We start from the raw sequence: 72,089 nt of genomic DNA on the forward strand, positions 1-72,089 counted from the left end.
ATGTCAAAAGGCTTTAGCCGATAAGCTCGAACCTAAATCAGAGAAGTGCGTCTTCATAGGATACCCTAAGGAAACTATTGGGTACACCGTCTACACTACAGAAAAAGACACTTCCGTGATGATACGTGTTTGTCATAGTAGGTGACGTTTTCTGTCATGCATGTACATCCATGAAAATTTTATGACAGGGTCAAGATAGTCATACATGTGCTGTCGCAGAAGTGTTCCATGACATTACCAAAAATATCATCACGGAGGCGTCCAATTCCATGACAATAAATCCCGCGTCATAGAAGTGCTTTCGTCAAGGGTGACCGACACGTGGCATCCACCGTAACAGCTCGTTGTTACGCTATCGGGTCTGGTTTTGGATCCGATAACCCATTAACAGCCCCGACCAATGGGGATTTTCCACGTGTAAAATCATCATTGGCTGGAGGAAACACGTGTCAGCTCACCGTTGGGACAGATGTTATCCACTCATTGGACCGAAGGCGCCTTTGATACACCGACACGTGGCATAGCCCAACAGAGGCCCATTCCTGTGAAAAGGCCGACCCATTTGACTTGGTCAAAAGTGTTGGGGAACGCAGTAATTTCAAAAAATTTCCTACGCACACGCAAGATCATGGTGATGCATAGCAACGAGAGGGGAGAGTATGATCTACGTACCCTTGTAGATCGACAATGGAAGCGTTAACTTGGTTGATGTAGTCGTACATCTTCACGGCTCGACCGATCAAGCACCGAAACTACGGCACCTCCGAGTTCTAGCACACGTTCAACTTGATGACGATCCCCGGACTCCGATCCAGCCAAGTGTCGGGGAAGAGTTCCGTCAGCACGACGGCGTGGTGACGATCTTGATGTACTACCGTCGCAGGGCTTCGCCTACTAAGAATATGATCACGTGGATCAACTTGTGTCTCTAGGGGGTGCCCCTGTCTCCGTATATAAAGGTTCAAGGGAGGGGGGCCGGCCGGCCAGGAGAGGCGCGCCAGGAGGAGTCCTACTCCCTCTGGGAGTAGGACTCCCCCCCTTTCCTAGTTGGAATAGGATTCGTGGAGGGGGAAAGAGGAAGAGAGGAGGAAGGGGGGCCGGCCCCCTCTCCTTGTCCAATTTGGACCAAGGGGGGGAGGGGTGCACGGCCCATCTCTGGCCACCTCTCCTCTCTTCCACTAAGGCCCACTAAGGCCCATATACCTCCCGGGGGGTTCCGGTAACCTCCTGGTACTCCGGTAAAATCCCGATTTCACCCGGAACACTTCCGATATCCAAACATAGGCTTCCAATATATCAATCTTTATGTCTCGACCATTTCGAGACTCCTCGTCATGTTCGTGATCACATCCGGGACTCCGAACAACCTTCGGTACATCAAAATGCATAAACTCATAATATAACTGTCATGGTAACCTTAAGCGTGCGGACCCTACGGGTTCGAGAACAATGTAGACATGACCGAGGCACGTCTCCGATCAATAACCAATAGAGGAACCTGGATGCTCATATTGGATCCTACATATTCTACGAAGATCTTTTATCGGTCAGACCGCATAACAACATACGTTGTTCCTTTTGTCATCGGTATGTTACTTGCCCGAGATTCAATCGTCGGTATCCCATACCTAGTTCAATCTTGTTACCGGCAAGTCTCTTTACTTGTTCTGTAATACATCATCCCGCAACTAACTCATTAGTTGCAATGCTTGCAAGGCTTAAGTGATGTGCATTACCGAGAGGGCCTAGAGATACCTCTCCGACAATCGGAGTGACAAATCCTAATCTCGAAATACGCCAACCCAACATGTACCTTTGGAGACACCTGTAGAGCTCCTTTATAATCACCCAGTTACGTTGTGACGTTTGGTAGCACACAAAGTATTCCTCCGGCAAACGGGGGTTGCATAATCTCATAGTCATAGGAACATGTATAAGTTATGAAGAAAGCAATAGCAACATACTAAACGATCGGGTGCTAAGCTAATGGAATGGGTCATGTCAATCAAATCATTCATCTAATGATGTGATCCTGTTAATCAAATGACAACTCTTTGTCCATGGTTAGGAAACATAACCATGTTTGATTAACAAGCTAGTCTAGTAGAGGCATACTAGTGACACTCTGTTTGTCTATGTATTCACACATGTATTATGTTTCTGGTTAATACAATTCTAGCATGAATAATAAACTTTTACCATGATATATAAGGAAATAAATAATAACTTTATTATTGCCTCTAGGGCATATTTCCTTCAGTCTCCCACTTGCACTAGAGTCAATAATCTAGATTACACAGTAATGATTCTAACACCCATGGAGCCTTGGTGTTGATCATGTTTTGCTCGTGGAAGAGGCTTAGTCAACAGGTCTGCTACATTCAGATCTGTATGTATCTTGCAAATCTCTATGTCTCCCACCTGGACTAGATCCTGGATGGAATTGAAGCGTCTCTTGATGTGCTTGGTTCTCTTGTGAAATCTGGATTCCTTTGCCAAGGCAATTGCACCAGTATTGTCACAAAAGATTTTCATTGGACCCGATGCACTAGGTATGACACCTAGATCGGATATGAACTCCTTCATCTAGACTCCTTCATTCGCTGCTTACGAAGCAGCTATGTATTCCGCTTCACATGTATATCCCGCCACGACGCTCTGTTTAGAACTGCACCAACTGACAGCTCCACCATTTAATGTAAACATTTATCCGGTCTGCGATTTAGAATCGTCCGGATCAGTGTCAAAGCTTGCATCAACGTAACCGTTTACGATGAGCTCTTTGTCACCTCCATATACGAGAAACATATCATTAGTCCTTTTCAGGTACTTCAAGATGTTCTTGACCGCTGTCCAGTGATCCACTCCTGGATTACTTTGGTACCTCCCTGCTAGACTTATAGCAAGGCACACATCAGGTCTGGTACACAGCATTGCATACATGATAGAGCCTATGGCTGACGCATAGGGAACATCTTTCATTTTCTCTCTATCTTCTGCACTGGTTGGGCATTGAGTCTGACTCAACTTCACACCTTGTAACATAGGCAAGAACCCTTTCTTTGCTTGATCCATTTTGAACTTCTTCAAAATCTTGTCAAGGTATGTGCTTTGTGAAAGTCCAATTAAGCATCTTGATCTATCTCTATAGATCTTTATGCCTAATATGTAAGCAGCTTCACCGAGGTCTTTCATTGAAAAACTCTTATTCAAATATCCCTTTATGCTATCCAGAAATTCTATATCATTTCCAGTCAGTAATATGCCATCCACATATAATATCAGAAATGCTACAGAGCTCCCACTCACTTTCTTGTAAATACAGGCTTCTCCAAAAGTCTGTATAAAACCAAATGCGTTGATCACACTATCAAAGCGTTTATTCCAACTCCGAGAGGCTTGCACCAGTCCATAAATGGATCGTTGGAGCTTGCACACTTTGTTAGCTCCCTTTGGATCGACAAAACCTTCCAGTTGCATCATATACAACTCTTCTTCCAGAAATCCATTCAGGAATGCAGTTTTGACATCCATCTGCCAAATTTTGATAATCATAAAATGCGGCAATTGCTAACATCATTCGGACAGACTTAAGCATCGCTACGGGTGAGAAGGTCTCATCGTAGTCAACCCCTTGAACTTGTCGAAAACCTTTTGCGACAAGTCGAGTTTTGTAGACAGTAATATTACCATCAGCGTCAGTCTTCTTCTTGAAGATCCATTTATTCTCAATTGCTTGCCGATCATCGGGCAAGTCAACCAAAGTCCATACTTTGTTCTCATACATGGATCCCATCTCAGATTTCATGGCTTCAAGCCATTTTACGGAATTTGGGCTCACCATCGCTTCTTCATAGTTCGTAGGTTAATCTTGATCTAGTAGCATGACTTCCAGAACAGGATTACCGTACCACTCTGGTGCGGATCTCACTCTGGTTGATCTACGAGGTTCAGTAGTATCTTGTTCTAAAGTTTCATGATCATTATCATTAGCTTCCTCACTAATTGGTGTAGGTGTCACAGAAACAGTTTTCTGTGATGCACTACTTTCCAATAAGGGAGCAGGTACAGTTAGCTCGTCAAGTTCTAATTTCCTCCCACTCACTTCTTTTGAGAGAAACTCCTTCTCTAGAAAGGATCCATTCTTAGCAACGAATGTCTTGCCTTCGGATCTGTGATAGAAGGTGTACCCAACAGTCTCGTTTGGGTATCCTATGAAGACACATTTCTCCGATTTGGGTTCGAGCTTATCAGGTTGAAGCTTTTTCACATAAGCATCGCAGCCCCAAACTTTAAGAAACGACAACTTTGGTTTCTTGCCAAACCATAGTTCATAAGGTGTCGTCTCAACGGATTTTGATGGTGCCCTATTTAACGTGAATGCGGCCATCTCTAAAGCATAACCCCAAAATGATAGCGGTAAATTTGTAAGAGACATCGTAGATCGCACCATATCAAGTAAAGTACGATTACGACGTTCAGACACACCATTACGCTAAGGTGTTCCGGGTGGCGTGAGTTGCAAAACTATTCCGCATTGTTTCAGATGTAGACCAAACTCGTAACTCAAATATTCTCCTCCACGATCAGATCGCAGAAACTTTATTTTCTTGTTACGATGATTTTCAACTTCACTCTGAAATTCTTTGAACTTTTCAAATGCTTCAGACTTATGCTTCATTAAGTAGATATACCCATATCTGCTTAAATCATCTGTGAAGGTGAGAAAATAACGATATCCGCCACGAGCCTCAACATCCATCGGACCACATACATCTGTATGTATGATTTCTAACAAATCTTATGCTCTCTCCATTGTACCGGAGAACGGTGTTTTAGTCATCTTGCCCATAAGGCACGGTTCGCAAGTACCAAGTGATTCATAATCAAGAGGTTCCAAAAGTCCATCGGTATGGAGTTTCTTCATGCGCTTTACACCGATATGACCTAAACGGCAGTGCCACAAATAAGTTGCACTATCATTATCAACTCTGCATCTTTTGGCTTCAACATTATGAATATGTGTGTTACTACTATCGAGATTCATCAAAAATAGACCACTCTTCAAAGGTGCATGACCATAAAAGATATTACTCATATAAACAGAACAACCATTATTCTCTGATTTAAATGAATAACCGTCTTGCATTAAACAAGATCCAGATATAATGTTCATGCTCAACGCTGGCACCAAATAACAATTATTTAGGTCTAATATTAATCCTGAAGGTAGATGTAGAGGTAGCGTGCCGACCGCGATCACATCGACTTTAGAACCATTTCCCACGCGCATCGTCACCTTGTCCTTTGCCAGTGTTCGCTTAATCCGTAGTCCCTGTTTCGAGTTGCAAATATTAGCAACAGAACCAGTATCAAATACCCAGGTGCTACTGCGAGCTGTAGTAAGGTACACATCAATAACATGTATATCACATATACCTTTGTTCACCTTGCCATCCTTTTTATCCGCCAAATACATGGGGCAGTTCCGCTTCCAGTGACCAGTCTGCTTGCAGTAGAAGCACTCAGTTTCAGGCTTAGGTCCAGATTTGGGTTTCTTCTCCTGATCAGCAACTTGCTTGCTTTTCTTCTTGAAGTTCCCCTTCTTCTTCCCTTTGCCCTTTTTCTTGAAACTAGTGGTCTTGTTGACCATCAACACTTGATGCTCCTTCTTGATTTCTACCTCCGCAGCTTTCAGCATTGCGAAGAGCTCGGGAATAGTCTTATTCATCCCTTGCTTATTATAGTTCATCACAAAGCTCTTGTAGCTTGGTGGCAGTGATTGGAGAATTCTGTCAATGACGCAATCATCTGGAAGATTAACTCCCATCTGAATGAAGTGATTATTATACCCAGACATTTTGAGTATATGCTCACTGACAGAACTGTTCTCCTCCATCTTGCAGCTATAGAATTTATTGGAGACTTCATATCTCTCAATTCGGGCATTTGCTTGAAATATTAACTTCAACTCCTGGAACATCTCATATGCTCCATGACGTTCAAAACGTCGTTGAAGTCCCGATTCTAAGCCGTAAAGCATGGCACACTGAACTATCGAGTAGTCATCAGCTTTGCTCTGCCAGACATTCACAACATCTGGTGTTGCTCCAGCAGCAGGCCTGGCACCCGCGGTGCTTCCAGGACGTAATTCTTCTATGCAGCAATGAGGATAATCCTCAAGTTACGGACCCAGTCCGTGTAATTGCTACCATGATCTTTCAACTTTGCTTTCTCAAGGAATGCATTAAAATTCAACGGAACAACGGCACGGGCCATTTATCTACAATCATACATAAACAAGCAAGATACTATCAGGTACTAAGTTCATGATAAATTTAGGTTCAATTAATCATATTACTTAAAAGAACTCCCACTTAGATAGACATCCCTCTAATCATCTAAGTGATCACGTGATCCAAATCAACTAAACTATAACCTATCATCACGTGAAATGGAGTAGTTTTCAATGGTGAATATCGCTATGTTGATCATATCTACTATATGATTCACGCTCGATCTTTCGATCTTAGTGTTCCGAGGCCATATCTGCATATGCTAGGCTCGTCAAGTTTAACCTGAGTATTCTGCGTGTGCAAAACTGGCTTGCACCCGTTGTAGATGGACGTAGAGCTTATCACACCTGATCATCACGTGGTGTCTGGGCACGACAAACTTTGGCAACGGTGCATACTCAGGGAGAACACTTTTTATCTTGAAATTTAGTGAGAGATCATCTTATAATGCTACCGTCAATCAAAGCAAGATAAGATGCATAAAAGATAAACATCACATGCAATCAATATAAGTGATATGATATGGCCATCATCATCTTGTGCTTGTGATCTCCATCTCCGAAGCACCGTCGTGATCACCATCATCACCGGCGCGACACCTTGATCTCCATCGTAGTATCATTGTCGTCTCGCCAATCTTATGCTTCCACGACTATCCTACCGCTTAGTGATAAAGTAAAGCATTACAGCATGATTGCATTGTATACAATAAAGCGACAACCATATGGCTCCTGCCAGTTGCCGATAACTTGGTTACAAAACATGATCATCTCATACAATAAAATTTAGCATCATGTCTTGACCATATCACATCACAACATGCCCTGCAAAAACAAGTTAGACGTCCTCTACTTTGTTGTTGCATGTTTTACGTGGCTGCTACGGGCTTTAAGCAAGAACCAATCTTACCTACGCATCAAAACCACAATGATAGTTTGTCAAGTTGGTGCTGTTTTAACCTTCGCAAGGACCGAGCGTAGCCACACTCGGTTCAACTAAAGTTGGAGAAACTGTCACCCGCAAGCCACCTATGTGCAAAGCACGTCGGGAGAACCGGTCTCGCGTAAGCGTACGCGTAATGTCGGTCCGGGCCGCTTCGTCCAACAATACCGCCGAACCAAAGTATGACATGCTGGTAAGCAGTATGACTTATATCGCCCACAACTCACTAGTGTTCTACTCGTGCATATAACATCAACACATAAAACTGGCTCGGGTGCCACTGTTGGGGAACGAAGTAATTTCAAAAAAATTCCTACGCACACGCAAGATCATGGTGATGCATAGCAACGAGAGGGGAGAGTATGATCTACGTACCCTTGTAGATCGACAACGGAAGCGTTAACTTGGTTGATGTAGTCGTACGTCTTCACGGCCCGACCGATCAAGCACCAAAACTAGGACACCTCCGAGTTCTAGCACACGTTCAACTCAATGACGATCCCCGGACTCTGATCCAGCAAAGTGTCGGGGAAGAGTTCCGTCAGCACGACGGTGTGGTGACGATCTTGATGTACTACCGTCGCAGGGCTTCGCCTAAGCACCGCTACAATATTATCGAGGACTATGGTGGAAGGGGGCACCGCACACGGCTAAGAATATGATCACGTGGATCAACTTGTGTCTCTAGGGGGTGCCCCTGCCTCCGTATATAAAGGTTCAAGGGAGGGGGCCGGCCGGCCAGGAGAGGCATTCCAGGAGGAGTCCTACTCCCTCTAGGAGTAGGACTCCCCCCCTTTCCTAGTTGGAATAGGATTCATGGAGGGCGGGAAAGAGGAGGGAGAGGAGAAAGGGGGGCTGGCCCCCTCTCCTTGTCCAATTCGGACCAAGGGGGGAGGGGCGCACGGCCCATCTCTGGCAACCTCTCCTCTCTTCCACTAAGGCCCACTAAGGCCCATATACCTCCCGGGGGGTTCCGGTAACCTCCCGGTACTCCGATAAAATCCCGATTTCACCCGGAACACTTCCGATATCCAAACATAGGCTTCCAATATATCAATCTTTATGTCTCGACCATTTTGAGACTCCTCGTCATGTCCGTGATCACATCCGGGACTCCAAACAACCTTCGGTACATCAAAATGCATAAACTCATAATATAACTGTCATCGTAACCTTAAGCGTGCGGACCCTATGGGTTTGAGAACAATGTAGACATGACCGAGACACGTCTCCGGTCAATAACCAATAGCGGAAACTGGATGCTCATATTGGCTCCTACATATTCTACGAAGATCTTTTATCGGTCAGACCGCATAACAACATACGTTGTTCCTTTTGTCATCGGTATGTTACTTGCCCGAGATTCGATCGTCGGTATCCCATACCTAGTTCAATCTTGTTACCGGCAAGTCTCTTTACTCGTTCTGTAATACATCATCCCGCAACTAACTCATTAGTTGCAATGCTTGCAAGGCTTAAGTGATGTGCATTACCGAGAGGGCCCAGAGATACCTCTCCGACAATCGGAGTGACAAATCCTAATCTCGAAACACACCAACCCAACATGTACCTTTGGAGACACCTGTAGAGCTCCTTTATAATCACCCAGTTACATTGTGACGTTTGGTAGCACACAAAGTGTTCCTCCGGCAAACGGGAGTTGCATAATCTCATAGTCATAGGAACTTGTATAAGTTATGAAGAAAGCAATAGCAACATACTAAACGATCGGGTGCTAAGCTAATGGAATGGGTCATGTCAATCAGATCATTCATCTAATGATGTGATCCTGTTAATCAAATGACAACTCTTTGTCCATGGTTAGGAAACATAACCATCTTTGATTAACAAGCTAGTCTAGTAGAGGCATACTAGTGACACTCTGTTTGTCTATGTATTCACACATGTATTATGTTTCTGGTTAATACAATTCTAGCATGAATAATAAACTTTTATCATGATATATAAGGAAATAAGTAATAACTTTATTATTGCCTCTAGGGCATATTTCCTTCAAAAACGTAGCAGGCCGGCCAACGAAAAGCATGTTAACAGCTGTTCGCATATAGCCATTTACAATCCGCTGATACGCCTCCAACGTATCTATAATTTTTGATTGCTCCATGCTATATTATCTACTATTTTGGGCAATATTGGGCTTCATTATCCACTTTTATATTACTTTTGGGACTAACCTATTAACTGGAGGCCCAGCCCAGATTTGCTATTTCATGCCTATTTCAGTGTTTCGAAGAAAAGGAATATCAAACGGAGTCGAAACGGAATGAAATCAACTGGAGAAGTTATTTTTGGAAGGAAAGCAACCCAGTGAACTTGGAGTGCACGTCAGGGGAGACACGGGCTTCCCACGAGGGTGGGGGGCACGCCCAGCCCCCTAGTGCACGCCCCCTGCCTCGTGGGGCCCCTGTGGCTCCTCCGACGTACTTCTTGCACCCATATACATCGTCGTACCCTAAAACTTCCAGAACAGAGATTAGATCGGGAGTTCCGCCGCCAGAAGCCTCCGTAGCCACCGAAAGCCAATCTAGACCTGTTCTGGCACCCTGCCGAAGGGGGCAATCCCTCTCCGGTGGCCATCTTCATCATCCCAGTGCTCTCCATGACGAGGAGGCAGTAGTTCTCCCTCGAGGCCGAGGGTATGTACCAGTAGCTATGTGTTTGATCTCTCTCTCTCTCGTGTTCTTGAGGTATACGATCTTGATGTATCGCGAGCTTTGCTATTATAGTTGGATCCTATGATGTTTTCTCCCCCCTCTACTCTCTTGTAATGAATTGAGTTTCCCCTTTGAAGTTATCTTATCGGATTGAGTTTTAAAGATTTGAGAACACTTGATGTATGTCTTGCTGTGCGTATCTGTGGTGACAATGGGATATCACATGATTCACTTGATGTATGTTTTGGTGACCAACTTGCGGGTTCCGCCCATGAACCTATGCATAGGGGTTGGCACACGTTTTCGTCGTGATTCTCCGGTAGAACTTTGGGGCACTCTTTGAGGTCCTTTGTGTTCGTTGAATAGATGAATCTGAGATTGTGTGATGCATATCGTATAATCATGCCCACGGATACTTGAGATGACATTGGAGTATCTAGGTGACATTAGGGTTTTGGTTGATTTGTATCTTAAGGTGTTATTTAGTACGAACTCTAGGGCTGTTTGTGACACTTATAGGAATAGCCCAATGGATTGATTGGGAAGAATAACTTTGAGGTGGTTTCGTACCCTACCATAATCTCTTCGTTCGTTCTCCGCTATTAGTGACTTTGGAGTGACTCTTTGTTGCATGTTGAGGGATAGTTTTATGATCCAATTATGTTAGTATTGTTGAGAGGACTTACACTAGTGAAAGTATGAACCCTAGGCCTTATTTCCTATCATTGCAATACCGTTTACGCTCACTTCTATCACTTGCTACCTTGCTGTTTTTATAATTTCAGATTACAAATACCTTTATCTACTATCCATATACCACTTGTATCACCATCTCTTCGCCGAACTAGTGCACCTACACAATTTACCATTGTATTGGGTGTGTTGGGGACACAGGAGACTCTTTGTTATTTGGTTGCAGGGTTGCTTGAGAGAGACCATCTTCATCCTACGCCTCCCACAGATTGATAAACCTTAGGTCATCCACTTGAGGGAAATTTGCTACTGTCCTACAAACCTCTGCACTTGGAGGCCCAACAACGTCTACAAGAAGAAGGTTGTGTAGTAGACATCAAGCTCTTTTCTGGCGCTGTTGCTGGGGAGGTGAGTGCTTGAAGGTATATCTTTAGATCTTGCAATCGAGTCTTTTAGTTTCTTGTTTTATCACTAGTTTAGTTTATAAAAGAAAACTATAAAAAATGGAATTGAGTTTGTCTCATACGCTTCACCTTTTTAATATCTTTCGTGAGTATGATGGAAAGGATAATTGTACTCAAGTGCTAGAAGAAGAAATCTGAAAAATGTTTGGCACTAAGTATTTGAATGATGAGCATGATTGCAATGTTTTTAGTATGAATTCCTTGAATATCTATGATGCTAATGATATGCAAAGCCACAAGGTTGGGGAAGCTATGTTTGATGAAGATGATATTTTTTGTCCCCCAAGTTTTGATGAGAAAATTTATTATGATGAAAGCATGCCTCCTATCTATGATGATTATTGTGATGACACATATGCTTTAAAGAATAATAATAACAATGAATCTTGTCAGCTTGATCTTAATTTTTAATCACATGATAGTTATTTTGTTGAGTTTGCTCCCACTATTATTCATGAGAAGAATTTTGCTTGTGTGGAGAGTAGTAAATTTTCTATGCTTGTGGATCATGAAAGGAATGCTTTAGGTGCTGGTTATATTGTTGAATTCATTCATGATGCTACTGAAAAATATTATGAGAGAGGAACATATGCTTGTAGGAATTGCAATAATATCAAGTTTCCCCTCTATGTGCTTAAAGTTTTGAAGATATGCTTGTTTTGCCCTCCTATGCTAGTTGATTATTGTTCCCACAAGTTGTTTGCTCACAAAATCCCTATGCATAGGAAGTGGGTTAGACTTAAATGTATTAGCAATATTCTTCATGATTGTCGGGGGACTGATCCACGAACACCTATGGGACCGGCGGGCCGAATCCCTTTCGATTTGGTGAGGGCGGAGGCTGCGCAAAGAGCGGATCGAGGCGAAGCACGCAAGCAGTTTACCTAGGTTCGGGCCGCACGGATGCGTAAAACCCTACTCCTGCTTTGTGGTTTGTATTGAGTTCTTGCTCGGGAGCGCGGAGTGCTACGATACACACCAGCGGCTAACCAGACCGAGTGTGAGTGTTCTCTGAGCTAGCTAACTAGCTAACCCGCTAACCAGCCAACCAGCCAACCCGCCCTCTACGTTGCGCATGGGCCTCCTTTTATATGCTCAAGGGGTCACCGACAGGTGGCAACGTAGACAAGGGTAAAAATGTAAAGGTGCCGCGGTAGGTACAGCTACCTGCTACAGTGTATCATACCTAACCCTGACGGCAGGGGACAAGGGCATTAAATGCCCGTCTGTGTCACCTAAACAGTGCAAAAGGGACCGTCAGGGACGCCACTGCTCGCCACGATGGCAATCTTGTCAGCGCCGCTTGCCACCGCGCACCCCTGGCTGCACAGCCTCCCGCCACGTATGCCTGGAAGGGTCCCAGAGCGACACGTTGGTGGATGTGCTGGAGCGCGGGCGCGGAGCGGTGGCTTGCCGCGGCAAGCGCCTTGCCGCGGTCATTGTCTTGTCGCGTCCAGGAGCTTGTCGCTCATCGGGCCTTGCCGGGACGCGAGGTGCGCCGCGGCAAATTCCTTGAGATGCCTTGGGTGGCCTTCCTGGCAAGCTCCTCTTGCCGGGGTCTTGTCTCCTTGGCTTGGATACTTTGTTCTTGAATGGCTCCAGAGGAACCACGGAGGACCTTGGCGGTCACCCGGCAAGCCTTGCCGCGGGACGCTGCGACTGCCCGTGCACAAGTTCGGGATACTAGGGTACCCCTACTCTAGTACACCGACAGGAGCCCCCGGGCCTGGGCCATACACGGTGCCGAGCGCTGTTAGGCTAGGCCCAAAATAGGGCATGGGCACGCGCGGCCTAGGTTACGCCGTATCTCTCTCTGTATCCACCGCGCCCTCACCGAACGGCACGCGTTGAATGTGGCGTCGTGGGAGAGATCGTGGGTGGTTTCTTTATTCGGAAATGCAAAACGTCCGCCCCCTCCCTCTTTATAAGCAGAGGAAAGAGGGGCAGTTCGCCCATTTGCCTGTTGCTGCTTCCAATCTCAGAAATCTCCGCCGCTCCCTCGCCTTCCCAAAGCTGAGAGAGAGAGAGCAGCGCTCCGCCCCCCATCGCCACCAGTACCACCAATGCCGTCGACCCCCTCCACCACTTCCGCCATGGCTCCAAAAGCCGACAAGGGGAAGGTCGTGAAGTCGACCGAGGCGCAGCGGCTTGCGGCGCTGCGGAAGGAGCGGGCCGTCTTCCCCCCCCCCCCCCAAGCTTGCCACGAAGGAGCTGAGGGAGAACTACTACCTCTTCTGGTCGACGAAGACGCGCGCGCATCCGCGCACGAAGGTACTCCCTGCCGCCGCTTGGAAGAGGGCCCCAAATGGATACCCCTTCTTCGCATTGTTCTTCTACTGCAGGCTCTGCCCGCCCTTCTCTGAGTTCTTCTGTGACATCATGAATACTTATGGATTCCACCTCCTTGACTTCACCCCCAATGCCGTTCTGACCATGGCAGTTTTCGCACATCTCTACGAAAACTTTGTCGGAGTCCATCCCAATGTAGCCTCTTTCGCCACTTCTTCATACCCCGAGTAGAGAGAGGAGAGCCTCCATCTGGCGGAATCGCCTGGATCTCAAGGGCCGGCAAGAAGGAAACGTATCTGGAGGGAGAATTCCGCGGCAAGTGGGAGGAGTGGAGAGCAGACTGGTGCTGGATTGACGAGGAGAACCCGCAGCCATTCACCACCCGGCGCAAAACCCCAGTAGCACGCGGCAGCGATTGGAGTGACGTGGCCCCGGAAGATGGCAGGCTGAAGATTGCTGTCACCCGGATCCTACGCCTCAGGCTTGTCGGGCTTACTGTAGGCGCCGTTGGCGCAGACTTTCTTCGCCGCCGCATCATCCCCTTGCAGGAACGGGGAAGGCCCACTTGGGAGTTCAAGAATGCGGCAGATATCATGAGGCTGTGGCCGGGCCTCAACTACAACTTCACTGTCCTGGAGCTCCACGCGATGCTGCAGGAGCTGTTCAAGTATGACCCCCAACATCCTGGGGTCTTCAAGTTGTCGGGGGGCATCGTTCCGCTGTGCAACAATTCCTCGCTCGACCGCATCCGTGCAATGATGGCGGAGTGCGACTCGCACGGAATTGTGCCAACTTGGCAGGAGCCCGCAGACGACGTCGTGCAGCAGTTCTTCGATGACTTGGTGGAAGTGCCGATCCGCTCTGACGAGAAGGATGGCCTCACCCGTGACACCACCGATGTGGAGTTTGCACTCATCGCCACTAGGGTGGAAGAGGTGGCGGCAGCCGCAGCTGCGAGCGTCTTTGGATTCACCGTGGAGGAGGCAGATGCAGCAGAGGCGGCAAGCCGTGCCGAGCGACCAAAACTCGCCGGCAAGAAGGAGCTTGTCGGGCGTGACGCCGAGCCAAGCAAGCCCGCCAAGGATACGAGTGGCTCGCTGGACATCAACTCTTCTTCCTCCTCATCTTCAGGCAGCTCGCCGCAAGCAGAGCCTCCATCCCCACCAAGAAGGCGTCTCCGCAAGGCCGGTGACATGGCGGAGCGGCAAGCGGGTCAACAGTCGCCACGCCACGTGACGCGCTCCATCGCGGCAACCACCATTGTCGCGGGAGCGCCTCATGTGGCGACAGCAACTGGAGCGGAGTCTAGCCGGACCACCGCTTCAGTTCCTGCCGCTGCTCACGCCGCGCCGACAGCCGGAGCGGGGTCGTCTCAGACCACCGCCACTGCTCCCACCAAGCGGCCAAGGGAAGCTTCTCCTCCGCCTCCTCGCGTCGGGCGCGCGCCGGACTTCGACTTCTCCGCGTTCAGCTCCAACGAGGAAGAAGAAGAAGAGTAAGCTTCTCTTGCTGTACTTGCGTTTCTTCAATTCTTGTTGTTTGTCTTGTTTCTCACTTGCTTTTCTCTGAACTTGTTCCTCTTTAGGACTCCGGCCCAGAGAGCAGCAAAGAGGGCCAAGGTCCCGGTGATCGTCATCGAGGACGAAGCCACCGTGACGGCGGGGGGCGCGCCCGAGACAACCTTGCCGGACACGGCAACCCTTCTCCAGAGCAGCCCCCAGCGTAAGTATATGGTTTACTTTCCGCTGCGAGGCGCGCATGGGTACTTGTCTTTGTTGATATCTGCTTGTTGATTTGTGTAGGAGCAGAGCAGCCTCACCAGGAGCCAAGGGAGGATCCCCCGACAGGGGAGGACTCTCCGGCAAGGGAGGGCTTCCCGGTAAGGGAGAAGTCTCCGGCAAGGGAGGGTTCTCCGACAAGGGACAGCACCAGCGGCCCCCCGACGGCGGAGACCACGACTGCAGAACCTGGTGCAGGTACTCCTCTTGCTTCAAAACTTCCCTTGGGTTCTTCTTCTCTTGATCTTCTTTTTATTGGATTTTTGCTTGACTCTTCTCCCCTCTCCGGCTGTCAGATCCATCTGCTACGGAGCCGATGGAGACCGAGGTTGCCGCCGAAGAAGCAGCCGGCGCTGGCGATCCCGCCGGTGCAGAGGCCGCCAAGGCTGCCGCCGCAGCAGCTGGCGAGGGGTCTGGCAATCGCACTGACGGCCCTGAGGCCGCAGGAGCGCCAGGCGCTACACCGACCGTCGACCCGTCCGCCGATGCCGCAGCGCCAAGCTCCAAGGAGCCCCAGCCAGGCGTCTATTTGAAGGCCGGCGACGACGTCTTCATCAACCTCCCCTGGGCGTCAAGCTCCAAGGCGCCGGTCGAGGGAGAGATCTTTGACGGGGAAGTGCTCGCCTCCGCTGGGTTGACGGTGGTTGACGCGCCAAGCAGCAGTAGCAACGAGCCCGAAGAAGAGCGGCTGCTGCGGACATTGATGTCACTCTACCGCGCGTGGCAAGCCAAGCTGGAATCCCGCAAGGCGCTTGTCGCGAAGGCGGGAGCTGATATCGAGAAGCGCGCAGAAGAGCTCGGGGGTTTCCACCGGGAAGCCCTCCGGTCCCTGGCGGAGGAGCGGGAGCAGCTCACTCAAGCGCGGAGGGCCTTCCTCCTCGAGAAGGCTGAAGCCGAAGAGCGGCAGCGACTTGCCGCTGTGAAGCTAGCCGCGGAGGAGGGCGAGCTGGCGCAGCGGAAGGTTAATCTTGACGCCCACGAGGAGGAGCTTGCCGCGCGCGAGGAAAGACTCGGTGGAGCCCTCAAGCAAGCGGAGGATGCTGCCGCCGCCGCCGAGGCCGCCAAGAAGGAGTTGGAGACGAGGGTGGCACAGCTGGAGGCCGCTCTCGCCGAGAAGAGCAAAGAGCTCAGTGCCGCCAAGGACTCCAACATAGGTCTTGAGTTGAAGCTGACCGCTTTGACCAAGACGTTGGACAGCGCCAAGAAGCAGGAGGCGGCCTTGAGGGAGGAGATCAAGGCCGACAAGGCGCTGCTAGAGAGTGTTGCCGCCACCCAAAATGCTTTCAGGGAAACTGTGGAGCACTGGACGGAGAGTCTGGTGAATGTTGCCGCAGATATCGACAGGGAGCTGGCGCAGCTGGGGATGGCGGATCTCGGGTATCCCTCCGACGAGAGCCTCCAGCCCAGCGCCAAGCTCACCCTGTTCTTTAAAAGCGTGGCAGCGGCCCTCCAACGACTCCGGGAGAGGATCCCAAAGCAGCTGGCCGACGAGTCACGCAAGATCTGCGCGGGAGCCCTTCAGAAGGTGTTGATGAAGGTGGCCTTCCGCAACCTGGGCCTCCGCCTCACCAATGTCCTCAGGACCTTGCCGCCGGATGCCGATCTAGAGGAGCTCAAGGCCCTTGTCGCACCCATTGTGGACAAGGTGAGCGGGATCAAGAGGATTGAGGGCGATCGCGCAGACTAGGCCGCCCGTTTCCTCCTTTTTCTTGTCGCTGTTGATCAAGTTATGAAAACAATCTGTTAGAGCTGCGACAAGCTATTTTGTAATATAACTTTATTTTGGGCAATGCTTGCAATGTTATTCCCTTTACTTGACTCCTTGCTTTGTATGCTTTTACCCTACGCTTTTAGGGAACTTGCCGGCGCAGGCACCTTAGCCACGAGCGCTGAGTGCAGGATGTCAGCAGCCTGCTGGCGGTGCCGCTGCCGACAAGAAACCTTGTCGCAACTAGTCGCAGCTCACTTAAGTTGTTGAGCGGACTCGAAACAAAGTAAGGGCGTGACAACTAGTCGTAGCTCACTTAAGTTGTTGAGCGGACTCGAAACAAAGTAAGGGCGCCACTAGCTACGAGCTGGTTCCTCCACGCACAGGTTTTCCATACAAAGCACGGTCGTTCAAGGAAGATAACTAATTTTTTTAAAAAAAATCTGACTGCTCAAACTTTGGCAACTTATCTTTTCTGTTGTTTGCTTCCCGGCAAGGCGAAATTCTTGATCGACGCCTGGTCCATACCCCTTTCTTCTCCTTTCCCCCCCGGCAAACTTGTGCGCGAGGGAACTTTCCTTTCCTTGTGAAAAAGAAAGAAGAGAAAATACAGATATGGAGCCTTATGGCTCGTTATTGCTTACCGGGGAGTAGATGCTGCACAAAGTGTCAGATCACACATGCAAAATATAGAAAGCATGAAATTGACAAGATGCGCGGAGCATATTAACTTTACTTGTGCACGGGGTCTGCGCCCGGCTTTGTACAAAGGATTACATGCAACAGCAGCAAGACTTGTACAAAAGGTGGTTGCCGGAACAGGTTCCGGCAACCGCGCCTTACGGGTAAAACTTACGAAGATGCTCGATGTTCCAGGAGTTGCTCACCGGAATGGCATCTTCGGTCTCAAGGCGGACAGCGCCAGACCTAGTGACTCGTTTCACCCGGTAAGGGCCTTCCCACTTTGGCGTCAACTTGTTGGAATTCTTGGTGGACTGAACACGCCGAAGAACAAGGTCGCCTTCCTCGAGACTTCTGGCATTAACTTTGCGGCTATGGTAGCGGCGCAAAGCTTGCTGGTAGCGAGCAGCTCGCACAGCAGCCTGAAGACGATCTTCCTCAAGGAGCAGCGCGTCATCTTGTCGCAGCTGCTCTTGCTCAAGCTCATCTTAAGCGAGCACTCGAGGTGACCCGTATACGAGTTCCGTGGGGATAACTGCCTCTGCTCCATAGACTAGAGCAAAAGGTGTCTGGCCAGTGGATCGATTTGGCGTCGTCCTGATCGACCAAAGAACCACCGGCAGCTCCTCGATCCAGTTTCTTCCGCACTTGTGCAGCCTGTCGAAAGTCCTGGTCTTGAGCCCGCGCAGCACTTCAGCATTTGCCCTCTCCGCTTGACCGTTGCTTCTCGGGTGAGCAACAGAAGCGAAGCAGACCTTGGCGCCAAGATCTTGGACGTACTGCATGAAGGTGCGGCTCGTGAATTGTGTACCGTTGTCGGTGATTATCCTGTTGGGGATCCCGAAGCGGCAAACAATTGACATGAAGAACTTGACTGCTGACTGTGCTATCACCTTCCTCACTGGTTCCACATCCGGCCACTTTGTGAACTTATCGATTGCAACGTACAAGTACTCAAAGCCCCCGACTGCTCGGGGAAAGGGGCCGAGGATGTCGAGCCCCCAGACCGAAAATGGCCAGGATAAAGGGATCGTCTGGAGAGCTTGAGCTGGTTGGTGTATCTGCTTGGAATGGAACTGGCACGCTTCACACTTGGTTACTTGTGCAGTTGCATCCTGGAGGGCTGTCGGCCAAAAGAAACCTTGCCGGAATGCTTTGCCGACAAGTGCTCTTGCGCCAATGTGGTGTCCACATATGCCTCCATGTATCTCTGCCAACAGCTTTTGTCTGTCTTCCCGGTGAATACACTTCAATTTCACACCGTTGAGTCTTCTTCTGTATAGTGCTTTGTCGACAAACTGGTACATACTTGACTGCCGGGCTACTCTTTCCGCTTCTTCTTGCTCTTCGGGAAGTTCTCCTGTCTGAAGGAAACGGACAATTTGCTGTGCCCATGCTGGAGCTTGTGGCTCGACAACAAGGACTAAAGGCACATCTGCTGCTGCGGGAACATCCGCTTCTACGGCGAGAATCTGCGGCTCTGCCGGAGCTTGACGTTCCCCGACAAGCTTGCCGGAGCAAAACTTGTCGGGAGCTTCTACTTCAACAGAACAAACCCTAGGGCTTGCCGGAGCAGATTGCTCCTCAGCGCAAGGCAAATTTGTTGCTGCGGGAAAGTCCGCTTCTACGGCAAGAACCTGCGGTTCTGCCGGAGCTTGACGTTCCCCGACAAGTTTGCCGGAGCAAAACTTGTCGGGAGCTTCTGCTTCAACGGAACAAACCATAGGGCTTGCCGGAGCAGACTGCTCCTCAGCGCTCTTGGCGTTGATCTTGGGGACCTTCTTGGCGGCGGCTTCGGAGAGCTCTGCCGGCAAATAGTCACCAGAAATCAACTTCCTCTTCTTGCACTGTCCAGTTGATGGCGTTACAGACAGGCCGTCGGCAATGGCGTTCTGAGCTCTTGGAACATGCTCCATCTGTAGACCATCAAAGTGCTCTTCTAGCTTTCTCACTTCGTCGACGTAGGCTTCCATCAACGGACTCTGATAATTCTTGTTTACTTGACAGACGACAAGCTGTGAGTCACCCCTGACAATGAGCTTCTTGATCCCAAGGTCTGCCGCGATCCTGAGACTGGCAAGCAAGCCTTCATACTCTGCAGTATTGTTTGTTGCTTGCTCCTTGGGAAAATGCATCTGGACTACGTACTTGAGGTGCTCTCCGGTGGGTGCGGCAAGCAGCACGCCAGCGCCGGCGCCTTGCAGCGAAAAGGCACCATCAAAGTACATCAGCCACTCTTTGCTTGCTTCCTTGATGGGGATGCTCGTTTCTGGAATTTCTTCATCTGGTGTTGGCGTCCATTCTACTATGAATTCTGCCAATGCTCTGCTTTGGATAGTTGAAGTACTTTCAAACTTGAGACCAAAGCTTGACAATTCCAGTGCCCACTCAACAATCCTGCCTGTCGCTTCTGGATTCTGTAGTATCCTCTTCAGCGGAAAGCGAGTGACAACGGTGATCTCATGTGCTTGGAAGTAATGGCGCAGCTTTCTTGAGGCCATGAGAAGGCCGAAAAGCAATTTCTGCACGCCAGAGTACCTTGACCTAGCCCCCTGCAGAAGGGAACTAACAAAGTAAACTGGGCGCTGCACCATTCTCTTCTGTATATCCTCGCGAGTCTGTGCAGATCCATCCTTGTCGGGACCAGAACTTGTCGGGGAAGCCCCCTGCTTGTCATTGGATGGGCCTGCTGTGGTTATTGGCTCGTCATCTGCCTCCCTCTCCGCTACTAACGCAGCACTAACCACTTGATTGGTTGCCGCTATGTACAGCAGCAACTTCTCTTGTGGCTTAGGTGCGACAAGTATTGGAGGGGAGGACAGGTATCTCTTCAAGTCTTGCAACGCAGCCTCCGCTTCCGGAGTCCATTTCATTGGACCCGCCTTTTTCAATAATTTGAAAAATGGCAGGGCGCGCTCAGCAGACCTAGAGATAAACCTGCTGAGAGCGGCCACGCAACCGGCAAGCCTTTGTACATCCTTGACGCGCTTTGGTGCTTAAATCTGCTCAATGGCCTTGATCTTGTCGGGATTGGCTTCAATTCCCCGCTGAAACACGAAGAACCCGAGAAGCTTGCCGGAGGGGACCCCAAACACACACTTCTCTAGGTTGAGCTTGAGGCTAATTTTGCGCAGATTTGCAAAGGTCTCGTCTAAATCTTGAATCAGGGTTGCTCTGTCCTTGCTCTTGACCACTATGTCATCCATGTAGGCTTCCACATTTCTATGTATTTGTGGCTCAAGAGCGACATGGACTACTCTTGCAAATGTTGAACCAACATTTTTTAATCCGAAAGGCATCCGTACGAAACAGTACGTGCCACATGGAGTAATAAATGCGGTCTTCTCCTCATCCTCTTCTGCCATGAAGATCCGATGATATCCTGAGTATGCGTCAAGAAATGAAAGCAAATCACATCCGGCTATGGAGTCAACGATCTGGTCAATGCGCGGCAAAGGAAATGGGTCTTTGGGACAAGCTTTGTTAACATCGGTAAAGTCGATACAAAGTCTCCACTTCCCGTTTGCCATGCGCACGACTACAGGATTGGCCAACCACGTAGGATGGAGCACTCCTCTGACAAGGCATGTTGCTTCCAATTTCTTGATCTCTTCTGCAATGAATTCTTGGCGCTCTACTGCTTGCCTCCTGACCTTCTGCTTGACGGGCCGCGCATGAGGACAAACGGCGAGGTGGTGCTCAATTACTTTCCTGGGAACGCCGGGGATGTCAGACGGTTGCCACGCAAACACATCGACATTCACCCGCAGGAAAGCAATGAGCACGCTTTCCTATTTATGGCCGAGAGTGGCACTGATGGTGAAGGTACCACCAGTGTCGTCCTCCTTGGCGGACACCTTCTTCGTCTCTGGTGGAGCTGCCATCGTCTTCTTATACTTGCCGGTGGAGCTCGATGGTGCGTCCTCGACGGCAGCGCAGCACTCCGAAGAGGTGCGCTTGCCGGAGTGGGCATCAGAACTCTTGCCAGACTTGGTCTTCTTCCCCCCGGGAGCTTCAGCGGCAAGTGACTTGCAGTCTGTTGCGGCTGCCGCTTCCCGGTAGATCTTGTCGGCGCAGATAAGAGCATCCTTCTTGTCGCCGGGGACAGAGATGACGCTTATCGGGCCTCGCATCTTCAGCATGTTGTATGCGTAGTGAGAGGCTGCCATGAACTTGGCGAGTGTTGGACGGCCAAGTATCCCATTGTAAGGCAATGGAATATCGGCAACGTCAAAAGTGACTCTCTTAGTCCTGAAGTTCAGCTCGCTGCCAAATGTTACTGGCAACGTGACCTTACCCTTCGGCTTGCTCGTTCCCGGGTTGATTCCTTGGAATGTGCCGGTCTCTTCGAGTTCGCTGTCGGGGATTTGGAGTTTCTGGAGTACAGCGGAGGAGATCAGGTTCAAGCTGGCCCCGCTGTCAACTAGCATCTTAGTGACCTTGAGGTTGCGGATAGTTGGTGAAACCAACATCGGCAAGCACCCGACTGCAGTTGTGCGATCAGGGTGGTCCTCAATATCAAAGATGATAGGCGTGCTGGACCATTTCAGAAGCTTGCGTGATTCGACGGGTGGTTCCGCTGCATTGACTTCCCGCACCCACTGCTTGAGCTGGCGGTGCGAAGTATGCAGAGAAGCACCACTGTCAACGCACAAGACCTCTGTGGCTTTCTGGAACTCCTGCTCACTGGTCTCGACATCATCCATGTCTTCGTCGTCGTCATCATCTTCGTCCTTGTCGCAGCCACGGGGAGGTCTGTCTCCTTGCCGCTGCTTGGCCTTGCCGCAGCGTCCTCCCCGGCTGGCGCGCTTCTTGCCGGATTCTCCATCGCCACCTTGGGCCCTCTCCTTGTCGCGTCACTCGTACTCAGCCTTTTGTTGCTGGACAAGCTGCTCGACCTTCTTGCAGCTCTGGAGGTCATGGCCCTTGGTGCGGTGGATCTTGCAGTACTTCTTGTCGGAGCCGTCCTGCTTGTCGGCGACCGCCACAGCCTGGCAGTTGGTGCACGCGGCAATCTCCTTGCCGGAGCTACCAACATTGGCTTTCTTGGCGCCCCCTTCGTTGCCGGACTGCTCAACGACTAGTACGTCTTTGCCTTTCTTCTTCCTGTTCCGCCGCCGGTTTTTCTTTGCCGGGGCAGCATCCTCACTGTTAGATCCTCTTGCTCCTATATCCTCTCCGGGGAGTTTCCTCCCTTCCTCAGCACGTGCACACTTGTCGGCCAGGGCATATAGCTCACTGACGTCTCTGATCTTGCACATCGCCATCTCCTCCCGCATCCTGCGGTTACGCACGTTCTGATGGAACGCGCTGATGACCGCGGCGGGGTGGACATCTGGGATGTTGTGCTGTACACGGCTGAATCTTTGAATGTACTTGCGCAGAGGCTCTCCTTCCTTCTGGGCGGGCAGATGAAGGTCACTTTCTTGGCCATGAGGTTTGTGGCCGCCTGTAAAGGCGCTGACAAACTGATGGCAAAGGTCTGCCCAGGAGGATATGGAGTTGTCCGGCAAGTGCATGAGCCAGGACCTGACATTGGGCTTGAGCACCAGCGGGAAGTAGTTGGCAAGGATCTTGTCGTCCTGTCCCCCGGCAGCCTGCACCGCGATGGTGTAGATGCTGAGGAACTCCGACGGATGCAACTTGCCGTCGTACTTCTCTGGTACGTCTGGCTTGAAGTTCTTCGTGCTGGGCCACTGGACTTGCCACAGCTCACGAGTAAACGCAGGGCAACCTACTGCGTATGGCAAGTCGCCTGGTTCCCCTGGCGCATGCATGTCGACAGAGGGCCCAGCGCGCTGGTCTGATTGACGTCGCGCTTCTCTTTGGCGCTCGATGCGAGTACGAGCGTCTTCTTGTTGTCGTTCGTGAAGAACTTGGCGCTGATCGCGGCGAGCTCTTGGATCCGATGACGTGGTGGAGTTGCTGTCGAGGTGGATCCGGCGAGTCGGCGATCTTGGCCTTCGGGGCGGAGAGTGCATAGTGGTTGCACCCCCACCGGTCTTGTCGCCATTGGCTTGTGCCTGGCTGACTTGCCGCGGCTGCGACGTGCTCGGTTGCCGTTGGGCGTCGCCGTTGGCGAAGCCGATGAAACTCCGAATGGTGGCCCTCCAGTCGTCGATCTTGTCTGGCGCTGGAGGGTAGTCCAGGAGCAGTTGAGCTCACGCCAAAGCTTCTGCGGCAGTGGCGGGTGGCGGTGGCGAACGGTGCGAGGAGCGAGATATGCTCGGACTTCTAACTATGTTAGAAGGAGCAGTATCCCGTCCAGGCGACCGTGCCTCGCTCATGCCAGCATGTTGGCGTACATGCTGGTCTTGAGCACTCCGGGACCCACCAGCTCGATCTTGGTCCAGCAAACGCATGGTACCGTGAGTACCATGACGCTGCCGGTCCCGCGCTTCCTGAGATGGGCGCGGTGCATGCACGGACGCCGAGGTCTTGGAGTGCGCCCGGTCATTGTGGGAGCCGGCCACGCCGCCGATGGGCAGCGCAGCCTTGTCCTTAGACCTGGCAGCACCGCGAGCTCCCTCGTCGACGCCCGTTCTTCCGCCGGCGTCCGCCCCACCAGCCGTTTGCTCCGGCGGTGGTGGGTTCGGCGCGGACAGAACAGCTGCCTTCGAAACCTTCTTCTTCGGCGGCATGTTGATGAAGATGATGAAGATCTAGCCCGCGTGAACACCGGATCGGGTTCGCACAACCTCGACGCCCCCTACCTGGCACGCCAAAGATGTCGGGGGACTGATCCACGAACACCTATGGGACCGGCGGGCCGAGTCCCTTTCGATTCGGTGAGGGCGGAGGCTGCGCAAAGAGCGGATCGAGGCGAAGCACGCGAGCAGTTTACCCAGGTTCGGGCCGCAAGGATGCGTAAAACCCTACTCCTGCTTTGTGGTTTGTATTGAGTTCTTGCTCGGGAGCGTGGAGTGCTACAGTACACACCAGCGGCTAACCAGACCGAGTGTGAGTGTTCTCTGAGCTAGCTAACTAGCTAACCCGCTAACCAGCCAACCAGCCAACCCGCCCTCTACGTTGCGCATGGGCCTCCTTTTATATGCTCAAGGGGTCACCGACAGGTGGCAACGTAGACAAGGGTAAAAATGTAAAGGTGCTGCGGTAGGTACAGCTACTTGCTACAATGTATCATACCTAACCCTGACGGCAGGGGACAAGGGCATTAAATTCCCGTCTGTGTCGCCTAAACAATGCAAAAGGGACCGTCAGGGACGCCACTACTCGCCACGATGGCAATCTAGTTAGCGCGGCTTGCCACCGCGCACCCCTGGCTGCACAGCCTCCCGCCACGTACGCCTGGAAGGGTCCCAGAGCGACACGTTGGTGGATGTGCTGGAGCGCGGGCGCGGAGCGGTGGCTTGCCGCGGCAAGCGCCTTGACGCGGTCGTTGTCTTGTCGCGTCCGGGAGCTTGTCGCTCACCGGGCCTTGCCGGGACGCGAGGTGCGCCACGGCAAATTCCTTGAGATGCCTTGGGTGGCCTTCCCGGCAAGCTCCTCTTGCCGGGGTCTTGTCTCCTTGGCTTGGATACTTTGTTCTTGAATGGCTCCAAAGGAACCACGGAGGACCTTGGCGGTCACCCGGAAAGCCTTGCCGCGGGATGCTGCAACTGCCTGTGCACAAGTTCGGGATACTAGGGTACCCCTACTCTAGTACACCGACAATGATGCTCTCTTTATGTTTCAATTCTTATCTTTTATGTGAGCATCATTGAAATCATCATGCCTAGCTAGGGGCGTTAAACGATAGCGCTTGTTGGGAGGCAACCCAACTTTGTTTTTGTTCATTGCATTTTGTTCCTGTTTAGTAATAAATAATTCATCTAGCCTCTATTTATATGTGGTTTTATGCTTTTAATTAGTTTTTGTGCCAAGTAGAACCGTTGGGAAGACTTGGGAGAAGTCTTGTTGATCATGCTGTAAAAACAGAAACTTTAGTGCTCACGAGAATTGCTGCAATTTTTGTTTGGAGAGTGATATTTAGTTAATTCTTTTTGCAGATGATTAACAGATACATTAGTCAGGTCCAGCAATTTATTTTAGAATTTTATGAGTTCCAGAAGTATATGTTTGATCCAGATTACTACAGACTGTTCTGTTTTTGACAGATTCTATTTTTGATGTGTTGTTTGCTTATTTTGATGAATCTATGGCTAGTAAAATAGTTTATAAACCATAGAGAAGTTTGAATACAGTAGGTTTAACACCAATATAAATAAATAATGAGTTCATTACAGTACCTTGAAGTGGTGATTTATTTTCTTATACTAACGGAGCTTACGAGTTTTCTGTTAAGTTTTGTGTTGTGAAGTTTTCAAGTTTTGGGTAAGGATTCGATGGACTATGGAATAAGGAGTGGCAAGAGTATAATCTTGGGGATGCCAAAGGCACCCCAAGGTAATATTCAAGGATATCCAAGAGCCTAAGCTTGGGGATGCCCCTGAAGGCATCCCCTCTTTCGTCTTCGTTCATCGGTAACTTTACTTGGAGCTATATTTTTATTCGCCACATGATATGTGTTTTGCTTGGAGCGTCAATTTATTTTTTTAGGATTTTCTTTATGTTATTTAGAACAATGTTTTGCATCTTTTATTTCAATAAAAGTGGCATTGATAGCCTTTACTATGCCTATTTTAGAAGTCCACATGTTGCTATTTAAAAATAGAAAGTTTACCGCTGTTGCAACAATTCCCTAGAAAAGTCAGAATGTGATAAAATGTTGAAACCTTTTTAAGCTCTTATAAATTTACTACAGTGGGAATTTTCTTTGATAATTTTTGGAGCTAGGGAAGTATGGATGTTGCAGCATTCTTTACAGACTATCCTGTTTAGGCAGATTGCTGTTATGTTTGCATTGTTTGCATACGTTTGCTTCTTTAATGATTCTATTTGAGGATAGGACTATTAAATATGCAGAGGCAGTTAGTATTCAATGTTAAATAATAATTTTAGTGATTTGCTACAGTAGAGTATGATAAGGTTTTTGCAATGGTTTATACTAACTTATCTCTCGAGTCCTTGTTGAGTTTTGTGTGGATGAAGCTTTTGAGATTTAGGGAGACCATGATATGAGATGAATTAAGGAGACACAAAAGCTCAAGCTTGGGGATGCCCAAGGCACCACAAGATAATATTTCAAGAAGTCTCAAGCATCTAAGCTTGAGGATGCCCCAGTTGGCATCCCACCTTTCTTCTTCAACAACTATCGGTTAGTATCGGTTGATCCTAAGTTTTTGCTTCTTCACATGATGTTTGCTATTCTTAGATGTCATGTTATTTTGCTTTGCTTGCTGTTTGAATAAATTACCAAGATCTGAAATTATTAAATGTTAGAGAGTCTTCACATAGTTTCATAATTATTCGACTACTCATTGATCTTCACTTAAATCTTTCGGAGTAGTTTGTCATTTGCTCTAGTGCTTCACTTATATCTTTTAGAGCATGGTGGTAGTTTTATTTTGAAGAAATAGATGAACTCTCATACTTCACTTAGATTATTTTGAGAGTCTTAAATAGCATGGTAATTTGCTTAAAATCCTAATATGCTAGGTATTCAAGAATAATAAAATTCTCTTATGAGTGTGTTGAATACTATGAGAAGTTTGATACTTGATGATTGTTTTGAGATATGAGGATGGTAATATTAGAGTCATGCTAGTTGAGTAGTTGTGAATTTGAGAAATACTTGTGTTTAAGTTTGTGATTCCCGTAGCATGCACGTATGGTGAACCATTATGTGATGAAGTCGGAGCATGATTTATTTATTGATTGCCTTCCTTATGAGTGGTGGTCGGGGACGAGCGATGGTCTTTTCCTACCAATCTATCCCCCTAGGAGCATGCGTGTAGTACTTTGTTTCGATAACTAATAGATTTTTGCAATAAGTATGTGAGTTCTTTATGACTAATGTTGAGTCCATGGATTATACGCACTCTCACCCTTCCACCATTTCTAGCCTCTCTAGTACCGCGCACCTTTCGCCGGTATCATACACCCACCATATACCTTCCTCAAAACAGCCACCATACCTACCTATTATGGCATTTCCATAGCCATTCCGAGATATATTGCCATGCAACTTTTCACCATCCAGTTTATCATGACACATTCATCATTGTCATATTGCTAGCATGATCATGTAGTTGACATAGTATTTGTGGCAAAGCCACCGTTCATAATTCTTTCATACTTGTCACTCTTGATTCATTGCATATCCCGGTACACCGTCGGAGGCATCCATATAGAGTCATACTTTGTTCTAGTATCGAGTTGTAATCATTGAGTGTAAATAAATAGAAGTGTGATGATCATCATTCAATAGAGCATTGTCCTTAAAAAAAGAGAAAGGCCAAAAAAAGAAAGAAAGGCAAATAAAAATAAAAAAATAAAAAAATAAAATAAAAGGGACAATGCTACTATCCTTTTTCCACACTTGTGCTTCAAAGTAGCACCATGATCTTCATGATAGAGAGTCTCCTATGTTGTCACTTTCATATACTAGTGGGAATCTTTCATTATAGAACTTGGCTTGTATATTCCAATGACGGGCTTCCTCAAAATGCCCTATGTCTTCGTGAGCAAGCGAGTTGGACGCACACCCACTAGTTTCTTTTGTTGAGCTTTCATACATTTATAGCTCTAGTGCATCCGTTGCATGGCAATCCCTACTCACTCACATTGATATCTATTGATGGGCATCTCCATAGCCCGTTGATACGCCTAGTTGATGTGAGACTATCTTCTCCCTTTTTGTCTTCTCCACAACCACCATTCTATTCCACCTATAGTGCTATATCCATGGCTCGCGCTCATGTATTGCGTGAAGATCGAAAAAGTTTGAGAACATCAAAAGTATGAAACAATTGCTTGGCTTGTCATCGGGGTTGTGCATGATTTAAATATTTTGTGTGGTGAAGATGGAGCATAGCCAGACTATATGATTTTGTAGGGATAGCTCTCTTTGGCCATGTTATCTTGAGAAGACATAATTGCTTAGTTAGTATGCTTGAAGTATTATTATTTTATGTCAATATTGAACTTTTGTCTTGAATCTTTTGGATCTGAATATTCATATCACAAGTAAGAAGAATTACCTTGAAATTATGCCAACTAGCATTCCACATCAAAAATTATCTTTTTTATCATTTACCTACTCGAGGACGAGCAGGAATTTAGCTTGGGGATGCTCGATACGTCTCCAACGTATCTATAATTTTTGATTGCTCCATGCTATATTATCTACTGTTTTGGGCAATATTGGGCTTTATTATCCACTTTTATATTACTTTTGGGACTAACCTATTAACCGGAGGCCCAGCCCAGATTTGCTGTTTTATGCCTATTTCAGTGTTTTGAAGAAAAGGAATATCAAACGGAGTCGAAACGGAACAAAATCAACTGGAGAAGTTATTTTTGGAAGGAAAGCAACCCAGGGAACTTGGAGTGCACGTCAGGGGAGACAGGGGCTGCCCACGAGGGTGGGGGGCACGCCCACCCCCCTAGGGCGCACCCCCTGCCTCGTGGGGCCCTCGTGGCTCCTCCGACGTACTTCCTGCACCCATATATATCGTCGTACCCTAAAACTTCCAGAACAGAGATTAGATCGGGAGTTCCGCCGCCAGAAGCCTCCGTAGCCACCGAAAGCCAATCTAGACCCGTTCCGGCACCCTGCCGGAGGGGGCAACCCCTCTCCGGTGGCCATCTTCATCATCCCAATGCTCTCCATGATGAGGAGGGAGTAGTTCTCCCTCGGGGCTGAGGGTATGTACCAGTAGTATGTGTTTGATCTCTCTCTCTCTCTCGTGTTCTTGAGGTGATACGATCTTGATGTATCGCGAGCTTTGCTATTATAGTTGGATCCTATGATGTTTTCTCCCCCCTCTACTCTCGTGTAATGAATTGAGTTTCCCCTTTGAAGTTATCTTATCGGATTGAGTCTTTAAAGATTTGAGAACACTTGATGTATGTCTTGACGTGCGTATCTGTGGTGACAATGGGATATCACGTGATTCACTTGATGTATGTTTTGGTGACCAACTTGCGGGTTTCGCCCATGAACCTATGCATAGGGGTTGGCACACGTTTTCATCGTGATTCTCCGGTAGAACTTTGGGGCACTCTTTGAGGTCCTTTGTGTTGGTTGAATAGATGAATCTGAGATTGTGTGATGCATATCGTATAATCATGCCCACGGATACTTGAGGTGACATTGGAGTATCTAGGTGACATTAGGGTTTTGATTGATTTGTATCTTAAGGTGTTATTCTAGTACGAACTCTAGGGCTGTTTGTGACACTTATAGGAATAGCCTAGCGGATTGATTGGAAAGAATAGCTTTGAGGTGGTTTTGTACCCTACCATAATCTCTTCGTTCGTTCTCCGCTATTAGTGACTTTGGAGTGACTCTTTGTTGCATGTTGAGGGATAGTTTTATGATCCAATTATGTTAGTATTGTTGAGAGGACTTACACTAGTGAAAGTATGAACCCTAGGCCTTATTTCCTATCATTGCAATACCGTTTACGCTCACTTCTATCACTTGCTACATTGCAGTTTTTATAATTTCAGATTACAAATACCTTTATCTACTATCCATATACCACTTGTACCACCATCTCTTCGCCGAACTAGTGCACCTATACAATTTACCATTGTATTGGGTGTGTTGGGGACACAAGAGACTCTTCGTTATTTGGTTGCAGGGTTGCTTGAGAGAGACCATCTTCATCCTACGCCTTCCACGGATTGATAAACCTTAGGTCATCCACTTGAGGGAAATTTGCAACTGTCCTACAAACCTCTGCACTTGGAGGCCCAACAACGTCTACAAGAAGAAGGTTGTGTAGTAGACATCAAGCTCTTTTCTCAGAAAAGAGTCTTGATGACCCACAAGTATATGGGATCTATCGTAGTCCTTTCGGTAAGTAAGAGTGTCGAACCCAACGAGGAGCAGAAGGAAATGATAAGCGGTTTTCAACAAGGTATTCTCTACAATTACTGAAATAAGTGGTAACAGATAGTTTTGTGATAGGATAAATTGTAATGAGCAACAAGTAAAAAAAAAGTAAATAAAGTGCAGCAAGATGTCCCAATCCTTTTGTATCAAAGGACAAGCGGAACAAACTCTTATAATAGGAAAAGCGCCCCCGAGGACACATGGGAATATCGTCAAGCTAGTTTTCATCATGTTCATATGATTTGCGTTCGATACTTTGATAATTTGATATGTGGGTGGACCGGTGCTTGGGTGTTGTTCTTACTTGAACAAGCATCCCACTTATGATTAACCTCTATTGCAAGCATCTGCAGCTACAACAAAAGTATTAAGGTAAACCTAACCATAGCATGAAACATGTGGATCCAAATCAGCCCCTTACGAAGCAACGCATAAACTAGGGTTTAAGCTTCTGTCACTCTAGCAACCCATCATCTACTTATTACTTCGCAATGCCTTCCTCTAGGCCCAAATAATGGTGAAGTGTTATGTAGTCGACGTTCACATAACACCATGTAACATCCCAAATTTTCAATTTGGAATGTTATACATTAGGTCATAAATGCATATCATATTTTTTTTGCATTTTGGTTGATCCTAGAAATTCTACGCAACTCAAGGACCCACGTAGAGAGTTGGGGATTTCTTTATTTTCATATTTGAGTTTTCTCAAATTTTGAGAATAGGATCATTTGATTTTGTTATTTTATCGTCAATTATTTCTATTATGAGAGAGGGAATAAAATGACTTTCCCAAAATAAAGAAATATTTAGGATTTAATAATAAAATCAAATAAGATTTTATTTCGGAGTTTTTCGTTATTTTATTTGAATTTAGGAAAAATGTGCGTTTTTCAAAATTGCATTTAGGCCCCAAATAAATGTTCACCTTGTGAGGCTTGATTTTATAAGCCCGGGAAAATTTATTTCGGGATTTTTGGAGTCCGTTTAGTATTTCTTTTTATTTTTCTTCTACGCGTAATTATTTAAAAAAAACGAACCGACCTAACGGGCCGTGTCCGACCCGGACTCCGGCCCGACTAGGCTATATAAGCCGGGGGGGAGGCCCAGCCCCAGCCAAACCCTAGCCGAGCCGCCCCGCCGCCGCCAGCGCCCGTCGCCGCCGCCGCGCCGCCCGCCGCCGACACGCCGCCCGAGGTCGCCTCGATTTCCGCGTCGGTTTTTTTTTTGAAAAACCGTCTGGTTTTTCTGTCGGTTTTTTTAGTTTCGGTTTTTTTAATAGATCGGTTTTTCCGTTTATTTAAATAGCGAGCTTTCGTCCGTCCGTTCGTTCTAACGAACGTTTTTTTTTCTTTTTCTCGGATTAAATCCGCGATTTTTCTGATCGTGATTCCTGATCCGATTTTCGTTTTAGTATAACTTTTCGCTCGTTTATCGGAATCAGGCGATTCAAGTGCCTGGAGTTTCGTCTCGAAACTCTCTATCCGTTTAACCAACTTAGACAAGTTTTTGCTACTGTAAAAATTGCCTTAGATCCAGATTAGTAGAACAAAGTTGTTTTCTTTCGCCGTTTGACTTTCGTTGCTTCGTTCGATTTGATTCTTTTTGCAAACCGGAGTTCTTAAGTTGAACCTTCTGGTTAGATCTCTTATTTGACTTTTACCTATGCATTATATGAGTACTTATTGTATGCTTGTTTGTTTGTCTACGATAGAATACCTGGAGTGCACCACCTGTTACTTTGAATCGCTAGGTTTCCCGGATCATCAGCAAGGCAAGTAACACTTTGATCATACCTTTCCTACTACCTAGTTTTATTGCATTGGATCAATCCTCACACATTGCATGATTAGGATCCAATTAAATTGTGGGATGGGAATTAGTTGAGGTAGTACCTATTACCTGTTTACTTTCAAACCTTTGGGAGTTACTTCTACGTTTGCTTATTGTGCCATGCTATGCTAGTAGACGTGGATTGGGTGAGTGATATCCATGACAGATGTGAGTTTGTTAATTAATGGTTTATCCAAGGTGGCAACTTAAATACACATCTGGGTGGATTGAGGCACCTGGGTATTCCAGGACTTGCTTGTTTTCTTTTGGACCGCCACCCAGGCTCAAAGGGGTCATGAGACTATTCATACTAGAAACTTCCGTGTGCAGCCAGAAGCTATTATGGGCTCTAGCATAGTTGACTAAGGCGTGCGAACTCTTACAGTGGTAGACTAGCAGATGTAGGGGATGTAGGTGGTACGGTCTACCCGATCGTAAGGTGCTAGCGCTTCTGAAAGACTATGTCTCAGTCATCCGTCTTCTCAAACACCATGTAGTGCGAGAAACCAAACGGAGGCGATCGAGTCTTGTGGGGAAAAGTGCGCAAACCTCTGCAGAGTGTAATAAACTAATCATGGTTAGCCGTGTCCCCGGTTATGGACAATCTTGAGTATCTAGTACTTGGATTATCATGTGAATCTCAACATGTTACTCTAAATTAATTTTGTTGGGTTTTGTTTAATGATGATGCTTAATTGGGATTGAGAATGCTGTCAACCATTCTCAATGTTTAACAACTACCCTGATAGTTAAATAAATTTATTCCTTTAAAGTAGGGAAAATTTGGCTTTACGCAAAACTGTAACCATAGAGCTTTCCACCAGCCAGATATGCATATAGTATAGCTGTTCATTCCATTACTCTCTATGTGTTACCTTGCCAGCATATTCCATGTGCTGACCCGTTTCGGGCTGCAATGTTAATGTTGCAGACTTTTCAGATGATGATTAAGGAGTTTTTAGGTCGTGGTTCTATACTCAGTGATGCCGTTGGAGTTGACGGACTCACTTATGTTCCAAGCCTTCCGCTGTTATCGTTATTAGATGGCCTTAAGCCATATTTATTGTAATAAGTTCTCTCTTGAGACACTCGATGTATTAAGTGTGTGATTGCAACTCTGTTATAAATCCTCCGAGTACTATGTGGTGTCAGCATTACTGATCCAGGGATGACACCGGAGCACAGAGATCAGACTGTTTGAGGTCTGGTCGCTACACACCACTAGAGGTTAGACAACATACATCTTATCAAAATATCAAACGAATACCAAATTCACATGACTACTAATAACAAGACTTCTCCCTTGTCCTCAGGAACAAACGTAATTACTCACAAAGCATATTCATGTTCATAATCAGAGGGGTAATAATATGCATATAGGATCTTAACATATGATCTTCCACCAAATAAACCAACTAGCATCAACTACAAGGAGTAATCAACACTACTAGCAACCTACTAGAACCAATCCCGGACTTTGAGGCAAGAATTGGATAGAAGAGATGAACTAGGGTTTGGAGATGAGATGGTGCTGGTGAAGATGTTGATGGAGATTGCCCTCTCCCGATGAGAGGAGTGTTGGTGATGACGATGGTGATGATTTCCCCCTCCGGGAGGGAAGTATCCCCTGCAGAACAGCTCTGCCGGAGCTCTAGATTGGTTCCGCCAAGGTTCCGCCTCGTGGCGGCAGAGTCTCGTCCCGAAAAGTTCCTTCTGTTTTTTTCTCATCGAAAGACTTCATATAGGAGAAGATGGACGTCAGAGAGCCACCAGGGGGCCCGCCAGGTAGGGGGCGCGCCCTAGGGGGGGCACCCCCCACCCTCGTGAGCAGGGTGTGGGCCCCCTGGCCTTCATCTTTGGCGAGGATTTTTCTTTATTTATTTTAAGATGTTCCATGGAGTTTCATGACTTTTGGAGTTGCGCAGAATAGGTCTCTAATATTTGCTCCTTTTCCAGCCCAGAATTCCAGCTGCCGGCATTCTCCCTCCTTATGTAAACCTTGTAAAATAAGAGAGAATAGCCATAAGTATTGTGACATAAAGTGAAATAACAATCCATAATTCAATAAATATCGATATAAAAGCATGATGCAAAATGGACGTATCAACTCCCCCAAGCTTAGACCTCACTTGTCCTCAAGCGAAAAGCCGATAACAATAAATATTTCCTCATGTTTAGAGGTAGAGGCGTCGATAAAAATAAAATACGGACATGAAGGCATCATGATTATTCTCATAACAGCAACATATATAGCTTTTGTCATATGATTACTTATGTTCAAGTGATGATTTATTCACAATGCAAAAGTATAAATCATAAACCTTATTGGGCACCGGCAAACTATAATCTCAGTCATTGAAGCAATTGCAATTTATCATAACATCAGAAAGAGTCTATGTCAGAGCTAAAAAGCAAGTCCACATACTCAACTGTCATTTAGTCCTCCATAATTGCTAACACTCACGCAATACTTGTGGTTACGGAGTTTTAATCGGACACAGAGAAAGACAGGGGCTTATAGTTTTGCCCAACAACCTTTTACCTCAAGGGTAATGTCAACAATAATGGTTCATGCTCCCCTACATCCAATTAGATATATATATCATGTTCTTTCCAACATGCTGAGCTTGCCAAAGGATAAAATGAAAAAGAAAAGGTGAAGATCACCATGACTCTTGCATAAGGTAGAAGATAATAATAAAGGATAGGCCCTTCGTTGAGGGAAGCAAAGGTTGCCATGCGCTTTTATGGTTGGATGCATAAAATCTCAATGCGAAAGAACGTCACTTTATATTGCCCCTTGTGATATGAACCTTTATTATGCAGTCCGTCGCTTTTATTACTTCCACATCACAAGATCGTATAAAGCTTATTTCTCCCACACCAATCAATCATACATATTTAGAGCAATTTTTATTGCTTTGCACCGATGACAACTTACTTGAAGGATCTTACTCAATCCATAGGTAGATATGGTGGACTCTCATGGCAAAACTGGTTTAAGGGTATTTGAAAGCACAAGTAGTATTTCTACTTGGTGCTGAGAATTTGGCTAGCATGAGGGGGAAAGGCAAGCTGAACAAGTTAGAGGATCCATGACAACATACTTTATCTCAGATATAAGAAAGACATAACTCATTACGTTGTCTTCCTTGTCCAACATCAACTCTTTAGCATGTCATATTTTAATGAGTGCTCCCAATCATAAAAGATGTCAATGATAATATATCTATATGTGAAAACCTCTCTTTCCTTATTACTTCCTATTAATTGCAACAATGACCGAAGCTATGTCTGCCAACTCCCAACAACTTTTAATCATCATACTCTTTCTATGTGAAGTCATTACTCTCAATAATTTCAATATGAACTTTTTGTTTCTTTTTATTCTTTTTCTCTTTTCTTTTATTCACCCAAGATCATGGCAAAATAATCAAGACCTTGACTCAACACTAGTCTTTATTATATATAGCTCACGGACTCGATTACAAAGAGAGATCATAAAGCAAAACTCAAAACTAGATCATGTCATAAACTTTATTCTACTAGATCAAGATACTACTAATAGGATCAAACTAAGAAAAACGGTAAATATAGGAGTTGTGATGGTGATACGATACCGGGGCACCTCCCCCAAGCTTGGCAGTTGCCAAGGGGAGTGCCCATACCCATGTGATTATATCTCCTTGGTTGGTGAAGAAGGTGGAGGTGACGGATAATCGCACATCGAGCGTAAGAGGTCCTCCAGCTTGCGAACAATGCCCTTGAGTGCAACAATATGCTCCTTCAACAAAATATTTTCTTGTGTGAAATACTTGTTTTGTATATGAGCTAACTCAATCATCTTGAAAGCTTCGATCTCAGTTGGGGTAAGAAGGTTATGATCAAGTTGAAGGGTGTCTTTTGCTGCTGGAGATTGATCCTCTGTGGCCTTCTTGATCCTTTCATCCTTGTTGACCCTCGTGGGTTCTTCCCTCTTCCGATCTATCTTCATTAGTCAAGCATCGTTGTCAGCATTGTTGGAGGAGGGAGACGACATGATGCCTAGCCTGAAAAACCCTGACAGAAAATAGCTCGAAACAAGAACAGAGGAGGTTTGCGTGATACGGGAGTCAAAACGTTCGGGAGGTTATATAATGAATTTTTACTAAGCAAAATACGTAACGTGCAAGAAAACAGAGTCCGGAAGGCACACGAGGTGCTCACGAGGTAGGGGGCGCGCCCAGGGGGTAGGGCACGCCCACCACCCTCGTGGGGCCCTTGTGTCCTTCCCGGACTGCTACTTATTTTTCTATTTTTCTAAATATTCCAAAACAGATAAATATTGCCTTAAAAATTGTTTTGGAGTCGGTTTACTTACCGTACCACATACCTATTCCTTTTTGGAGTCTGAAACGTTCCGGAAAGTGTCCCTTATGTATTCCTCTAGTGTTACGGTTTTAATAATATTGGTTTCAACATTTATGGGATTACCTGAGATATAATGTTTAATTCTCTGACGGTTTACCACCTTCAGATTTGTGCCCTCGAAGTTGTTGATTTTTATGGCACCGGAACGATAGACCTCTTCGATAACATAGGGGCCTTCCCATTTAGAGAGATGTTTTCCTGCAAAAAATCTTAAACGAGAGTTGTATAGCAATACATAATCACCTACATTAAACTCACGCTTTTGTATCCTTTTGTCATGCCATCTTTTAACTTTTTCTTTAAACAACTTGGCATTTTCATAAGCTTGGGTTCTCCATTCATCAAGTGAGCTAATATCAAATAACCTCTTCTCACCGGCAAGTTTAAAATCATATTTGAGCTCTTTAATAGCCCAATATGCCTTATGTTCTAGTTCGAGAGGTAAGTGACATGCTTTTCCACAAACCATTTTATACGGAGACATACCCATAGGATTTTTATATGCAGTTCTATAAGCCCATAATGCATCATCAAGTTTCTTGGACCAATTCTTTCTAGACCTATTAACAGTCTTTTGCAAAATTAATTTGAGCTCTCTATTTCTCAATTCTACTTGACCACTAGACTGTGGGTGATAAGGAGATGCAATTCTATGATTAACATCATATTTAGCAAGCATTTTACGGAAAGCACCATGAATAAAGTGTGAACCACCATCAGTCATTAAATATCTAGGGACTCCAAACCTCGGGAAAATAACTTCCTTAAGCATTTTAATAGAAGTGTTATGATCAGCGCTACTAGTTGGAATAGCTTCTACCCACTTAGTAACGTAATCAACAGCAACTAAAATATGTGTGTATCCATTAGAGGCAGGAAAAGGTCCCATATAATCAAAGCCCCAAACATCAAACGGTTCAATAACAAGTGAATAATTCATAGGCATTTCTTGACGTCTACTAATATTACCAATTCTTTGACATTCATCACAAGACAAGACAAACTTACGAGCATCCTTGAAGAGAGTAGGCCAATAAAAACTAGATTGCAATACCTTATGTGCAGTTCTATCTCCAGCGTGGTGTCCTCCATAAGCCTCGGAATGACACTTGCGTAGGATCTGTTCCTGTTCATGCTCAGGTACACAACGTCTAATAACACCATCTACTCCTTCTTTATAAAGATGTGGGTCATCCCAAAAGTAATGTCTTAAATCATAGAAAACCTTTTTCTTTTGCTGGTATGTGAAGCTAGGTGGTATAAACTTAGCAACAATATAATTAGCATAATCAGCATACCATGGAGTACTATGAGAAGTACTTATAACATTTAATTGTTCATCAGGAAAGCTATCATTAATAGGTAGTGGGTCATCAAGAATATTTTCTAACCTAGACAAGTTGTCTGCAACGGGGTTCTCAGCTCCCTTTCTATCAACAATATGCAAATCAAATTCTTGTAGCAAGAGAACCCATCTAATAAGTCTAGGTTTAGCATCTTTCTTTTCCATAAGGTATTTATAGCAGCATGATCAGTTTGAATAGTTACTTTAGAATCAACAATATAAGATCTGAACTTATCACAAGCAAATACAACTGCTAAAAGCTCTTTTTCAGTAGTAGCATAATTTCTTTGAGCATTGCCTAGAGCCTTACACTACTGGAATCAGCTATTTGCCATCTGCCAGTTCTTTGCCGTCCGCTAGCGGACGGCAAAGAAGCTCTTTGCCATCAGCTTCCAAAAAGCGGACGACAAAGAACTGGCTGATGGCAAAGACCAAGTTTGCCATCAGCCAGTTCTTTGCCGTCTGCTCGCGGACGGCAAAGAGGGAGGGGCCCCACTGACGAGCTGCAAAAAAAACCTAACAGGCCCCCTCTTTGCCGTCCGCTAGCGGACGGCAAAGAGCAAGAAGGCGGACGGCAAAGGGTGGCGGACGGCAAAGAGGGAGGGCCCCATGTAACGTTAACGGGGCCGCGCCCCACCCCCCCCCCCCTCTCTCTTTCTCTCCCACCTCTCGCCAGCCCCGTCGCACCACCCCGCCGCCGCCGCCCCAGCGCCCCCCGCCCCGTCGCCCCACCACCCCGCCGCCGCCCCGGTGCCCCCCGCCCTGCCGCCCCCGCCGCCCTGCCGTCTGGGCGCCGCCATGCCCCGACACCTCCGTGCCCCGCCGCCCCGGCCGGGCCTGGCGCCGCCGCCCCAGGCCGCCCCGCCCCCCTCCTCCGCTACCCTAGGCCGCCCCGCCCCGCTCCTCCGCCACCCCAGGCCGCACCGCCCCCCTCCTCCACCCTGCAGGTGAGTCTCTTCTTCCTTTTTTCCTTTTTTCTGTTTTTTTAGTTTTAGGTTTATGTTTAGTTTTAGGTTTATAGGTTTAGTTTTAGTTTAGTTTTAGGTTTAGATTTAGTTTTTTTCTTTTTCTGTTTTTTTTAGTTTTAGGTTTAGGTTTAGTTTAGTTTTAGGAAAGAAGAAAAAGAGAAAAAGAGGAGATCAGGAGAAGAAGAAGTAGAGGAGGAGGAGAAGAAAAAAGAAGAAGAGGAAGAAGAAGAAGAAAAAAGAGGAGATGAGGAGAAGAAGAAGAGGAGGAAAAAGGAAAGGAGGAGGAAGAAGAAGAAGAAGAAGAAGAAGAAGAAGGAAAAAAAGGAAGAAAAGGAAAAGGAGGAAGAAGAAGAAAAGGAAAAAACCCGACCCGACACGGTACCCGGCACCCCGACACGACACCCTGACCCCGAGACCCCGACCCCGACCCCGAGACCCCGACCCCGACACCCCGACCCCGTCCCCGACCCCGACACCCCGACCCCGACACCCGACCTCGACCCCGACACCCCGACCCCCCAAGCCTGACCCGACACCCCGACCCCGACCCCGACACCCCGACCCCGACCCGACACGGTACCCAGACCCCGACCCGGCACCCCGACACGACACCCCGACCCCGAGACCCCGACCCCGAGACCCCGACCCCGACACCCCGAACCCGACCCCGACCCTGACCCCGACCCCGACACCCCGACCCCGACACCCCGGCCCCGACCCCGACACCCCGACCCCCCAAGCCTGACCCGACACCCCGACCCCGACCCCGACACCCCGACCCCCCGAGCCTGACCCGACACCTCGACCCCGAGCCTGACCCGACACCCTGACCCCGACACCACACCTCGACCCCGAAACAACACCCCGACACCGACACGGCACTACCCCGACATCGACACGACACCCCGACCCCCCGACCCCGAAACAGCACCCTGACCCCGACACGGCACCCCGACACCGACAGGACACCCCGACCACCGACACCTCCCGAAAAGGTGTTCTTTGGCCTTCCAGAGGCCGACGGGGTCATATATCTGGTGGCGGTGTCGGGGTGTTGTTTCGGGGTCAGTGGTGTCGGTGGCTGTGTCCCATTGATACAGAGCTGCTGATGATATCTGGTGGCGGGAGGTCCCATGGCTCCATAGACATAGGAGATGGACTTATGTGTTGTCCTAGCACCCTCCCAAAGATCAAGGCGCGCCAGTCGAGATCCGCTCCTGAGATAAGGCCTCGTGAAAGGCCAGTCCAACTCGCCTTCAAGGTTAGTTATACGTATTCAGCTATCTTTCTCCATTACATTGTGTGCGCTTCCATCAATGATTACAAATGGTCATGTGAGTGGTGTTGCAGGCTGCTATACACAGTGAGAGAGATAGAAGGGAGAAACTTCTGGCGGAGGCGGTGGAGAGGCAGTGGGAGTTGGAGGAGAGGACGACAAAGATGTTGGAGGAGGAGAGGGCATGGAATGACATGCATGCAAGGGCCATGTACGAGATCCTTGTGCTAAGTTTCTTCTGCATATTAGCCAAAACATTCATCTAGTGTTTGTCTCATTACTAACTAGTATGACTGAGTTGTCAAAACCAAATGTGCAGTCTGTGTGTGAGAAGTTCGGTCAGACCGCTCCGCAGATGCCGGTGATTCCTCCTGGGACCACGGTGAGTTTAATTTGAATGGACATTACTTGCTAGTCTTAACATTTGAGTGTCATCATGCTAACGAGACATTGGAAATGATCTTTGGTGCAGCATAACTCCAGACAAGCATCACACGATCCTTCTCCAGCTACCGGCACGAGCCAGCCCGCTCCTACACCTCCATGATCACAGTAAGTTTCTCTAGTGTTTTGCTTAACAAATGCCTACACTGGTAGAAAAAGGGCATGTTGTCCCGGTTCGTAAGGGCCTTTTGTCCCGGTTCCTGAACCGAGACTAAAGGGTCGGTACTAATGCCCTATCCCTTTAGTCCCGGTTCAATCCAGAACCGGGACAGATGGGCCTCCACGTGGCCTGTGCGTGGAGCCCAGGCAGGAGGGCCTTTGGTCCTGGTTAGTGGCACCAACCGGGACCAATAGGCATCCACGTGTCAGCATTTCTGTGGCTGGGGTTTTTGTTTTTTTTGAAAGGGGGGGGGGTTGGGGTTTTTGGGGGTTAATTTAGGTGTTTCATATATTGTGTTAGCTAGCTATAATTAATAGAGAGATGTGTCCTCTCTTATGTCCGTGCTTGGTCGACGCTACGTACTATACATACGTATAGAGAGGACTAGACACGCTAGCTAGCTAGTAAGCAAACGAAGGAAACAGAAGATCGTCATGAACATATATGCATACAGAGAGAAGTGATATCGACCACCTCTCCTTCTCCGAGAGATTGGTCGAACAACAAGTTCTCGTATATCTATCCGACACTACCGGCTACATATATACAATAATTATCTCTTACAAATATAATCATACGGACTCATGGTCCACATAGTATTCTCCGTCTTCAGCGATCACGTGGTCAAGAAAGAATGCCGCCAATTCCTCTTGAATTGCTCGCATGCGAGCTGGTGCTAGGAGTTCATCCCGCTTCCGAAACATCTAATTTGAAGAAGGGGGTCAATACATATATATATGAATGAATGAAACTCAACACAAATGATGGTAATAAAATAAAATTGTGAATGTTGTTATTTACGTACTTCATATTGTTCGTCAGTGTAGCCCCGCTCACAGGTCGTGTGGCGGATGGACTCGCAAACGTAGTATCCACAGAAATCATTCCCTTGTTCCTGCCACAACCACTTTACAAGAAATAGAGGTCAATCAAACTGATAAGCAAGAATGCCAAATGGTATTGATGAAACTAGCGCTTGAATCAATAGGAGATGCGCGGAACATGCTACTATAGTACTTACTTTCGGGTGTCTAAATTGCAGCTTCTTCGGGAGTCCTGGAGCTTTTTTGGTGAATTTTTTCCAAACCCTGCCAGACAAAGAAAACAATTACTTGATATATCAGGAAATGAACAAAGTTGCTGATATGGTGGATAATGATCGATTTAACTTACTTCTCGAGCATTTGAGTCATGTCCGCATAGTCCTGGGGATCTTTTCGTCTTGAGTCTAAGACGGTTACTAGTCCCTGCTCAAGCTTAATCTCTAGGAGAATATAGTGGAAACTGCACACGCATGCATAACTCATCAATTACATTACTATAACCTTGACTAATATATAAGGGAAACCGAATACGCACAAGACAGTAACACTCACTTGAAGTTGTAAGGAAAGAGTATTATATCTTTGTTTTCATTTATTACCAACGATCGTAGCAAGTTGGCCTCGGTATCTGCGGCATGAAATTTAACCTCAGTTGCATCTATGAGATATGTGTTAATGAACCCAATATCACCGACTTGTCTTTTCTTCAATTCGGCGATCTTCAATCTGCATAATATAGTGAGGATGATTATAAATACATGCAATGAAAGAGCTGAGCTATATAGAGAGACTTAATGACAGAAGTAGTACTACTTACAGACAGTAGCAGGTGACCGTTGCTTTATCGAGGGCCAATTGATTGAAAAACTGAAAGAACTCCTCAAATGGAACAGGCAACGGTTCAATTCCAACAAGGTCATGCTCCATTTTAACTCTCACATACAAAGTACTCCTCCCCCAGACTCTCTGCAGATTTTCAAGTACCAATCATGCAATCTTCGCATCATCGTTGATAGAGATCTTTCATCTTTGACGAGAGGCTTCCCGTACTCGTATCTTTGTATCTGCACCTCCATGAAATCATAATGTACATCGTCGGGCTGGTAATTGCCAAGATTGCTATAACTGGGCACCATCCTCGGATCATTAGCGACGATGTCGCTAGGCACCTTGAGCGGGGGGCACGATTGCTTCGCTTGTTCGCCGAGCTGGGCAATTTGTTTCCAAGCTCGTCGTTCTTTCAGCCTTTGATCACTGACAGTACTTCCCGACCTCTCCGCTTCGGCAAATTCCTTTCCAATAATGCGCTCATAGTTTCCTTTCGACGGAGACTTGGGTGGTTTTGTCAGGGCAGCCAGAGTGCGCTTCGCTTTCACCGGATCTACCTTCTCCTCCAGAGGTGGATGTTTCTTTGCTTTCACCCCTTCAAAGTAGTTCCTCACTTCTTCTTGTGCGATCTCGGTGTTCTCCTCCGGGGTCCTCTCGTATGGTAACTTCTCTAGAGTCTTCAGAGAAGGGCCGAATCTGTATGTCCTCATGCCTCTGGCTGTACTGCTAGACGCCGGCAGAGCAAACGGAGCGGTTGTCTTCCTTACTTGCTTACGAGGCGGAGGAGAAGGACTACGATGCACCGGAGCAGCCTGAGCGGCGACAGGTCTCTTCCGCCCTTGCTGACGAGGCGGAGAAGGAGGAGGCTGGCTGCTCAGGTGCGCCACCGCAGGCGGAGAAGGAGGCGGAGTGCCGCCACGCGCCGGAGAAGGAGCCGGCCGAGTGCCCTGATCATCACTCGCCGGAGGAGGAGGCGGTGGAGGAGGCGGAGTGCCCTGACTCACCGGAGGAGGAGGCGGTGGAGGAGGCGGAGTGCCCTGACTTGCCGGAGGAGGAGGCGGAGGCGGAGGCGTCTAGTTCGGAAGGTTGATGAGCTCCTTCCTCCATAGGCATGAAGTCTTCAGAGAAGAACCCAGCCTAGTCTCCCCTTCACCGGTAGGGTGGTCAAGCTGGAGGTCCTCAAATCCCTCCGTTATTTCATCCACCATCACCCTAGCATATCCTTCTGGAATCGGTCGGTAGGGAAAAGTTGCGCCGGGTTCAGTAGGATAAATAGAGCCAACAGCCGCCTTGACCTTCAAATTCATCCATTGCGTCATAAGGTGGCAATTTTGAGACTCCATGATAGCATCCACGGGATAGCTGGCAGGAGCCGTCAAGGCATGCTCCGACTAAAGCAGCTTGGTGGAAGCCACGCTGCTTCTCCACTGAGATGGCGGGGTAGCTTCGGGGGAAGCTTCGGCAGTTCGTTTGCTGCGATTTGCTTCTCGTTCCTCTATCGCTTGTATCCTTGCTTGCAGCGCCTGCATTTGGGTCTGCTGCACTTTTTTCCTACTCTCCTGGCATTTGTAACCGCCTGCGTCCGGAAACCCAACCTTCCACGGAATGGAGCCTGGCGTGCCTCGTGTCCGTCTAGGTTGCTCAGGATTCCCGAGGGCCATTGTGAGATTGTCGTTCTCTCTGTCTGGAAAGAACGTCCCTTGCTGCGCTGCTTCGATATACTACTGAAGCTTCTTGACTGGTATGTCCATTTGATCGTTCGTCCAAATGCACTTCCCTGATACAGGGTCCAAGGTTCCACCAGCCCCAAAGAACCAAGTCCGGCAACGGTCTGGCCAGTTAATTGTCTCTGGTTCGATCCCTTTATCAACTAGATCATTCTCAGTCTTTGCCCACTTAGGCCGGGTTATGAGGTAGCCACCTGACCCCGTGCGATGGTGATGCTTCTTCTTCGCAGCATTTTTCTTGTTTGTCGCCGACATCTTCTTACTCTTTTCCGATGTCTTGTGGGCCACAAATGCGGGCCAGTGATCTCTAATCTTCTCATATCCGCCCTTGAATTCTGGTGTCTCTTTTTTTCGACAAACTTATTCAGCTCTTTCTTCCACCTCCTGAATAGTTCTGCCATCCTCTTAAGAGCAAAAGACTTGATTAATTGCTCTTTAACTGGCTTCTCCGGATCATCCTCTGGCGGTAGGGTGAAATTTGACTTCAGCTCAGTCCAAAGATCATTTTTCTGCATATCATTGACATAAGACACCTCAGGGTCTTCTGTAGCCGGCTTTAACCATTGCTGGATGCTGATCGGGATCTTGTCCCTAACCAAAACCCCGCACTGAGCAACAAATGCGCTCTTTGTCCGGAGGGGTTCAATCGGTTGGCCGTCGGGCGCGATTGCTATGATCTCAAACTTTTCATCCGAGCTCAACTTTTTCTTCGGGCCTCGTCTCTTTACCGAAGTTGTGCTCGATCCGGAGGGCTAGAAAAAAGAACAAAGACTTAATTAATATGTGTACATACCAAAACAATGAACGCATCAATTAGCTAGTCAGTAGAAGTTTAACTAATATATATACCTGGCCGGACTCGGTTCAGTCACCGGAGACGTCATCATGGTCTCCTTCTTGCACCGGCATTGGGTCACCGGAGCCGTCCTCACGGTCTCCTTCTTGCACCGGCATTAGGTAACCGGAGCCATCATAATCATAGCCAGCTGCTTCCAGACCATCGGTGTCGTTGAGAAACAACGAGCAGATGGCATCACTTCCTCGTGCGATTATGTCCTCCAACAACTCTTCTTGTACTTCTTCTCGGGCGGTGTCCATAGTTTCTACAAATATTGACAACATGGCAATTATTATTCAAACATGACAGATGGATATATTAGTGGCAAACATAGAACTAATATTAATTAGTGGCCTCGACGCTGCTTCTCTAGGGTTTGGGGTGGCCTCGACAACGCTTCAAGGATAAAAAAAGAAGAGGAAGAAGAAAAAAAGAGAGGAGAAGAAAGAATAGAGGAGTTCTTTTATCGGGGACGAGGGTCGTCGAGGGTCACCGAGCGGTAGAGGAAACCCTAAATAGCAAGTATCGTGGGTGTGAGATACATGTGGCCGTCGGTGTCGGACAGTACATCCACGTCCCACAAGTGACGCGGGCTTCGACGCCCACGTCACTTGTGGGACGTGGATGTAGTGTTCTCACATCGACGATACTTGCTATTTAGGGTTTCCTCTACCGCTCGGCGACCCTGACCCTCGACGACCCTCGTTCCCGATAAAATAAAGAGGAAGAAGAAGAAGAAAAAAAGAGAAGAAGAAATCTTTCTTCTCCTCTTTTTTTCTTCTTCTTCCTCTTTTTTTATCGGAAACGAGGGTCGTCGGGCCGAACGGTAGAGGAAACCCTAAATAGCAAGTATCGTGGGTGTGAGATACATGTGGCCGTCGGTGTCGGACAGTACATCCACGTCCCACAAGTGACGTGGGCGTCGAAGCCCGCGTCACTTGTGGGACATGGATGTACTGTCTGACACCGACTGCCACATGTATCTCACACCAACGATACTTGCTATTTAGGGTTTCCTCTACCGCTCGGCGACCCTCGACGACCCTCGTTCCCGATAAAAAAAGAGGAAGAAGAAGAAAAAAAAGAGGAGAAGAAAGAATAGAGGAGAAGAACTCCTCTATTCTTTCTTCTCCTCTCTTTTTTTTGCTTCTTCCTCTTCTTTTTTTATCCTCTTCTTCCTCTCATGTTCGACGACCCTCGACCCCTCGGCGACCCTAGACCCCCCCGACCCCCTCATGTCGAAGTTATCGGGTAGGGGGTATATCCACAATGACATACCCCGATACATACATACATACATACATATCACATGCATCCATACATATATGAACAAAATTAATATCTACTAATTAACAACCTAAATAAAAAAACTAATACATATAGGAAGAAGAAGAAAAAAGAAGAGAAGAAAGAATAGAGGAGAAGACTTCCTCTTCTTCCTCTCCTCTTCTTCTCCCTCTACTTCCCCTTCTTCCTCGCCTCTCTCATGAATGTCTGACGTTCTCGACCCTTGACCCCCTAAACTAGTTCTCAACCCTCGACCCCCTAAACTAGTTCTCGACCCCCCTCATGTCGAAGTTATCAGGGAGGGGGTATATCGACCCCCCTCATGTCGAAGTTATCGGGGAGGGTTATATCGACCCCCCTCCTGTCGAAGTTAACGGGGAGGGGGTATATCGACAATGACATACATACATGAAAAAAATGCTATCCATCTATACATACATAGCCACATACATATATCCATGGAAATAATGCTATGAAAAAAATATGAACAAAAAAATGCTATGAAGTTATCAGGAGTTTATATCGACATGACATACGTACATGGGAAAATAATATTATCGGGGAGGGGGTATATCGACCCTCCCCCCTCGTGTTGAAGTTATCGGGAGGGGGTATATCGACCCCCCCCCCCACGTGTCGAAGAAAAAAAGAAAAAAAAGAGGAGAAGAAGAAAGGAATAGAGGAGAAAAGAGAAAATAGAATATATATTCTATTTTTCTCTTCTTATCCTCTATTCTTTTCTTCTTCTCCTCTTCTTTTTCTTCTTTTTTCTTCTTCTTATTTATTTCTCCTCGTCTTCCTCTCCCCTCTTCTTCTCCTTTCTTCCTCTTCTTATTTCCTTTTTCCTCTCATTCTTTTTCTTCTTCTTCCTTCTTAAAAATACATGAAGTAGTATTGCCTAATTCATTGTTCATATGAATATACAAACATTTGCATATTTACAATAATTAATATCACCAAAAAAATCTATGAACAGAAAAAATCCTAATTTTTCTAAAAAACTATCTTTTGCGTATATACATGAACATATATATACACAGAGAACATATATACATATATATATAAAACAAGCATATATAAGAAAAAAAGCATATATATGAAAAAAATGCTAGCTAGGGAGGGCGCTGGCCGGACCAGGAGGACCGCGGGGTCGGCGGTGAGGATGGCGACGGGGTAGTGGGTGCGCGCTTGGGGTAGGGGGTGCGGGCGACGGCGATGGCGATGGCGGGCCAGGGTGGCGTGCGTCGGGGAAGGGGCCAGCGCGGGCGACGGCAAGGGCGGGCCGGGGCGGCGCGCGTCGGGGCAGGGACGCGGGCAACGGCGACAGGGGCGTGCCGGGGCGGCGCGCGTCGGGGCATGGGCGTGGGTGACGGCGACGATGCGGGCGGGCCGGGGCGGGCGGCGTCGGGGCAGCCTGACGGCGTCGGCGTCGTCGGGGGCGGCAACTGCAAGATGAGAGTGAAAATTTCCTAAGTGTGGACTTATATAGCAGAGCCTTTAGTCCCGGTTCGTGGCAGCAACCGGGACTAAAGGTGGGCATTAGTCCCGGTTGGTGCCACCAACCGGGACCAAAGGCCTCTTTTCAGCAGCCCAAAGGGCGGGAAGCGGCGGCCTTTGGTCCCGGTTGGTAGCACCAACCGGGACTAAAGGGGGGCATTGGTCACGGTTCGTGGCACCAACCGTGACCAATGCCCCCTTTAGTCCCGGTTGGTGCCACCAACCGGGACCAAAGGCCTTGTGCTGTTGCGGCGTCGAAAGTTTAGTCCCACCTCGCCAGTTGAGAGGGGTGCGCAGTGGTTTATAAGCCCCACTGCTGCACCCCTCTCGAGCTTCTCTCCATTGCAGGCTTACGGGCCTAATTGTCACTGCTATGCCTGTGGGCCTACTGGGCCTCCTGCGGGCCTGAATCCTGGCCCTTGGATGGGTTTCTAGTCGTATTCAGGCCGTGGGGGCCCAGTAGGTGGCACTTTTTTTTTTTTGTTGCTTTATTTATTTTATTTTCTTTTGTTTTTTGCTTTATTTTTTAATTCTTTATGCTTTTAGTTTTAGAAAAATTATAAACTTTTTGTTAATGCCATTAGTTTTCAAATTTGAAAACACTTTTTTGTTTTTTGTTTTCTTTGTTGCTTTATTTATTTTATTTTGTTTCTACTTACAACAAAATACTTATTGTTGCTATTTTTTCCAGTTTTTTTGTTTTGTTTTCTGCATTATTTATTTTCTTTTGTTTTTGCTTTATTTTTTATTCTTTTTGCTTTTAGTTTTAGAAAAATTATAAACTTTCTGTTAGTGCCATTAGTTTTCAAATTTGAAAACACTTTTTTAGTTTTTTGTTTTCTTTGTTGCTTTATTTATTTTATTTTGTGATTAACTTTACTATAAAAATAGTTTTTTCCTGTTTTTTTATTTGTTTTTTGCATTATTTATTTTCTTTTGTTTTTTGCTTTAATTTTTAATTCTGTTTGCTTTTAGGTAGCAAAATTATAAACTTTCTGTTAGTGCCATTAGTTTTAGAAAAATTATAAACTTTCTGTTAGTGCCATTAGTTTTCAAATTTGAATAGTTAAAATTTGAATTCTTTGAAATTGGTGTGAATCACAAGTTTGTGATTAACTTACTAAAAAAATGAGAATAGATGCGCTTATAGAGAAAATTCAACCTAAATTCATAGTAAATTTCTATGAATTTTAGAGAAATTCACTCTGAATTTAGGTTAAACTTTTCTCTATTAGGGCATCTATTTTCACTTTGAGAGGAGCTCAACAAGGCAGAGAGGGAAGGGCTTATAAACCGGTGTGAGCCCCCTTCGGTTGGCGAGGTGGGACTAAACTCTGCCCGCAACGAGGACCAACCCTTTAGTCCCGGTTTGTGGCACAAACCGGGACTAATGGTCATGGGCCAGGGGCGAGGAGCAAAATTATAAACTTTCTGTTAGTGCCATTAGTTTTAGGAAAATTATAAACTTTCTGTTAGTGCCATTAGTTTTCAAATTTGAATAGTTAAAATTTGAATTCTTTGAAATTTGTTTGAATCACAAGTTTGTGATTAACTTTACTTTTTCCAGTTTTTTTGTTTTTTGCATTATTTATTTTCTTTTGTTTTTTGCATTTTTTAATTCTTTTTGCTTTTAGGTCAGCAAAATTATAAACTTTCATTAGTGCCATTAGTTTTAGAAAAATTATAAAATTTCTGTTAGTGTCATTAGTTTTCAAATTTGAATAGTTAAAATTTGAATTCTTTGAAATTTGTCTGAATCACAAGTTTGTGATTAACTTTACTAGAAAAATAGTTTTTTTCCTTGTTTTTTGTTTTGTTTTTTGCATTATTTATTTTCTTTTGTTTTTTTGCTTTATTTTTTAATTCTTTTTGCTTTTAGGTCAGGAAAATTATAAACTTTCTGTTAGTGCCACCAGTTTTAGAAAAAATTATAAACTTTCTGTTAGTGCCATTAGTTTTCAAATTTGAATAGTTAAAATTTGAATAATGGTATTACGAGGGCCGAACCATAAGACATTAAAGCATTTCAAATGAACTCTGAAAAAGTTGAAAGTTGGCATGGTATCATAATTTCACCCACATAGCATGTGCATGTACAAAACGGACAATGGTAGCATACTCGTGTGTTACAAAGTTGGCATGGTATCATCATAATAGTTGTGGGAGAAAGTCTTCACTTTTTCTTCGCTTGTGTCATTTGCTTATTGCGCCGTAACCATGGATAATCTTCATCGTTTATCAGGATGCTTGGGTCAGCCTTGACATTGAAGGGAGGAATTTCATGAAACTTTTCATAATCTTCAGACATGTCTGTCTTGCCGTCCACTCCCAGGATGTCCCTTTTTCCTGAAAGAACTATGTGGCGCTTTGGCTCATCGTATGATGTATTCGCTTCCTTATCTTTTCTTTTTCTCGGTTTGGTAGACATGTCCTTCACATAGATAACCTGTGCCACATCATTGGCTAGGACGAACGGTTCGTCAGTGTACCCAAGATTTTTCAGATCCACTGTTGTCATTCCGTACTGTGGGTCTACCTGTACCCCGCCGCCTGACAGATTGACCCATTTGCACTTAAACAAAGGGACCTTAAAATCAGGTCCGTAGTCAAGTTCCCATATGTCCACTATGTAACCATAATATGTGTCCTTTCCGCTCTCGGTTGCTGCATCAAAGCGGACACCGCTGTTTTGGTTGGTGCTCTTTTGATCTTGGGCGATCGTGTAAAATGTATTCCCATTTATCTCGTATCCTTTGTAAGTCAATACAGTCAAAGATGGTCCCCTGGACAACAAGTACAACTCATCACAAACAGTGTTGTCACCTCTGAGACGTGTTTCCAACCAACTGCTGAAAGTCCTGATGTGTTCACATGTAATCCAGTCGTCGCACTGCTCCGGGTGTTTGGAGCGCAGACTGTTCTTGTGTTCATCGACATACGGGGTCACCAAGGTAGAGTTCTGTAGAACTGTGTAGTGTGCTTGAGACCAAGAATATCCGTCCCTGCATATTATTGAGTCACTTCCAAGAGTGCCTTTTCCAGTCAGTCTCCCCTCATACCGCGATTTAGGGAGACCTATCTTCTTAAGGCCAGGAATGAAGTCAACACAAAACCCGATAACATCCTCTGTTTGATGGCCCATGGAGATGCTTCCTTCTGGCCTAGCGCGGTTACGGACATATTTCTTTAGGACTCCCATGAACCTCTCAAAGGGGAACATATTGTGTAGAAATACGGGCCCCAGGATGACAATCTCGTCGACTAGATGAACTAGGACGTGCGTCATGATATTGAAGAAGGATGGTGGGAACACCAGCTCGAAACTGACAAGACATTGCGCCACATCACTCCTTAGCCTTGGTACGATTTCTGGATCGATCACCTTCTGAGAGATTGCATTGAGGAATGCACATAGCTTCACAATGGCTAATCGGACGTTTTCCGGTAGAAGCCCCCTCAATGCAACCGGAAGCAGTTGCGTCATAATCACGTGGCAGTCATGAGACTTTAGGTTCTGAAACTTTTTCTCTGGCATATTTATTATTCCCTTTATATTCGACGAGAAGCCAGTCGTGACCTTCATACTGAGCAGGCATTCAAAGAAGATTTCTTTCTCTTCTTTCGTAAGAGCGTAGCTGGCAGGACCTTTATACTGCTTCGGAGGCATGCCGTCTTTTTCGTGCAAACGTTGCAGGTCCTCCCGTGCCTCAGGTGTATCTTTTGTCTTCCCATACACGCCCAAGAAGCCTAGCAGGTTCACGCAAAGGTTCTTCGTCACGTGCATCACGTCGATTGAAGAGCGGACCTCTAGGTCTTTCCAGTAGGGTAGGTCCCAAAATATAGATTTCTTCTTCCACATGGGTGCGTGTCCCTCAGCGTCATTCGGAACAGCTAGTCCACCGGGACCCTTTCCAAAGATTACGTGTAAATCATTGACCATAGCAAGTACGTGATCACCGGTACGCATGGCGGGCTTCTTCCGGTGATCTGCCTCGCCTTTGAAATGCTTGCCTTTCTTTCGACATTGATGGTTGGTCGGAAGAAATCGACGATGGCCCAGGTACACATTCTTCCTGCATTTGTCCAGGTATATACTTTCAGTGTCATCTAAACAGTGCGTGCATGCGTGGTATCCTTTGTTTGTCTGTCCTGAAAGGTTACTGAGAGCGGGCCAATCGTTGATGGTCACGAACAGCAACGCCTTTAGGTTAAATTCCTCCTGTCTGTGCTCATCCCACGTACGTACACCGTTTCCATTCCACAGCTGTAAAAGTTCTTCAACTAATGGCCTTAGGTACACATCAATGTCGTTGCCGGGTTGCTTAGGGCCTTGGATGAGAACTGGCATCATAATGAACTTCCGCTTCATGCACATCCAAGGAGGAAGGTTATACATACATAGAGTCACGGGCCAGGTGCTGTGATTGCTGCTCTGCTCCCCGAAAGGATTAATGCCATCCGCGCTTAAAGCAAACCATACATTCCTTGGGTCCTTTGCAAACTCATCCCAGTACTTTCTCTCGATTTTTCTCCACTGCGACCCGTCAGCGGGTGCTCTCAACTTCCCATCTTTCTTTCGGTTCTCACTGTGCCATCGCATCAACTTGGCATGCTCTTCGTTTCTGAACAGACGTTTCAACCGTGGTATTATAGGAGCATACCACATCACCTTCGCAGGAACCCTCTTCCTGGGGGGCTCGCCGTCAACATCACCAGGGTCATCTCGTCTGATCTTATACCGCAATGCACCGCATACCGGGCATGCGTTCAGATCCTTGTATGCACCGCGGTAGAGGATGCAGTCATTAGGGCATGCATGTATCTTCTCCACCTCCAATCCTAGAGGGCATACGACCTTCTTTGCTGCGTATGTACTGTCGGGCAATTCGTTATCCTTTGGAAGCTTCTTCTTCAATATTTTCAGTAGCTTCTCAAATCCTTTGTCAGCCACAGCATTCTCTGCCTTCCACTGCAGCAATTCCAGTACGGTACCGAGCTTTGTGTTGCCATCTTCGCAATTGGGGTACAACCCTTTTTTGTGATCCTCTAACATGCGATCGAACTTCAGCTTCTCCTTTTGACTTTCGCATTGCGTCCTTGCATCGACAATGACCCGGCGGAGATCATCATCATCGGGCACATCGTCTGGTTCCTCTTGATCTTCAGCAGCTTCACCCGTTGCAGCATCATTGGGCACATCGTCTGGTTCCTCTTGATCTTCACCAGCTCCCCCCGTTGCAGCATCACCGTATTCAGGGGGCACATAGTTGTCATCGTACTCTTCTTCTTCGCCGTCTTCCATCATAACCCCTATTTCTCCGTGCCTCGTCCAAACATTATAGTGTGGCATGAAACCCTTGTAAAGCAGGTGGGAGTGAAGGATTTTCCGGTTAGAGTAAGACCTCGTATTCCCACATTCAGTGCATGGACAACACATAAAACCATTCTGCTTGTTTGCCTCAGCCGCATCGAGAAACTCATGCACGCCCTTAATGTACTCGCAGGTGTGTCTGTCACCGTACATCCATTGCCGGTTCATCTGCGTGCATTATATATAATTAAGTGTCCAAATTAATAGAAGTTCATCATCACATTAAAACCAAAGTGCATACATAGTTCTCATCTAACAACATATAGCTCTCCACAGCATCTAATTAATTAAACCATACATTGAAACTATGTAAAACATTTCAATGCGAAAACAAATGCGATCATAATCGCAACCAAGGTAACAATTGATCCAACGGCATAATGATACCAAGCCTCGGTATGAATGGCATATTTTCTAATCTTTCTAATCTTCAAGCGCATTGCATCCATCTTGATCTTGTGATCATCGACGACATCCGCAACATGCAACTCCAATATCATCTTCTCCTCCTCAATTTTTTTATTTTTTCCTTCAACAAATTGTTTTCTTCTTCAACTAAATTTAACCTCTCGACAATAGGGTCGGTTGGCATTTCCGATTCACATACATCCTACATAAATAAAATCTATGTCACGTTGGTCGGCATAATTTTCATAAACAATAAATGAACCAATAGTTATAAAGATAATATATATACCACATCCGAATCATAGACAGGACGAGGGCCGACGGGGGCGGATACCAAAACCATCGCACTATATAAGATGCAATAATAAAAGTAAGAAAATAATACAAGTATCTATGTAAACATACAAGTAAGAATATTTTTCCTTTCAGAAAGAAGATAAGAACAAGAGGCTCACCACGGTGGTGCCGGCGATGAGCTCGGCGCGGGTGATCGACGGCGGTGAAGACGGGGACGGGGCGTGACGGACCGCTAAACCTAGACAAATATTGTGGAAAATGGAGCTTGGAGGTCGAGCTTGGAGAGGAGAAAGCTTAAGTAGTGTGGCTCGGGCATTCCATCGAACACCTTGTGTGCATAGGAGGTGAGCTAGAGCACCACCAAGCCCTCTCCCCCTCGGCTAGAAAAAAACAGAGCAGTGTGCTCTGTTCTTACGCGAGGGGGTATATATAGGCACCTCATTGGTCTCGGTTGGTGGCATGAACCGGGACTAAAGGGGAGCCTTTGGTCCCGGTTCAAGCCACCAACCGGGACCAATGGTGGTGGGCCAGGAGCGAGGCCCATTGGTCCCAGTTCGTCCCACCAACCGGGACCAAAAGGTCTAGATGAACCGGGACCAATGGCCCACGTGGCCCGGCCGGCCCCCTGGGCTCACGAACCGGGTCCAATGCCCCCATTGGTCCCGGTTCTGGACTGAACCGGGACTAATGGGCTGACCCGGCCTGGACCAAAGCCCTGTTTTCTACTAGTGCTAAAGACCTAGACTTAGATTTATTTCCCCCAATATGCTTACCATAATGACCTAGAGTTAGCTTATTTTCCTCCAAAATGACTTAATAAGCTTACTGACCTCCAAAACCATCCATTTTACCTAAGTTAGCTCTAAAACGATCACTTATGTCAAAAAATTGCATAATTAGCTTAGTTAGCTCATAAACGATCCATTTTACCTAAGTTAGCTCTAAAATGACCCATTTTACCTTAGTTAGCTTATAAATGATCCATTTTATCCAAGTTAGCTCTAAAATGACCATTTTACCTAGATTAGCTCCTAAATGATCCATTTTACCTATGTTAGCTTTAAAATAACCCATTTCACCTAGGTTAGCTCCAAAATGAACCATCCTACCTAGGTTATCTCCAAAATGACCCATCACACCTAGGTTAGCTCTAAAATGATGCTTTTTACGAAGTTAGCTCATAAACGATACATTTCAACTAAGTTAGTTCATAAACGATCCATTTCACCTAAGTTAGCTAAAAAATGATCCTTTTCTCCTAAATTAGCTCTTAAATGATCCATTTCAACTAAGTTAGCTCATAAACGATCCATTTCAACTAAGTTAGCTCATAAATGATCCATTTCACCTAAGTTAGCTCATAAATGATCCATTTCACCTTAGTTAACTCATAAACAACCCATTTCAACTTAGTTCGCTCACATATGATCCATTTCACCTAAGTTAGCTCATAAATGACATATACTTCTTGTTCTAGTCTTCTTGTTCTAGTCTTCTTCTTCTAGTCACCTTTTTCTAACTTACTTATTTGCCATTTTGCAGATTTCATTCACTTCACGGAAGCTAGCTTGCTATGATGGAGTGCTTGTTTTTTCTTTCATTCTCTTCAAGTATTCTTCTAGCTTGCTATGATGGAACTTGCTATCTTGATGAAACTTTGCATTGTAATATGTATGGATGGAACAATGTGTATGTGCAACTTGATGGAACTTGCTATGTATAAATGGATGGAACTGTATATGTATGTACGATGAAACTTATGTGCTGGATATATCATATGTTTGCTGTTAAATAGCCCTGTGAAATATATATATATATATATATATGTCATATATATTTGCTGTCAAAATTATTGCATTTAAAAAAACAAAAAATGAGGCAAAGCAGGATCTTTGCCGTCAGCCACTAATGGCAAAGCCACCTTTGTCGACAGCCGTGTACGGCAAAGCAGCCACGTGGCGGCCACCTGTTCCTCCTGGGAACTGACACATTTGGCTAGTTTGCCTACAGCGGCGGACGGCAAAGGTTTTGCCTGCAGTGGCTGATGGCAAAGGCCTGTCATGTAGTGTCGTCCAGCTGACATCATTGGGCGGACGACAAAGGCTGAACAAATTTTGCCGTCAGCGGTGGATAGCAAAGGCTGCCGTTAGCCACCTAACGGACTAATAGCATAATTATTGCCGTCTTCTTTCTTTGTCGTCAGCTACTGATGGCAAAGGCCCCTTTGCCGTCAGCCGCCGAAAGCATACGGCAAAGTAGCTCTTTGCCGAAGCCTTTTGCCGTCAGCGGCAAACGACAAAGACCTCTGTCGTCCGCCGTTCCTGCCTTTGCCGTCTGCCGTGGCTTATGGCAAAGTAGCTGATTCCTATAGTGTATGATTACTACCTGCTCAATCGTCGCCTCCCACGGGGCTTCCTCACGCCGGCACGGCGCTGGTGCGCGGGTCCATCCCTGCCAGGTCGAAAAACCTGAGCGGTCGAGCTCTGGCTCACGGCACGCCCCTCGCACGTCACCTCACCGGGCCCTCAGTGCCTTCACCCCCTCGTGGAGCAACCAGCGGCAGGCTGGTAACCATAATGGCAGATCGTGTTCTTCCTTGTGCTGGCTCGCAGGAATCTCATGAGGATAACACCAGGCGGCACTGCGAGCTCCCACCTCTTCGAAGTAATCCGCTTGCACGTTAAAAGGGGGGATCCTAAGCATCGCAACTCAGGAGCTCTTACTGGCTCTCCAGCCTTCACCCCCTGGCCTTGACCACGACACATGACCTGGCATAGCAGCGGCGGCTGAGCTCGCTCGATGGCCGGGACCTGAGGACGTAGAGCACAAAGGAGAGCATAGGAAAGGGGAAGGCTCGTATGGGCCTAACCTAGCTACGATGCGGATGTTCGCGCACAGGTCTGGTGCATCACGAAGAATCGACCCCGGACCGCCAAGATAAGTCATGAGCTCAGATCAACTAATCATTGGAACCTAGGGGACACGCTCGCGCAGCCCTGTTGCGACAACGTCGCCTCCCTTTCTTATCTTACCATAGCTGCTTGAGCGCTAAAGGGGACCCCCTAAGCATCGCGCCTCAGCAGCTCTTACTGGACCTCGGGCCGCTCACATCCTGGCCTTGACCACGGCACGCGACTTGGCATACCAGCGATGGCTGAAGCTTGCTTAGGGACCAGGACCTGTCAGCATAGAGCAATAAGCTATCGCGAGATTGGAAAGGGAAGACCGAGCCTAAACAGGACTTGCGCTCACAAGGCTTCCATAATTGGGATAATATCGACAGACGACATTGCAGACTCTTTACACGCCCCCACGGGGTACTTCTCGATTCCTCGCAGGGAACAAAAGATGAGAACCTAGGAGAATCTTGTCTACACACCCCCGCGGCTGACGCCATCATCAATAGTGGGCCGCGGGAGGCCGGCGCCAACCCCATCCAGATCAGCAACGATGAAGGACGGACTTTGCGACCCTGCTCAGGGCGCGGCGAGAGCTCGGGGGCACGTAGATGTCATCGCTCGTCTCCGGGGTCTCGTAGAGCTCGGGAGAACCGTTGGACTCCCAAGAGTCGCTGCTGCTGGAGCAGCTGCGAGCGGGGCGCGCCTCATCCTAGCACTCCCCTTCAGGGCAACACTGCAAGCGGCGACCCTCCGTGTCAAAGACCTTAAAGAACAGCGTGAAGGTGTCGTCGTATTCGAAGTGGATCACGAGGGCGCCCTCCGCATGGCAAACCCGTGCGACCTCGCCCTAGCCACGGGTCATGAAGATCTTACCGATGGAGACTGCTTCAACCTCTGCTCCGGTCGCCGGAGCATCGCAGTCGGCATGCTGCAACCAGAGTTCGAGAGGCCCCCTCGGCGGCATCACGTCAAAGAAGAAGCATGGGAAGAGGATCCAGGAGCTTGGGGGCATCACCGCCCATAGCACAAGCTCGCGTGAGGAGTCCGCGGCATGGACTCCAGGAGCGACAGCACTCGTCGCCGTAGCGCGTCGACCTTGGCCGTGGTGCGCGCACCGACGCTCGTTGCTCCTTCCTCCCGAGCCCCCGGCTTGGGCGTGCAAGGGTAGTGGATACCCAGGAGGAGGCCTCTCGCACCAAGGCCTCGTCACCACCTGCATCGCCGCAGCGTCGCGATGGTGGACCAACCTCTTCTTTGACGGAAGCAGCGCCGACATGTTGAGGGGAATCTTTCCCTTCTCATCAGCTGAGAACCTTCGAATCGGCGCCATTGGAGCCGGTGGTGGAGTAGAGGAGGAAGAAGCAGGCGGAATGGGAAGAAGTGGGGGACGAGGGCTCCGCCCCCTTCCTCATTAATAGCAGGAGAAGGCCAACCAGCGCCCCCCATGATCACAGGTAATGATGGTTTTCCTTGCATGTCGCAGGGACTTGTCAAGTCGGGTAGTTGCCGAGGCAGCGTGGGGAAGCGGAGACACCCACGTCCAATCAACCGCCAAGCGTCAACCGAGGCTGCAGGCTTTTGGGGCCCGCGACGCTCCTTGCTTGACCTTTGGCTTTGCCTTGAAGCCAAGCCCAAGCGCGCCTTGGGCCCGGGGGCTACTATCGGCATTCTGGGAACAGGGGTCCCCAGACTTGCCTGCCTGCGGCCCACGGCGTGGCTGAGCTAGCAGGTCTGTACGGCCCATCTTCATCGACGAGGTATTCAAGACCCTCGCGAGGGGCCAAGCCTCGCGAGGCGGACGACGCAAGACCTCCTCAGGAGCGGCCTCGCTAGGCAGGCTCATGAGGGGCGGAGAGATCAAGGCAAAGAAAACCTTGCGAGGTCCTCGTGACGTGCGCCATGATGATCAAGACCAGGCGGGCGCCCGGCGGGCGCCAGCGTGCAGTGTCCTTGCTTCCTCTTTGGTGCCAAGGGGGCAAGCGCAGGCGCGGAGTACCGAGGCATCAAGGAAAGGTTTCCATATCGGTGCAACGAGACCAAGACCAGCAGGACGACAAGACGGAGGTCACCATGGAGCCCAAGACGGCATCACCACCAGAGCCCTTTGCAGGCGAAGACTACTTTTGTCAGGATAAGCTGTACTAGTTGTCTCCTTTCAAATTGGCCATTGTTGGCTCCCTTCCCGCTCAATATTTGGGGAGAGGACCAGGGCCTATATAAGTAGAAATAGCCACCATAGTAGGGACGGGAGAGAAAGGGGGGAGAACTCATTTAGCGGCATCTCACCCACACAAGTTCGCCGAGCTCAAGAACACCTCAACCTCCGGAGGCTGTTCTTCCCCTGGTACTATCAGCCCAACAGGCAATCCACCACCACACTGGAGTAGGGTATTACACCACAACGGTGGCCCAAACCAGTATAAATCTTGTGTCTTTGTGTTGCAAGTCCGTGGAGTTCATACGCGAGATCTTAGCGAGCTAGGGCATGGATCGATAGGGAGAAAACCTTCACGCGCACCCCAGTGTTCGAACCTCGAGGGTTTCGCCGGAACTCGTGATCCAACAACTGAACCAATGGTTGAAGAACCACTCAAAATCTATCACACTACTGAAGCTTTTTACATGGATTATCTTTGATCCCTATGTGCTCTAGCTGAAACCCCAACTAGCTTAGATGAGGGCAAATCTTTAGATGAGCATGCTTGTTTTGTGTGACAGTGCATATCGGAAAAAGGGAATCTTTTACTGGATCAAATTCATCGTTTGCAGTGTTATGCTTGGAATTTATGTGAAATATATGATTGTACTTGTTGTTCTAAAGACCCTAAGAAACACCTTCCTTACCAATGTGATTTTAGTGCTAATGGAATCGTATCTTCGTATACTAAGGGTGTTTATAATTACTATGATGTTCAACAAATTGAAGAATTTGTTGCTTTTAGTGGTACTTGTGAAATTGCTTCTTTTATTGAAGAGTGTGATACTACTCTCTACAAATCTAAAAATTTGGCCATACTTAAATATTGCTATGATAATTATGCTTCTAATCCCTATATTAAACCATATATTGAGGACTCCTCCGCTGTCCAAGAAGAGACTAATATTTTGCAGGAGTCTATGGAAGAAGAAATTAATGACATTGTGAGCTCATTGGATGAAAAAGATGAGGAGGAGAGCGAAGAACAAAAGGAGGAAGAGCGGATTGATCGCCCGTTCCCACCATCTAATGAGAGTAACTCTTTATCCCATACATTGTTTAATTTCCCTTCGAATTTACCGAAGGATGAATGCTATGATCATTGTTATGATCCCGTTGATTCTTTTGAAATAACCCTTTTTGATGATGCTTGCTATGCTTGTGGCCAAGATGCCAATATGAATTATGCTTACGGAGATGAACTTTCTATAGTTCCTTATGTTAAACATGAAATTGTTGCTATTGCACCCACACATGATAGTCATATTATCTTTTTGAATTCTCCTGACTACACTATATCGGAGAAGTTTGCCCTTATTAAGGATTATATTGATGGGTTGCGTTTCACTACTACTCATGATGATTTTGGTAGATATAATATGCATGTGCTTGCTGCTCCTACTTGAAATTATTATGAGAGAGGAACTACATCTCCGCCTCTCCATGTTTCCAATATGATAAAATTGCAAGAAACTGTTTATACTATGCATTGGCCTTTACTATGTGTGCATGAATTGTTCTTTTATGACATGTCGATGCATAGGAAGAGAGTTAGACTTCATTGTTGCATGATATATGTTACTTTGTGCTCACTACTAAATCACAAATCATTGTTAATTAAAATTAGCTTTGATATACCTTGGGATCCGGGTGGATCCATTACTTGAGCACTATATGCCTAGCTTAATGGCTTTAAAGAAAGCGCTGCCTGGGAGACAACCCGGAAGTTTTAGAGAGAAATTTATTTCTGTTGTGTGGTTTTATAAAGTTTAAAAACAAAAAATAAAGAGGGGAACCTAAAACTTTTTCAAAAAGAAAGCGAAAGAGAAAGACAAGAATTGTTAAAGTGAGAGCTTGCCGGATTCCGGGCTCCACAAAACCCTTAAGATTCGAGCACAGGGGCGTGATGAAGATCTCTCCCACTACACGTCTACCTAGCGCCTCGCTCTTCTCCTGGTGGTGGGAATGGAATGCAAGCAAGCAAACAAGTAGAGCACACAAGGGTTTACCCAGGTTCAAGCCACCTTGTGGTGTAAAACCCTACGCCCTGCTTTAGTGGATTGGCCTCGCGAGGGCTCGAGTATGAACAAGTACAGTGGTTTCCTGAGCTCAGGAGGCGATCTTGAGAGGGGTGAGGAAGCGGATGTTCTTGCTCCTTTGCTATGCTAAGTCCCAATGGGTTGGTCCCTCCCCTATGCTAGGAACCCTAGCTACTTCTATAGACGGCCAGGGTCCTCTTCCCCCCGAAATGTTTGGGCGGGAAGGGAATCCCACAACGGCCATTTGAGCGGAAACACAAGGATGCTCATATATCCTGACAAAAGGTGGTCTTCGCCTGCAAAGAGGGCAGACGGTGATGCGGTGGTGGGATCGGCAATGACATCCTTCCTGCCATCCTTGCAGTCTTCGGTCTTGTTGCACCAAAGGGGAAACCTTTGTCTCGCCCCTCGAGAACCTGCGCCTGCGCGGTCTCCTTTGCACCGATATGGAAACTACGCCCGCTGGCGCGCGCTGGCGCGCGCTGGCGCCCGCTGACATGGTTCGACATGGCTTGTGACGCTGCCTCCTCCTAAGGCAGCCCTTGCCTTGAGATCTCCGCCCTCCCGAAGCAGCCTAGCTGAGGCCACTCTTAGGAGAGGTCTTCGTTGCCCCTCTAGAGCAGCCTAGGTAAGGCCGCTCCCTGAGGAGGTCTTGGTCGTTCTCCTCGCTAGGGTTGCCCCCCTTGCGAGGGTCTTGAGGAGCTGGTCGATCAGCTGGGCCCTACCGGGCCGTACCAGGAATGCGATGTGGGCCGCAGACAGGCAAGTCTGGGTACCCTGGTTCCCAGCACACCGACAGTAGCCCTCGGGCCCAAGGCACATGTGGAGTTGGCTTGTGGGTGAAGCCTGGCCGAGGACAAAGCGCCGCGGGCCCTAAAGTCTGCGGGCGAGGCTGGCGCGTGAGAGTTGGATGGGACGTGATGACTAGACTCCCCATGCAGTCTTGGTAACTGTGTGATTTGACCATTGTGCAGACGATAAGTGGCTCCCCTGCCGTCGCTCCTATCTTCCTTCCTCCCCATCGCCTTCTTGTTCTCCTTTCTTCCTTTGTCCCCTGGCATCGCTGACATGCCGCGCCAGGCAAGGAAGAGGGTAATCGGTGCGGCTGCGCTGCCGCCGCCGCCGAGCCACGAGCCGACGCTCGGCAGCTCCTCTGTGGTGAACCAAGAGGGCATGGACAAGGTCCGCCATGCCCTGGCCGATGAATCCAATGAGTGGGGACCAACCAAGGCCTGGCCTACTTCCGAGCTGGTGCTGGAGATGAATGCCACCGACATCCAGCTTCATCTCCATGCCATCTTCGCCGGTCTTGTCCCCCTTTCTCCAAGTTCTTCAATGCGGTGCTCACGCATTACCAGGTCTTGGTGTTGCATCTGGATCCGAGGTCCATCGTCCTCCTCTTCGGATTTGCGTTCCTGTGCGAAGTCTACGTCGACATTCCTCCATCCGTGGCCCTGCTTCGCCACTTCTTCGCCCTCCGTCTGGTTGACGGGGAGCAGCGCTCGGGATGTGTGTCGCTGCGTGTGGTGGAGGCAACCGCAGCCTCTGGGATTGACTTCATGCTCCACCCGGCCACGGCGGGGTTCCGTCGACAATGGGTGTATGTCGATGCCACTACACACAGCCCTCTGCTTGAGCTTCCTCGCGCGCCCACGGAGCTGAGCTCGGGATGGGGGCACGAGGCCCTCTCAGACCCACGGGCGGAGCGAGTCTGGCGCTGCCTGGCTAGCCTGCGGGAGAGCGGGCTGACCCTGGGGATGGTGGTGCGGGACTTCCTCATCGTGCGCATCGCCCTGCTCCAGCTCCACTCTCGGCTGATGTGGACCCTTTCCAAGTGGGGGTATCCGATGTGCCTGCAATGGAAACCGCTTCCTCCCGAGACGCTCCAGAAAATGTAGATGTTGCTCGTTGGTCAAGTGCCCGGGGTGTGCTCCGCCTACGCGACTCCTTTGTGCTTGGCTCCTGTGTCCGGGAGGGCTTATGCTGAGAAGATGCCCCGCTACGACGCGCGGGGCTGCTGTGAGAGGGCGTCTCCGGACCTCGTGACAACCCTCTGGAGGTGGTGCCAGGGCTCACGAGCCTGTCATTTCTCCCGGTGACAAATACGTCTGGTGGCGCTCCTGATGCCCGGTCCACCCCGTCCCCGGATCGGGCAGGCGGGGCGCGGGTGTCCCCAGCACGGGAAGCTGATGGTGTGGGGGCGCAGCTGGCACCAGAGGTAGGAGGCAGCTGGTACGCGATGGCCCCCGAGGTTGTTGAAGGGGAGGCCCAGCGTCCCGCCTCCGAGGTTGACGCGGGAGAAGGGCACCAGCCAGTCTTCGAGGTCATGGGGGACGCCGATGATGGGGGCTGCCCAGCCCCCGAAGCCGCGGCCAGCATCGCCAAGGGGGACGCCGACACTCATCGCGGTCATGCCCCTGCATAGGGCGTGTCAACTCCTCGCAGCCCCCTGCTATCCCTCGCGGAGCTAAGCAGGAGGCGGAAGATGCGGAGTAGTTATGGCCCTGCCCCCTGAGCTCTGAAGAGGACGAAGCGGGCGATGTTGAGCAGGTATGTGCTCTTAGTTTCCTTGACCGCTTTTGATGAGGCCTTCCTGATTCCTTGCTCGTTAGGGCCCCCTCCGCAGAGACCACGAGCCCACCTCAGGACCATTCTGCAGGGCCCGTAGGTATTTCTGACAGTGCCCGCCCTTCGGACCACGCCAAGCCCTCGGCGGAGCTCGTGTCGGGACTTCCGTTTGTGAACCGTGCTCCCAGCCCCCGAGTGCTCCTGGGGCAAGGCTGCCTCTGGCCCCCTAGGAGCTCGCCTCGAGGCCCAGGGCTTGCCTTTATTGTGGACCAGCAGGCCCTTGGGGCGGCCCCGGACGCTACCCGCCTGCTTGGCCTGCGTCTTCCCTTCTCGTTGGAGGCGCCCTCTGCTCCTGAGGCCAGCCCCCGGGCCCATGCTGAGGGCGTGGAGGAGCCTCCTCTGGACAGCCCAGATGTCGTAGATGGGCCCAGTCATTTTCTGGGTCCTGCGCAGCGTTGGAGCATGGTCCACCAGGGCCTGCTGCGGGAGGCGTCGGATGTCTTGAGGCGCCTCGGGGATGAGGTCGCCGAGGTGGACAAGCGCGTCGGAGCTGAGGACCTGCGCCTCTGGGAGGAGTGGCGCAAGCTGAAGACTGCTGTCAACCTGAGCCGGTGGCAGCATGAGGCCGTCTTGGAGAAAGCGGAGCCGTCCCTCGCCACCGCTTACGAAGCGCGCGACCATGCTTTGGAGGAAGCCTGAGACGCCGATCGCCACTGGGTGGCGGCCGAGGTCCGTGAAAGCAAGCTCGAAGCCTTGAACGCGGCCCTCGAGCACCAGGTGCGAGCTCGAATGGCCGCCCTTGCCGTGGCTACGGCTGGCGACGGCCCTGCTGGCCTCTTGGCGCGGGAGCAGGCGCTAACTCTTGAAGCGATGGAGCTGGGCATGGAGCGGGAGCGCTTGGATACGATGGAGCGCCAGGTGGCCGAGGCCGAGGTCGAGCTAGACGGTCGAGAGACCAAGGCCGCCCTAGAGATCCGGGTTTTACAGGAAGACTATCGCGGGAAGCTGGAACTCCACGAGACTCGCTTCATCGAGAAGGGTAACAAGCTGAAGAAGAAGATAGCCGCCCTCGAGGGGCAGCTGGCGGGCTCCAAGCGTCGTCTACAAGCGTCGGAGACGGCTCACTCCGCCTCGGAACATCGTGCACGGGCGTCGAAGGAGGCTTGCGCGGCGGCCGAGCGCCACGAACAAGCGTCTGAGAAGGCCCGCATCGCCGAGAGGGCAGAGTTGTCCCGCTTTTACCAGCGGGTGGAGGACATCTCTGCCTCCGCAGCCCTGAGCCCTGCTGAAGCCGCCCATGCTCGTGGGATGCGAAGGGTCCACTCGGAGATGCTCACAGCCTTGGGGAACAGGGCCAACGGAGCCTTGCGTGAGCTCCTTGGTTCAGGCGCCGACGATCCCCTGACAGCTGATGACGCCTGCTACCTGAAGTTCTTCAGTGAAGTGGTTGATCGTCTTAAGGGCCAGGTTACGACGGCACGACAGCTTGTCGAGGAGCAAAGCCGTGACATTCTTCGGCGCGCGGTCATGCGCATCTTCGAGAATCTACTTCGCCTTGACCTGCACTCCGACTTCAGGGCCCCGCTGGAGCCGGTGCCCGATGTGGTTGCTGGCGACGTGGAGGCGTGGGTGAGTGACCATGTGGAGGTGTTGGTGACGGAGCTTGTTCCGGTGGTTGAAGATGCACCAGCGTCTGAGGACAATGCCGGCGGTCTTGTGGATGGAGCCGACGCTTAGCCCAGTCCTGCTCTTTTCATAAAAGTTTTTGGATTGTGGCCCTAGAGCCAGTCAAGATGAACGTTATGTAATTTGAGCTTTTGACGATGTAAGGATGGGTTTGAGGACTCCCTTGTGACGTCCGCTCCTGAGGCCGGGTCCTCGGCCTATGTTGTGTTTCTAAGGGAGTGCCTGCCGACCCTTTTTGAGCGTGTCTCGCGAGTACTTGCGACTGGTGCAGGAGGATTGGCGGTCCGGCCATGGGCCAGACAGGACGTACGCACTGCGCCCCAGCCCCTGCTCGTGAGGGGCGATCCGGCGGGGTCACGGCTACGGACAGCTTTAGCCAAAGGGGGGCTAAGAACAAAAAGAGTGAAAGAACTCAGCAAAACACGAACGAGAAACTTCCCCCTTTATTTCAAAGACAAAACACGTAGCCGCAAGCTCGGCTCCAGAAGGCAGATACAAAAGAGGCAAGGGCGAATGGCAAAAAGGAGGGGGACCACATCCGGCCCCTGAGCAGGTCTTCAGTCTTCTCCCCAGCGCGGAGCATAGGGCTACCACCGGTTGATGTGGGCATAGCCATTGGAGGGCAGTGTCGATGGCCAGCGCGGAGCATGGTACTTCCAGTAGGACGTGGGTGGGAGCCCCCATGATGCCCTAGGGCGGCGCTCAGGAGACGCCGGGGCGCGTACATCCCCACTCATTATTACGTGAGAGTGTCACAAGCGGAGATCTTCTGACATGCCCACCCCTTCACTTGAGGACCCCACCCCGCGCTAGTCCACTCCTGCCATGGGCCCACCCTAAGGCAGCATTCATGAGGTGGGACACTGCACATAGTGGTGGTATGAGACCTTAGCTATAGGCCCCCCTGCCGAGCACCAGGCACACCGCTTCCGCGACCTCCGGGCACGCTTCACCCTGAGGGGCTAACACCGCCCGGAAGCATAGCGTCCTGAGGTGCGAGGGGGACCCCGCCCCGCTCATGGTCCTAATGGCCCCTAAGCCCTCCTGATTAGGGAGAGACCAGAGGGTACAGAGTCACGCGAGTGGGAGGATGAAGCCTCGGTCTTGGGCCCTCCTGACGTGCATAGGACGGGCTGCCGTACCGCCCCCTGACGTACCCTCCACAGCCCGAGGGATGGCACGCCGGGAGGCGCGACATCTTGAGCTTTGAGCAGAGGGAGAGGAGGCCCCTCCCCACACGCATCATACCCGCCGTCGGTGAGCCCCTGGCGAAATCCAGGGCGGGCTCGTGCGCGATGGGTCAAGCATGAGGGGACGAGGGCCCGGCCCGGGCCTTCTCTCCCTTTCTGTCTTCGAACGAGGCCTGGGGCGCTCCCAGGCATCCTGAGACCATGGTGAAGTGTTGCTGGTCACGGCGGGCATCGCCTCTCGCAGGGCAAGGTCTAGGAGCGCCCCACCTGCGCGCTGGCCCACGCGATTGCTCGCACGGGTGGGCGTTCCTCCTTCATTCCTGATCCATAGCCATCGGTGGCAACGGCGGGGAGCTGATGGCCAGGGGTGCAGGGCCAGGTTCCTATCCCCGCGGTCCCGAGCCCCCGGCCGTCGATGTCTGGTAGTGTCGGGCATTGAGTGCGGCCCAGAGACCGCTCTCGGATGGATCTTCACCGTGGGTGGCGCCTGGATGCAGGTGGGCCTGTGGCAGCTGGACGGAGTCGTATGCATGGTTTAGCGGATCATACCCCACATCCCCCTCGTAGGTCATGGTCGGCCTTGCCCACACGGGCGACCGCGCGCGGTCGGGGCGGCCCCCAGTCTCTGGAGACATTATGCGGAAGCAGAACGGCTCGGCCCCGGTGGCGGCGGCATCGAGGAGTTCGGCCATCCTGAGGAGCAGTGCGTCATGGCCGGCGTCGAGCAACCGGCATCTCAATAGTTCCCTTGCTACCAGCAGCGCGACCCTCATGTTTGCCGTCTCGTGCCGGTCCCAGGAGTTTGTTGCGGCGTGGCTGGCAGCACGCACCGCCGCGCGGTTCTGGCGCCGCGTGGGCGGTGGAGGCTGCCGGTCTCCAAGCGGCGGGTCGGCGACGCTCATCATGCCGTCGGCACCAATCAAGGCAGGGTGGCGGTGCGTCCCTTGGCCGAAGGGCGACACTCGAGCGGTCCGAGCGCCGCGTCCTTCGGTGCGCGTCAGCTGCGCCTCCGCCATCAGAGGCGTCGGAGCTGGGGTAGGCTTGGTCGTTGGAGAAGAATGAGGCGAGGTCGTCGGAGAGGCGAGATTTCGACGCGCCCCCTACCTGGCGCGCCAAATGTCGGATTCCGGGCTCCGCAAAACCATTAAGATTCGAACACAGGGGCGTGACGAAGATCTCTCCCACTACACGTCTACCTAGTGCCTCGCTCTTCTCATGGTGGTGGGAATGGAATGCAAGCAAGCAAACAAGTAGAGCACACAAGGGTTTACCCAGGTTCAGGCCACCTTGCAGTGTAAAACCCTACGTCCTGCTTTAGTGGATTGGCCTTGCGAGGGCTCGAGTATGAACAAGTACAGTGGTTTCCTGAGCTTAGGAGGCAAGCTCGAGAGGGGTGAGGAAGCGGATGTTCTTGCTCCTTTGCTATGCTAAGTTCCAATGGGTTGGTCCCTCCCCTATGCTAGGAACCCTAGCTACTTATATAGACGGCCAGGATCCTCTTCCCCCGAAATGTTTAGGCGGGAAGGGAATCCCACAACGGCCATTTGAGCGGGAACACAAGGACGCTCCTATCCTGACAAAAGGTGGTCTTCGCCTGCAAAGAGGGCAGGAGGTGACGCGGTGGTGGGCTCAGCGATGACATCCTTCCTGCCGTCCTTGCGGTCTTCGGTCTTGTTGCATCAAAGGGGAAACCTTTGTCTCGCCCCTCGGGTACCTGCGCCTGCGCGGTCTCCTTTGCACCGATATGGATGCTGCGCCCGCTGGCACGCGCTGGCGCCTGCTGACATGGTTCGTCATGGCTTGCATCACTGCCTCCTCCTGAGGCAGCCCTTGCCTTGAGATCTCCGCCCTCCCGAAGGAGCCTAGCTGAGGCCACTCTTTGGAGAGGTCTTGGTTGCCCCTCTAGAGCAACCTAGGTGAGGCCACTCCCTGAGGAGGTCTTGGTCGTTCTCCTCGCTAGGGCTGGCCCCCTCGCGAGAGTCTTGAGCAGCTGGTCGATCAGCTGGGCCCTACCGGGCCATACCAGGAACGCGACGTGGGCTGCAGATAGGCAAGTCTGGGTACCCTGGTTCCCAGCACGCCGACAGAGCTAGCCTTGAACTTTGCTCATGCCCATGGAAACTTTGTGACCCTTGATTACAGAAAATTTTCAACAAAAATAATTATCCCCTTCTAAAAATCCATTGTATCATAAAAATAATGTGCCAATATTTGCCTTCAGGATGTTTACATTGCTTGTTGGTTTGTGCGGTGCAAAACAGAAACTTTAGCTGTAGTGCACGATTTTACATTTTTTACTAGAACGTCAAACGGTTACGAATCTTTTTGCCGGTCTTTATATACAATTTTTTTAGTTTTCCTAATTTTTGCAGAATTTTTGGAGTACCAGAAGTAAGGTGAATGTTCAGATTACTACAAACTGTCCTGTTTAAGATAGATTCTGTTTTTGATGCATCGTTTGCTTGGTTTGACGAAACTATTGATTTCTATCAGTGGATTAAGCCATGGACAATTTATATTATAGTAGCTACAGTGCAAAAAATATGAATTGGTTTGCAACAATACTTAGAGTAGTGATTTGCTTTATTATACTAACGGATCTTACCGATCTTTTTGTTGAGTTTTGTGTGGATGAAGTGATCAAAGATTGAGGAGGTCTCGATATGAGGAGAAGGAGGAGAGGCAAGATCTCAAGCTTGGGGATGCCCAAGGCACCCCAAGTAAATATTTAAGGACTCAAGCATCTAAGCTTGGGGATGCCCCAGAAGGCATCCTATCTTGCTTCAAAAGGTATCCGTATGTTTTTGTCTTCATTTCGTTCATGTGATATGTGCAAATCTTGGAGCGTCTTTTGCATTTAGTTTTCACTTCTCTTTGATGCACCATGCTGGTAGAATTCTCTTTGCACTTCACTTATATCTTTTGAGTATGTCTTTATAGAATGCTTCATGTGCTTCAGTTATATCATTTGATGTTTGGATTGCCTGTTTCCCTTCACATAGAAAACCGCCATTTGTAGAATGCTCTTTTGCTTCACTTATATTTGTTAGAGCATGGGCATATATTTTGAATAAAGAATTAAACTGTCTTGCTTCACTTATATCTATTTAGAGAGATGACAGGAATTGGTCATTCACATTGTTAGTCATTAAATCCTACATAAAACTTGTAGATCACTGAATATGATATGTTTGATTCCTTGCAATAGTTTTGCGATATAAAGATGGTGATATTAGAGTCATGCTAGTGGGTAGCTGTGGATTGTAGAAATACTTGTGTTGAAGTTTGTGATTCCCATAGCATGCACGTATGGTCAACTATTATGTAATGAAGTTGGAGCATGAGGTATTTATTGATTGTCTTCCTTATGAGTGGCGGTCGGGGAGGAGCGATGGTCTTTTCCTACCAATCTATCCCCCTAGGAGCATGCGCGTAGTACTTTGTTTCGATGACTAATAGATTTTTGCAATAAGTATGTGAGTTCTTTATGACTAATGTTGAGTCCATGGATTATAAGGCACTCTCACCCTTCCATCATTGCTAGCCTCTTCGGTACCGTGCATTGCCCTTTCTCACCTTGAGAGTCGGTTCAAACTTTGCCGGTGCATCCAAACCTCGTGATATGATATGCTCTATCACACATAAGCCTCCTTATATCTTCCTCAAAACAGCCACCATACCTACCTATCATGGCATTTCCATAGCCATTCCAAGATATATTGTCATGCAACTTCCATCATCTTCATATACATGACTTGAGCAACATTGTCATATTGCTTTGCATGATCGTAAGATAGCTAGCATCATGTTTTCATGGATTGTCCATTTTTTGATGTCATTGCTATGCTAGATCATTGCACATCCCGGTACACCACTGGAGGCATTCATATAGAGTCATATTTTGTTCTAGTATCGAGTTGTAATATTGAGTTGTAAGTAAATAAAACTGTGATGATCATCATTATTAGAACATTGGCGCATCGGAGGTTACCAAAATAAAAGTGGACAAAGAAGCCCCCCCCCCCAAAAAAAGAGAAGCCAAAGAAGCCTAAAAATAGAGAGAGAGAAAAATAAAAAATGAGAGAAAAGAGAGAAGGGACAATGTTACTATCCTTTTACCACACTTGTGCTTTAGAGTAGCACCATGTTCTTCATATAGAGAGTCTCTTGAGTTATCACTTTCATATACTAGTGGGAATTTTCATTATAGAACTTGGCTTGTATATTCCAACGATGGGCTTCCTCAAATGCCCTAGGTCTTCATGAGCAAGCAAGTTTGATGCACACCCACTTAGTTTTAGTTTGAGCTTTCATACACTTATAGCTCTTAGTGCATCCGTTGCATGGCAATCCCTACTCCTCACATTGACATCAATTGATGGGCATCTCTGTAGCCCGTTGATTAGCCGCATCGATGTGAGAATTTCTCCTTTTTGTCTTCTCCACACAACCTCCACCATCATATTCTATTCCACCTATAGTGCTATATCCATGGCTCACGCTCATGTATTGCGTGAAAGTTGAAAAGGTTTGGGAACATCAAAAGTATGAAACAATTGCTTGGGCTTGTCATTGGGGTTGTGCATGATTTGAATACTTTGTGTGGTGAAGATGGTGCATAGCCAGACCATATGATTTTTTAGGGATAACTTTCTTTGGCCATGTTATTTTGAAAATACATGATTGCTTTATTAGTATGCTTGAAGTATTATTGTCTTAATGTCAAATGATAGACTATTGCTTTGAATGCACTCGTGTCTTAATATTCATTCCATGATTAAATTACATGATCAAGATTATGCTAAGTAGCATTCCACATCAAAAATTATCTTTTTATTATTTACCTACTCGAGGACGAGCATGATTAAGCTTGGGGATGCTGATACGTCTCCATTGTATCTATAATTTTTGATTGTTCCATGCCAATATTATACAACTTCCATATACTTTTGGCAACTTTCTATACTATTTTTGGGACTAACATATTGATCCAGTGCCCAGTGCCAGTTCCTATTTGTTGCATTTTTTGTTTCGCAGAAAATCCATATCAAACGGAGTCCAAACGGGATAAAAACTTACAAAGATTTTTTTGGAATATATGTGATTTTTTGGAAGAAGAATCAATGCGAGACGATGCCCGAGGGGGCCACGAGGCAAGGGGGCGCGCCCCAGGGGGTTGGGCACGCCTCTGACCCTCGTGGCCACCCTGTAAGGCGGTTGGTGCCCTTCTTTCGCCGCAAGAAAGCCAATATCCGGATACAAATCGTGTTAAAATTTCAGCCCAATCGGAGTTACGGATCTTTAGGAATATAAAAAATGATGAAAGGCTAGAATCTGGAATGCAGAAACAGAGAGAGATAGAGAGACAGATCCAATCTCGGAGGGGCTCTCGCCCCTCCACCACCATGGAAACAATGGACTAGGGGGTAAACCCTTCTCCCATCTAGGGAGAAGGTCAAGGAAGAAGAAGAAGAAGAAGAAGAAGAAGGGCTCTCTCCCCCTCTCT

The sequence above is a fragment of the Triticum aestivum genome, chromosome 4A, assembly GCF_018294505.1.
Source record: "Triticum aestivum cultivar Chinese Spring chromosome 4A, IWGSC CS RefSeq v2.1, whole genome shotgun sequence".
Lineage (NCBI taxonomy): Eukaryota > Viridiplantae > Streptophyta > Magnoliopsida > Poales > Poaceae > Triticum > Triticum aestivum.